Here is a 63,406-nt window from a genome sequence, read left to right on the forward strand (position 1 = left end):
TCATCAGCAACTCATCTGAAATCCATGTGGCATTTCCTTCCCTCACCTTTTAGGAGGCAGACAGTGATTTCACAAGACATCATCTCAGTAAATAATTTTCTGATTAATGCTTAGGCACCCTTTAGATGCAAATCCCACGTAAAGGATCAGTGGGTGAATTACTGATCCCGTCAAAACTCTTTATAGCCAATTATAGCACTGAATGCTCACTAGTATGTTCACAAAAGACTCCCAAAGAACTTTAAATCTGGGACTGTTATAGTATTCCCCCTCATTTATTCCAAAGACAATTCACACCACCTGGATTGCTTGGGGAAAGACAGTGCTTAAGTACAAGGTCCTGCACATGGGTAGGGAGGAGCACAAGTACAAGCTGGGTGGAGAACAGATTGAGAGCAGCCCTGAGAAGAAGGATTTGGGGCTGTTGGTTGATGAGAAGCTCGACATGACCCAACAAAGTGTGCTGGCAGCCCAAAAAGCCAACCAAAAGCAGAATGACCAGCAGGTCAAAAGAGGTTATTCTGCCTCTCTTCTCTGCCCTTATGAGATCCCACCTGGAGTGCAGCATCCAGCTCTGGGGCTCACCATGTAAAAAGGAAGTGGGCCTGCTGGAGGAAGTACAGAGGAGGCCACAAAAATGATTACAGGGCTGAGGCTCTTCTCCTATGAAGACAGACTGGGAGACTTGATGTTATTAGTCTGGGGAGGACTCCAGGGAAATCTTACAGAAGGTTTCCACTACCAAATGGGGGCCTACAAGAAAGCCAGAGAGGGGCTAGAAAGCCAGACAAGGGCATGTAGTGACAGGAGAAGGGGGAATGGATCCAAAATAAAAGAGAGAAGGTTTAGATTAGGAAGAAAGTCTCCCTATGAGGCATTGGGGCACTGAAAGAGGCTGTGCAGGAAAGTTCTGGATGCCCCATCCCTGGAAGTGCTCAAAGCCAGGCTGGGTGGAACCCTGAGCAAACTGGTCTAGTGTAAAGTGTCCCTGCCAATGGAAGGGGTGTTGGAACCAGATGATCTTGAAGATCTCTTCCAACCCAAACCACCCTATGATTTTATGAATTACAAACGGTTGTCCCTGTCCTCTCTTGCAACAGAAAGCGTTGCCAGCATTTGTGTGCATCTCCAGCTAGGCAGGATCCCACTGCAAAGCACTCTGTGTGTTAGATACAGAACACATTCCCACCATGGAAAACAAAGAAGCTTTGAAATAATTTCAGAGTGTCTCCTTTACTTTTCCAAGGTCATTTCTCTTACATTCAGTAAGACTTTCTGAGAAATAATGGAGCAACATGGGTGTTCTGCAGCAAAAAAAACTCGCAGTGGAAACTGTGTTTCACCTATAACTGAACCTATCGGGACCCTATAATAATTTTTATTAAATATCTGGATTTTTTTTAAAGCAATTGGTTTATAAAAGTCAAAGTTAAAACTTATCTCTCTTGCATTAACAAGCATGAATTGCATTTAAATTTGTTAATCTCCCAACAAACCTCTCCTGAGGTCTCCTGGACAGGAACAGTTTTCTCTTTTATATTTTTACAGGGAACAGTTGTACTCATTTCAGATACAAATTATGCTGACACCTCCCAAAGTTTTACATAAGACATTTCCCTTTTCTGCTCTCAATAGAGTGGATTCTTCTTGCACAGGAAAGCTAAATTCAGCCTCCAGACCTAACTAGAGGTCTCCCAGGACATGAACCAGGGCTATTCTATCTCTCAGTATCACAAACCAAAAAGCTCCACTGGGAAAATTTCTTTGGAACCACTATGCTCCCATCAGTCATTTTTACTTCTGTGAACTGTCATTTTCTAATAACAAACATTAATCCAAAAATCCTAACCAGCTGCTCTGTCATGCCATTTATCAACACCCAGTATGCTGAGATTTACTACAGAACTCACCTTGTGGTTGTTGGACACACACAGTTTAGGAGGCTGCTGTACTGCTGGGTACTATTCAAAGGGTATTCTGCTGTCTGCACCTGCAGGTAGGATGAGAGAAAAATTTAAGAAAAGATGATGGTGCTTTGGGGAAAAGGAGGAATTTGAGTAGAAAACTGAGAATCTGACACAGATAATCTAAAAAGAAAAGCTGAGAATGCAGGATTTGGATGCCTTGTGGCCATCCAGACTGCCTGAGCTAACCCTTTTAAAATGATGCTGGGATTCATGCTGGGATTCATTTTCCCTAACTTTACAGTAGATGTCTAAAGGCATCTCTACTGCCAAAAGAAAGAAGATGGCACTCCTCAGGCACAAATCACCTTTGATTACACGTAACCAAAACACTTCAGAAGTAGCAGACTCATGTAGTTGTTTGTTTCTCTCCATTGATTATTGTAGGGTGAGCTGAGAGACAGTTCAGATGAAGACATTGCAGAAATCTGCAGTTTCTCAAGAGGAACCTCATTCTGCTTGTGGCTGAATCACACACCATGTACCCATGAAAGAGTCTTTCAAATATAGAACAATCCAGAAAGCTCTATTTCAAAGATACTTCATGAGTGAATATGATTTTGGCTTCCTTGCACGTTCTCTCCACTGAATTGGTCAGCAATCCAAACAAGGACAAAAAAAGTAGTTCTGAAGAATCAGACCCTTAATAAGAAAAGCGAGCATTCTGGCAGGACACAGAGTGCCTAATATTAATGAACTGCCTTTTTTTTTTTTTCCCCCTTTTTATTTAAAGAGATTTCCTTGTAGCTTTCTCAGATGGCATGCTCAATGCCTCAGGCAAGACTGTGCAGCTGCCTCTACAGCTTGCAAAGGACTTGGCTACATTACAAGTGTCATATTTTCTCACAGATAAATTGTTCTTGAATAACATTGCCTGAGTAATAGGGTTTCCATCAGTATCAGCTTTGCATACCTCCTTCCTTCTTTTCACCCCCCTTTTATCATACAGACATGCTAACTGGGACCACTGCAAAGAAGCTCTTTTTGTGCTTTAGTTCCCCCCAAGTCCCTCTTACCATCTCCAAGGGAATGGATGGCATATGGGATCATGTTCCATATGCCACCCTGGTGCCTTTTTTTTAGCACCTGCTTTAAAAATCCAGGGCCATGGTGCAATGGACAAAGTTTAGTTAGAGCCCAGAGCAGTTGTTATACAGTAGGTTAGTGACTGAAAGGAACTGTCCTCACCCAGCTTTACCACTTCCAGAAGCCATTCTTGCAACTCCCAGGTCTTGTGAGGACTCGCTGAAAGCAAGGGGGTGGATTTTGTATGTGTGTGAGTTAGAGAAGTGTGGGTTTGCAGATTCTAGGAAAGGAACTGATTTCAATGTACCCACAGAAATGCACCTGGTTTTGTTTATCTAAATAAAATCTCTTACTTCACATTAAATATTTAATTTATATCCTCTCTTTTGCAGTGTTGAAAAGAGACAAGATATAGCCATATTTGTCCTGAAGGGCTATTTTTAGGACTATTCTCCTAATTAAACTCTTTAGGAGTTTAGGACCAATTTAGCGCTATTCTCCTAATTAAACTCTTTTCTTCTGTCCAAACAATTCCCCTGATGACACAAATTACACAGGTCACGAATAGCAGGAGATCAGACTTTGTGACCTCCTGAAGACCATGGGAGTGGCACAGATGCACACGGTGGCTGGGGGCATGGTCTGTAAGTGTAGTAACAGGTTGTTACTACAGATCATGCACCCAGCTTCCTATCCCTAAAACTGGCTAAACAAAAGATTTCAAGCTGGCATTACGTACAAAGACTTAAAATCCACCACATCCTTGCCCACAGGTTGGCAGCCCCTCTCTGGCTCTGCAGCTGTTCCTCACCCCACGTGCACACAGGCTGAGCTACCCTGCTAAGAGCTGTGCCAGAAAAAGCTGCAGCTTCTGTGAAACCAGAAACATGACAGTCTTCTTCACTGGCTCTCAAAACCAAGTACTGAAAATCCTAAGGAACACTGTGTTTGATCTCTTTTTAAAGTTAAATGTTGAATAAATGGAGTTGTCTGCTGCTGAATGGGAGCAGAAGGGTTTGTGTTCTTACCCACCCCTACAAAAATAAAATTAACCAAAGCTTTGCCAGAAAAACCAACAGGGAGAACAACACAAGCATAGGCTAATATTTACAATATTTGCAGCACCATGACATCCAGCTGAAGGCAGCAAGATGACAGAGTGAATAAAATGCCAACATTTCCTGCAGATTTTTCTGTGTTACTGCCCCTAACATTGCCCCCACTGATGGGGGATAAAGTGAGGGCAACAAGCAGGGGAAATTTTAGCCAATGTTTAGTAACATGGCTGCAGCCCAAGTCACCGTGCAGAATGTAATTCCACTCCTCTGAAGACTCAGCAGTGCTCATTGCAGCAGATAAACAAGTCGCTCTGTTACCCTGAGGCGTGACAAGTACTGCTGTGGAGCTGCCTGGATGGAGAAGAAGGGATCCAGTGCAAGATCCAAGCCCACATTCCTACCTGGGAAGGCTGAAGAAAAAAAAACTATCTCAGCTTTCTACTAGATGCTGTTTTATCACAGGCAGAGCACGTATCCCATATCTGACCCCAGGGCACCAAGGCAGGACTTGAAACTGAGTTCACTGTCACCAGTGATGCCTCCCTCTCTTCTTGCCTAGGCAGAATATGTTGAGGGTGCAAGTGGGGTGCTTTGGGGTCACTTTCTGCAGTGCCATGGAAATTTTAGACAAATCATTTTGGGTATGTCTCTAAGAAGAGGGTTGGGAAACACCAACCCTTTTCACTTTTTCTGGGGCCCCTCAAGGCCAGGAAGAAAATCAGTGGAAAAGCAAAGCAAATACTATCTGCCCTGTTAATGTCCACAAGCAGATATCCTTTGGACATAAAAACTCTGTTCAGTTCTGCATCAATACTTTTGTGTTTTTTCTAGCCCCAGGCTGTTATATGCCATATACCTGCAGCACCACTCAAATTTTACTATTTGGAAAAAAACCCCACGGTCAGGCTTGTTAGAAGAAATAAACCTTTTGGAGTGCTTTAGGTGTTTTGGTAGGAATGAATATTGTACCCACAGAGAAATGTATGGCATGATAACCAGTGAACTCTGCCCGAGCCTCCCCTTAATACTTTTAGAAAATCAATTAAACTTGTGCTCCTTAGCAATTTAAGTTTTTTATTTTTTTTCCACAAAGTAGAGAGACAAAACTCCCAAATGGTATCAGCAGCATCCCAGCACAGAAGAAACGTAATTTGTCAGACCTCAGCATTGTGAAATACTTCACAGCTGAAACTATATGGACTTGACAGAAACTGTGGCCAGTTAACACCTCATGTTAGAATTTTACTCAAGAATAATTAATTGGCAGGATGTCCTTAGCCCAAAAAAAGCATATTTAACATTTCTTGAACCATCATAAATTTCACCATCTGCCATCTTGCCCTAACATGCTCCCTGCCTCTTGAGAAGGCACAAAACCATGAGTGAAGATTTGAGTGTCTCTCTGGATACCGGAGTTCAAAGCATCTGTCAGCTACACCATGTACCAGAACACAGCACACAGGGACTACTTGAAATCACACACTCAGTAGTCGATGCTTCTCTCAGACTATTCATAATTCCATCTCTTGGGGAAAGAAAACAACATATAAATTAATACAGGGTCAGATTCCAACACAGAAATTCTTTGTCATGCCCCAGGTTTGGTCCTAAATTAAGGCCCTACTTGATTAAAAGTAAAAAACAAATAATATAAGAGAAAGCTGCATGTTACTTGTAAGAAGCTCATGAGCTGAAGAAGCAGCTAAATTCACAGCAAAACTCAACCTGTGTGAATCATTCATTCAGAATTAGAAGAATTTTAATGTCCATTAAATGTTCTCCTCAGTTACTTGCTGAAAAATCAAGCCTGACTATTCATTAAAGATACACTTAATTCATGTTTGTGGGCTTCCGTGTAGACTTTGATCAGCAAATTGACCTCAGTGAGTGCCTTGTGGAGAAGATGCTAAAGCTCAGACCCAAAATGTTTTCTCTCCTTACCAAGACCACCACATCAGCCTGTGTGTCCTGAAGTCTGCTTCTGCCCAGGTTGTGCCACACCCAGAAATACCACATGCACATGTAGAGCACATCCACCACCTGTGGGATGCAGGGGACCTGCTGCCGCAGGACTGCTCACAGTCAGACATATCTGGGGTGCTCTAGATAGAGATGGGAAGTGATACTCAATGAGCTGTCGAGGATTTCTGTGTGTAAAAGACCCCAGGTGTAGTTACTCTTACAGGAGCTGCAGGCACACCAAAGGAAATCTGGTCCTCCTGAGCTCTGGGAATGCCTCAAAATGATTCTCTCTCCTGAGGATAATGAATTGCACTTTTGCACTTCCCCCTCACTCACTGATGGATATTATGCAAACTATTTGTGACACAAGCCACAGGACAAAACCCAAAACCCAAAAGTATCGTCACTTAAACCTGTGACAAACCACAGCCACAGTTCTGAACAGCCTCAGGTCACCCCAGCCCACAGGGAAGGCTGTGCAGGGATGACTTGCAGCAACACAAACCAGATGTCAGAACAGATCTCTCCTACACTGTAGGGGGATAGAATATAAGAAATTAAAGGTAGTATAGAAAGTGCCATGGTTTGAGCTTGGCACAATGCCAGTGCCCCATCCCATGAAAAATACTTCTTCCTTGGTGTCTGCTGTGAGATGTGATCAGAAATAGAGCAAAGCAGGCTCCAGCTTAGGAACAAAAAGGAAAACTTTATTAACCTACAACTCTACATAAAGAGAAACACACACAATTTGGAATAAAAACCTTACATGTCTCATTCCTCCTCCTCCCCCCACCAGATTTCCCAAACATCCACCCTTCAGATCATCAACTCTCGATCTATCACCACTCTTTAGATAATCAATTCTCAAATCATCAAGGAGAAAGGAGTCTCTCTTGCACCATGGGCTTCCCCTGGAAACACAGTTGAAATCTCTTGTGTTTCCCAGTCACACGTGGCACTGCCCGGAGATCATCTGCCAGCGTGACATCTTCCTTCCATGCCCAGTGCTCTCACCACTGGGCATGGACCAGAGCTGCTTCTAGGGTTTTCCTTTTCAAGGATGCTTTGCCCAGTTCCAAAAAGTACAGTCCCTCACTTTTGGGACACATGTGCCCCCCAAATTTCACCCCCTGGGGCCGAGGGGTCTCAAGAACAGAGATCCTCTTCTTCTTCCCGGAGGGCACCACCACCACCCCCCTCACCCATCATCTCTGTTCACACCCTCCATCACACCACTGCACTTTCTTGGCTCCAAGTCACTGCCTCCCCCTAAATGCAGTCTCTATGTCACAAGAAAAAGTGGTTCTGTCCATGGCTATACAAGAAAAGTCCAGCCAAAGGCCACTCCATCACCTCCTCCCACCTAGGATTCTTCTCAACTCTTCTGACATCTTTCACTTGCCCGGACTTTCATCACACTTGCCCATTTCCTGTTATTTCATCTCTATCTCTCTTCTCATTTAACTCCAGGAGGAATCAGCATTTGTAAGGCTCCCATCATCCAAAAAAGGTTAAAATCTCAGGCTCGGCCTGGGGAGAACTCCCATGGCTGCCCTGCCGGGCACCTTCTCACCACACTCCCCCTTCTCCTTCTCGGCCGGCCGTGCTATCAAATCTCAAGGTGGCGCAGGCACAGACACCAGCCCTCTCTCCTCTGGGCGGGATGGGAAGGTTGCCTGATGTCTCTCTGGGTTCCTCCACCCTTCCATCTTGCAGGGCCTTCTCCTCCCTTCTCTCTCCAGGCCCCCGGCCTAACTCACTCCGGCCTCATGGCTTCCCCTCGCCCACCCAGCTCAGAGCCGGGCAGGGCAGGTTTGAGCTCTTTCACCAACCAGAACCAAGAGAGTTTTCCCCCAGGCGTTCTCAGCTTTTAACCCCCTGTGTTCTCAGAGGCGTATCCATGTCCTCAGTGGCCACACCAGGTGCCAATATTCAAATCTAAGCACCTATTGGTTTGACCGCAGCATCCCAAAAAAACCCTACTTCCTCTCGAATCAGACAGAAAGCAATCTTGCCCTAAGGAGTTGCAGCTGGGCCAATTATTTGAGATTAGGAACAGGCCTGACTTTAACAGGCCACAGCTGTAGCCAGTAAGAAGAAGAGTGCTATAAAAGAGTTGCTTGGTCCGTCGAGGGAAATTGGGGTCAATTGGTTACTGTGAGAAGAGGGAAGAGTTAGTGCTTAGAGGAGCTGCCCACAAGAAGCATCAAGGAGGTATGAAACTCTAGCAATATGGAACCTTTGCAATATAATAACAACACCATGCTTTTTGTTCTTCCTTATTGAGACCACAAGGAGAGCTTCCCATTTCTTCTTTGCAAGCAGCTGAGAGCTGTTGTATCCTCATATTGCTTTTCCATTGTCAGGCTGCTAATTGAGACTTAAAAACCTTCATTAGCCACTTCCCGTGGACCTGTATGTGGATTCATGCCATATTACAGCCAGGGCATTGACCAATGAAACCTGACAAGTGTCCCTGAGAAATCCCACAGGAATTCTGAGCCCAGCAGTTTGCTCTGTCAGAGATGACCATCCCATGGCAGAGTCAACAAAAAAGGTGTGCCTCAGCCTCTGCAGGGCTGTCAGGCCTCAAACAGACCTTTAAGACCTCCACACAACAAGAGTATTTCTTTGCTGCCTCTCTGCAGAATTACTTTCACTTCTTTATGTACTTGTTTGCTCTCAAAATTGCCGTTTGTCTCACTGGACTGTGTATTGCTGCTTCTTTGTTGTGCTGTTTACTCATGCACAAGCAAACCAAATGTAATGGCCAACTTTCAGTTTATTGGTCAGGTTTTGCTACCAGGCTCTCTGCCAAATGATTACTGAATTTCAAAATGAACAGGTAATAAAATATACAAGGAAAATGCAGGTGAATTCTACAATTACTTCCTCTCAACAGTGATGTTATTATGAGCAAGATAAAGGTGTCAGACACAGAAGAGGTGTGGGCTCAACATGCCTTCGATATAAGCCTGCAGTGTTGTGTAACAGGGCTACTAATCCCCTTTGCAGTTTAGGCTCCCTGAGTTCCCCCTCTCACCATACTCTAACTCCTTGCTGGGGCAGTTGTCACATAAACCACGCTGGGGATGGAGCACATCCCAACCCACTGAATTCACACAATGACTAGGATGGAAGAGACCTTCAAGATCATTGAGTCCAACCCAGCCCTAACGCCGCTTCTAAACCATGGCATCAAGCGCCGTGTCCAGTCTTTTTCTAAACACATCCAGGAATGGTGACTCCACCACCTCCCCAGGCAGGACATTCATTTCAGAACTTTATCACGCTTTACGTAAAAAAACTTTTTCCTAATATCCAACTTATGTTTCCCTTGGCGCAGCTTAAAACTGCATCCTGTGGTTCTGTCAGTTGCTGCCTGAAGAAAGAGACCAACCCCACCTTACTGCAGCCACCCTTGTTGTCAAGAGTGATAAGGTCACCCCTGAGTCTCCTTTTCTCCAGGCTAAACACCCCCAGCTCCCTCAGTCATTCCTCACAGGATTTGTGTTCCCAGCCCCTCACCAGCCTCGTTGCCCTCCTCTGGATGTGCTGAAGTGTCTCAACATCCTTCCCAAACTGAGGGGCCAGAACTGGGCACAGCACTCTAAAGTACTGAAGTGAACCACTCTTCTCCTCCAGGAGTGGCACTCGGCCTCACACACAGAAGGCAAGAGGCTGTCACAGCAAGATGCAGTGTTTGGATAATTGCTGTTTTTCTCAGCCACACCAGGTGAAGGGAAACATTTGTCACTTCTTTGAGCAATCCCCAGCAATCAAAGGCGCTGACTGACAGCGCTCCAGGGACTGTGGCGGAGTCACTGCTCGCCAGTGACTGCTACTAATGAGCAAACACTGCCTGTTAGACTGCTGGGAAGCAGCTTCTCCAGAACACTGTCAGACAGTCTGCTTTCTTATCAAACACCAAATAATTGTGGAGCTTCTTTTTAAGAAAGAAAAGGAGGTTTTCCACTGAAATTTGCTGAGTGGCTTTAGAATTTGCATATTGGCTCAGTAACTAGCTAGTGGTGTAGCCTTTTCCTTTGAAAACCCAGCCCCATCCATCTTGCCTTTTGCTCATATAAAGCAAGCAAAGTCAGGCAAGGCAGCCAGGACTCATGTTGTGATTCGCAATCGTAGGACTGAGAATCTATTTTCATTGACTGGACAACAGACAGAAATGGTGACTCTGCAGCTGACTCCCAGGACAGCATGTAAGATATGCATGGCATGCTGTAAGCTTTGTAGTCTCCTTTGCAGAGGAAAATTCCCTAGATAAGGACAACGGTAGGGAAGCAAAGGAGGACAGACTGACAAATCTTACAGCAGCCCAAGTCCTCAGAAAACACTAAGATCTCTTTTATGGATAGAAATATTTTTCATAAGCTGAAACAAGAAAAAGAGCAAATGTTTAAACATCTGAACTTGAATAATTTGTATTAAGTAAACCCTCACAAAGCACAAATGCAAACAACCTTAGTTCACCTCAGCCTTTCTGGATCAAGACATGTCTCAAAGTAGATCTCCTAACACCTACAGAAATAGTGACAGACAAAGAAAAGGGAGAAACTTTAACTCTTACCTAGCTTAGGTGCCTTAGCAAAGATTTTTCTTATCCTCAAAGGCCAGAACAGAGATGCCTTCCTTTAAAAATAAATATTTTACTAAATTGTTTACATTGATTTACAGGTAACTTATGATGCATTGATCTCACATCTAAACTGAATAATCCTTAGTAACCAGAGAGACTCATAGGTTAAAGGAAAGAAAAGGACAGTTTTCCAGTTTTTTACTTCTACCACACACTGAAATGTGATGTACTGTTTGGGTATCTCAGTTTACACTATGACATACTCAAATTAAATTTAATTAAACAAATTAAACTTAATTAAATTAATTAATTAAATCAGGACCTCACTAAATTTAAAAAATAAATAAATGGGGCTCAATGCTCTTCATTCAGAAAAAATGAGTTCTCTAATTCATCAGTTTATTAATTCACAAATTCTCCAGCTCACAAACTCTCTAATTTACGTTTCTCTCTCTGTGCCTCAGTGCTTGTGCCGGTACATGCTGGGGTGTGACATCAGCTGTATGTTGGGCCAAAACCAGAGTAGAATGGACAGTCACCCTTGCTCCTTGCCACAGACCTCTGAGAAAAAACAAAGCCTACATGAGGGGTGGAGCTGTTAGTCCTCTTGCCTTGCTCAGGGGAAGATTTGGGCCCTCACTCAAGCCCAAATCAGGTAACAACTGGTGATCCATTTTTCCAGCATGGGGAGATATGTGATAAACGTAGACATAAAAATATATTGCCAGCAAAACTAATAAAATGCAGCACAATAGTACAATGATCATGGGATGTAATATAAGATGCAATATGCTGTTTGCAGATGGTACGTATCTCATGAAAGCACCATACCAATGATGTTCAGAAGTTTGTTCTATTTCTGTTGCAATTCTGACAATGCAGCCAGTATCATGTTTGATAGCAGTGGTCACCTGTTTTGGACAAATAATAGCCATTTCATATTGGGTGATTAAAGTTTTCAGCTCATCGGTTTGAGAGCACACTGTGTCCTGTGCTGGCCCTAAGGGACCAATGTTGTAGGCCAGTGTGACACCAGCACTGCTGGGAAGTTGGCATTATGGTCTCTGTTAAGCTTTCTACGGGTCTTTAATAACATGAGGTGCTTTAGGCTTAAATTTTTACTTCTCATTACCCAACTCCAATTTGATTGCCAGTAAATTAAATTAATTTAGCCCAGGTTGTCTGTTTCACCCATGGTTGTAATTGCTAAGCGATCTCTTCCTGTCCTTTTCTCAGCCCATGAGCTTTTCATTAAATTTTTTCTAGCTGAGGAGGGTAGTGATAGAGCGCCTTTGGTGGGCACCTGGTGTCCAACCAGGGTCAACCCCCACAGCTGCATAGCAAGGAAATAATTTAATTCTGACACAGGATTGATCCAGCCCTGGATGTGGTGTGTGTAGGGTAAGCATTACCCAAATTGTTCCCTATTTCAACTGAAATCACAGGGAATTTGCCATGGGTTTAACAGAGTATACTTTCTAAGTAGCCCAAAGAACTTTTCCTTCCCTAAGATCTGCTTGAATAGGAATACAGTCCTTAATTCTATTACAAATTCTACTGGTGACCACTCTCTGTACTACACCATGATAAATAAAGTTCTTAGAATACCAATGATATTTCCTGTAGAGGAGGTAGCTTGGTGTCTCCTGACTGAGGTGAAAAACTATTCTAGCAGGTAATGTCTGGGCAGGGAAATCTGGATTTGAGTTTACCCTCAGGCTGTAAATTTCACTACATTCTCCTTTTTCCTTAAGCATTCTTTAGTCATCAAATACCCAACTAAAGTGTAAAAGCTTCTCTCATCTGTGTATAAAGCTAAACAAATGGTTTTATCCATAAGATGGCAGAACACTATTGCACAGAACTTCCTTCTTCAGGTTAGACTTAAATTCACATTTCATGCAGTTGCCAGAAAAAGGCAAAACTTTTCAGTAAGATATAAAATCAGTAGTGTCATCACTGTCTGCTATAAAATAGATAAGACAATGTTATGTAAATTAAGTGCTAACCTGGTAAATCTAATAGACCATCTCTTTGTTTTATTTTGCTGGTCTCAACACCTCCATCCTTAAACACTTAAATTTTTGTCACTGAGACCACTGTACCCTATATTCTGAACACAGTGTAAAAGCAGCTTTACATTTTGTGGACTATGGATTTCCTATTTGCTGAACAAGTTTTAAGACACATACAACCCACAAACATAGAATTCTTTATTTCTTGGCACATAGGTTAGACTAAATATTGCATTCAGTATTTACACTGACCCGTGGAGAGGTAAAAACTCAGTTAAAAGAAAGTTGCTCAGGGTTTCCTTTGGAGAAGACACACATGCAGAAGTCTGGGAGGACTACAAGCTGCTGAAGCCTCTACATTTAAATAAACAACCAGTCTTGGTTACCTCACGGTCTGCTGTCATGAGGAGACTCAACCACGCATCCTTTTATCAATTATTCAGGGGCAGAATTCAGTTTCTGTTCCTGGTCCAGGATGCTCTCCCAGCTTTCTGGTCTGCCAACCATCCTTGAGATTGGTGTCTCCCCAGTTCAGCCACCTGGGCAAGGAAATTGGAATCTCCAGGCTCAGCATCTCTCTCCACAATGTAGCCAGATTTCCAGTGAAAGCCCTTTCAGGACAACATGATTGGAGACTCAGCAGCATAATTCTGCATTAATGGACAGCAAGAGCATCATGCTTCTGTTGTCCTCCCATCTCCTGAAGCAGGCTCAAACTTGGTAGCCCCTTTGCCCCAGCAGTGCAGGGTGCCTTTATCTGCAAATCTGAAGGGCCACTCACAGCCATGACTGACAGTAGCAGCAAAAAGTCATCACCTTTAGAAAATTGCTGTTTGAGTTTCATGGATCTTCTTTTTTCAGATTCTTTGAATGGAAGTCTAGCTATTCTTGGAATTTAAGTGAAAATATGGGAATGGTTCCTCCTCATTGCATGGAGCATAACAGACACTCTACAGCTGTAAAAGGAATATCCTTGAGGTCTCACATCTGCTCATTAGCAATTACTTAGCCTATTAGAAAGCAGGTGAGTGTCAATTTCCAAAGCTAGGAAATGAAAGGTCTTAATGCCATGGAACTGCTGTTGGAATAATTTCTGCAGAAAGATAAATTTAAATTAATTTTCAATACTTATAAAAACCTGTCCAAACTGTATTGTGTCACACAGTCTCACCATAACCATTGCAAAGACTTTCTGGCTCTGAACAAAATTAATGTGTTTGTATCAACTTTCACCATGTGAAATTTGTCCAGTAGTTGCAAAACAATACAAAAAGGTTTTCTTTCTTCAGTTTTGAACAGGCCATGACTGATAAAACCAGAAACAGGAGCCAATACTGAGAACATCTAGCATGTAGGTTTAAATGAACTGTCTCATATTATCACTGGATTTTTCAGCACTCTGAATGCTGTAATTCTGTAAACTGTGGCTGCTTAACACCTCTTAACACAAGGTAGAGCTTGCAAACATCTATATTTTCCACAGGTCAGTAGTGTTTTGGTAATTTGGTAGTTTGGTTTGTGTGGTTTTTATTTTTTTTGTTAATTTATGGGACGGTTTGGTGTCTGCTTTTTATGATGTTCAAAAAAGATTCAGATGACCATTTATCTTTATGGGGGATATCTGTATCTGCACAGAAAGGACATGGAAAGACCTAATGAGGGTCTTTGGCACAGACATGGCTTCCACCCCAATAAACTCAACATATTCATGCTGTAACAGTACTTGCAGCCCTGACCCACACGGGGAGAGTGAAGGGAACACCTGCATCAGGCCAAGCAGGAGCTTGGACTGCATCAGCCAGTGCTAGAAGAAGCTCCAGATCTTTTGCTGTGTTTGCTGCTAAAGCTTTTATATACAGATGGATATACTGAGACACACATTCATTATTTGTTTAATCAGCTATTATCATAGTTTCTGTATTTCATTATGAATAAACCTTCCTAGCATCTGCTGATTAAAAAAATGACTATCGTTTTGTGGCCATATGTATCATATAGAAAAGCTGCATGATGAGTAAATTCAGTTTGGTAGTCAAATAAATTTTTAAAAAGATATTGTATACAATAGCTGGAACTTGTCGTGAAAAGAAAACTGAAAGAATGCAGAAGAGCATGGGGCTGATATGGGGGTGGTAACTGAAGATAACAACAGAAGCAAGAAGAAATGTTTTTGAATTAATACCATGCCTGTAAAAAAGAATGGCCAAGCTGGATCTAAAAATAATATTCATGAACACATCATTGCAGGATACAGTCACAGTAGTATTCTGGACTTCAGCAACACTACCAGCAAAAAAGCCCCACAACACAATCAAAAAAAAAGAGGAAAGAAAACATGCAAAATACTTGTTTTCTGTTTTCACCAGAACAGTAGCTTTCTGCCAAATGCTAACATAGGAGTTACTTTGAGGAGTGACTTTGCACTATAAAATATCTTTGTTGCAGCAGCCACCATACGACTTAATGAACTTGTTCACTTCGGCAAGACAGGCTTTGTATTGTTTTCTATTATCCCTTGCTTTCTCACAGAGTAAGCACACCAGGCTGGTTCATAACATTAATCACAGTTTTTAATTTGGATCCCTATTAGTTTCTTTAATATTCAAAGAAGCCCTGCTAGAGACAAAAACAATAGCTCCAAGGCAACGGAAGCTGTTCGCTGCTCTGGTTAATAATATTTCCCAGCCTCCCTTTCAGGCTGATGCTGAATTACAGAGGTTGGATCCAGATGCCTCTCCATTGCTCTTCTCTCTCCCTCAGGGCACACAGGGACACGGGGACAAGGAGGGAGGTGGAGCCCAGGTCGGAGTTGGTGGCTGCAGGAGCAGCCCAGGTGTGCCAGGGGGACACCAGCACGGGAGGTGTCTGGCCTCGGCCAGGACACACCACTGCAGCCCAGTCCTCTTCCTGGATGCTCGAGCAGGCAGCCAAAATTACCATACAGACCAGGGAGCCCTGAGTGGACCAGGGATCCTTGACTGCACTCTGCTAGGTGCTTCCTCAGTGGCTCAGCATTTCTTACAACTCTACTTGAGTGATGTCAGTCACTCTCCAAGTTAATTAGTCTGCTTTCAATTACTAGGATAATTAACACCTCATTTAAAGCAGAAAATAGTTCTCTTAATTTCAGTACTCTATGACTAAATTTGAGTTTGCCTCCAGCCCAACAGCTCCCAAAAGCCTTGACCTGATAGTGCTGATTGGGATCATTAGCCCAAACAAATTACAATATTACAAAGACTTTCCACTTCTGTCTATTCCAAGCTTTGCAGGATTTTTCAGGACTCTCAACAGATATTTTCCTCAAAGAATACTCAGGGCATTGCAGAAGACTCCCTATACAACCATAGAGAGAAAAACTCCACTGGCTGCAGCAGTAGCAACACAAGTGACCACCACACGAGATACCATCTTCAGTTAGTTATTTATTTTCATAGGCAGCATAGAAAGGTGCTGATTCAGCCAGTGATCAACCCTTCAACAAAACCATCTTCAAAACTGAACCTGTACATGGAGAGGGGGGAACCTGAGTCACTTACCTAGACAAAAGCCCTCTGTTTTGTGGGAGATTTTTGTGCTCCAGGTGGTATAGTAAAGGGATGTGGGGAAGCTTGCTGACATGTGGAGAGATCTGCAGGAAACAGAAGACCTTCAAAAGCATAGTCTCTTCAAGAAATCAAGGTAACAGAACTAGTATTTGGAGAGATTCTTATTAAGTTTAAAGCTGAACAGAGTCAGATTTTCCTGTGGAAAGGCTAAACGAGCATTTAGATCTCCTGCATTTCATTTGATGAAAGCAAACACCCCAAGAGGCAAAAGCTATGTAACCTACAACTAGCAATCAGTAATATTTCTGATTATATAAGGGACCCATTTTCACATGGTTAAAACAAGTATTTCTCCTTTCTGTTTTGGTGTTTTAATTCAATAGATTTTGAGGAAAGACATTTTCATTACAACTAAATTTTCATCATGACAGTGACTGTGATGTACAGTGTCATTCAAATATGTGCTTATTTTTGTGTTCCGTCACTTAGACTGGGATAAGCTTACGGGGTGCTCAGAAACTGAATAAAGATTTCTGTTCGTCAAAGCAAAAATTTCTGCAGATTTGGGGAAAATGCCTGTCCCACACTGCTTGAAGGGTGCTATGTGATTGAGTTATTAAAGACAGAATCATCATGCTGTAGCCAAAAGGGGGATGTTAAAAATGAATGACAGCCCTGCCTGAAAGGACAATACGACTATACATGCAGCTTTAATATTCTTCTAGCATTGCTTGGAGTTTTTGCATAAAATTTCTTGCAGCAGGAACTTTTGGTTGCTTGACAGATTCAAACTGACAGTCTACAGGTGAAAATCTTTCTGCCACATTACAAGTTGTTTGAGTTATTTGGGATCATGGCACAAGGACACATTATGTGTAGGCACTCACCTTATCCAGGCCAAGCTGCAAAAATCCTCCTAAAAAATGGCTTCATTGACTTAAGCAAGTTTGTGCCATGCTTAAGAATGTGTAGAATTTGATTCTATGCAGAGGGCTTCCTTCCATGTTTGATTGCTCATTTTTTATTCAGCAAGAAAATAGCCTGTCAGTTGTCAGCAAGGATAAGCTCTCCAGTGCTGTAATTCTGAGAGCAGCTGTTGATTTTACAAAGAGAGGTGCTAACTTGCAGCCAACCTCCTCCTTTTATTCTGGGCTTGATGCAACTTTGGAAGTGTTATTAAGAATTTAAATCCTAAAGAGAGTGTATTCCATTTCTTTCCTGAACATTTAGGTATTTATCTTACCTGTTTAAAGTCAAAGATTATTTTCTCTCCCCCCCCCCCAGCCCCAACAGAAATGAATAGAGCAAAACTAATATAAAGCATGCAGGTAAGATAGTGCACTTTGCTTTTATGTTCATCAAGGAAAATCACCCATGCCCAGCAAGAGACACCAGACAGAAAGATTTCCATCTGACTGCAGTGCACGCTAGGACAATGTACCTCAAAATATATTGCTTTTTTCTTAGGTTCTCGGCCTTCAGATAGAACCTAAAAATAAAGAATATCACTGAAAGAGTGATATGGTCTCAGTGATTTGGTCTAAAGATTGCACCAATGTACTTCTTGTGTTAGGACCTTTTTGATAACACAGTCATATTCTTTATTGTGGTGAAAAATGCAGTAGTTTAATTTGCCTACTGTCTTATATTTCCCAGAACTGTGATTATTGTGATGTCCCTTGGAAACATGCTAGACCATTGCAAAAAAACAGCTGAATTTTATGGCAAACACACATGACGTCAAAGTAAACATCCAGACAAGGCATATGGTCAAGACCAATCAGAGTTAGGAATCTGGCTTTGTTTCTACCTTAGTAGTCTTGTGAAATCCTTAGGTTATGGCATATGCTCTGCTGTGTCATGCTATGTGTTTTTTGGAGTGTTAATTCCTTTAAATACAAATTGCAGTGGAAATTGCATTGGAAAACAAGAATTGTTTCAGTCTGCCATGCTCTCAGAAAGTTATCTTGCATGGCACAGAATCAGTCCCTCATTGCAAAGGATTTGTGGGTTGCTCTTTGGAGAGGCCAAACAATCTTCACTGCAGAATTAAGGGATTCCAGGTCATTCTCTTGGTGTTAGATGCTTAGTAGGTGCTCTGGATCTGGCTGTGATTCACATTTCAAAGAACCCATAACATATTATTTTACTAATTTCATAAATATTTATATGGTATGCAGCAGGGAAGCAACAGTCCTGATTGCAAGCTACTCACAGGAGGCACCACTGCAATCCAAACACTAAAAAAACAGATTGTTATAATTGAAATTGATGAATACCTCGAGCTTATGGAGAATTTTAGCACTTGTCACAGAATTATGGTGTCTTAGTCATCCTTGTATTGACAGAATGCTTGAAAAAAGTTACCTCCTTCAAATAAACCTAATATTAATGCTTGACTTATGGATATTTTGGTGTTTGTGGATCGATATTTCAAACACTTTGCACTTGAAGTATATTTTAGATAGCTGTTTATACCATGTGTATGCTTTTCCTTACTTGCTGCTGTGTTTCCAAAACTGAAATTATATTTATCATTGTATTCTGCATCTCCTCATAGAACATTGTGATTTTTGGGTGAAGAAGTAGGACTATCACAGCAATTGATGGTACCTGTCAAAGAAGCAACAGCAAGACTGTGAGCAGCCGTGATTCCACTCCCATCACAGCAGTGACAGTGGCTGTGGACTCTGCACAGTGCAGTCCCTCCAGCAAGGCCAGAAGAAGGCACTTCCTTCTGTGTTGGACCTCATTCTGCTCACAGACATCCCAGCTTGGCATCTTGAACAAAGTAACTTTTGTAAAAAATATTTGCTGTAGAACCAATACCAATCTGGAAGGAAATACCACTTCTTTATTTTGTCACAGACCTCTCACCTACACTTAAATAAAATAGTTTGCATTATGACTTCACTAAGGTTGGGATATATAAAATTAAATATTGCTGAATATGTCAAACTCACAGCTTCAAGGAGATTTGGAGACACTCAACACCTCTAGCAGAGTTTATCAGAGGTTGGCACATCAAGTCCAGAATGCCATTAAAATATGCTTTGGATCCACACTTAAGTGGTCAGATAGTTGGATGAAGTGATCACTGAGGTCCTTTCCAACTGAACTATTTTATTTTATTCTAAATTTTGGTTATTACTCTATCCATATACTCCTAAAGGTGCCTATGGAGGAGGCATATCAGTCTGCCTATTTGTTCTATTTTCTGGAGCATTTACTTTTTATAAAACCAGAAGTACTAAAAGAAAATTATAATTTACAAAGTTGAAATACATGGTTTGATCTTCTCCCCCTGAGAACTTGCTTCCTGTTGTACTCTTTGCAAAATTGTAATGTTGCCCTTTGGTCATCAATTCCAGAAAAAGGCCTATAAAGTCATTTGTAAGTGGGGTGTACATCTGTGCCCAAAAGGACAAGTCAGGCTGTCGAGTAGGTACTAACATGAGTACAAACATCACAGCTCAAGTCCTAGCTTATCAGCAAAACCACAATGATTTTGTGGCACAATAATCTTTGCTTGATTAATAACTATTTGTCAAAAAACAAAAGCAGAAAAATATTTATTTGCTGAAGTGTCTCAGATTTAAAGGAATTGAAACCTCCATTTTTAAGAATTATTTGGTCAAAATAAATACACAACATTCTTCAGTAATCAAAATCATTTCTTTCCCATAACCACTTTTTTCCCCTACTACTCATCTGACAATACTGTTTCTTTGTTTTAATATTTTAGGTCGTTTTAGGTAACATATTACTTTAGATTTATTTTTATTTTTTTAGGGTCTATTTTCCTCCTTAATTAGAATATTAAAATCACAAAAACTTTCACAGGTTAGATAAACTGTACAATTAGCAGTCAGAATCACTGGAAAATAGTTTGGGGAATCAGAAAGGAATACTCCTGCTGACAGTCTGTTTTCTGACAGTCATCTGTGAAACTTTCATCAATGATGTTAATTGTTCTGTCTACGTTACATCTGTGTCATGAAAGTATCTTTAATACTTTAAAGATACCGGGAAAATTCCACTTCATGCAAAATCCACGGACATGGAGCACACTTCAGTGTGATATATGATTAGAAAAGATAACTACCAGTCTGTTCAGCTGATATTCAGACGTGAAATAAAGTCATGTCATTCTAAAACAGGGTCAAATTAATTCACAATCATAGTGAACAACTGTTCCCTCTCATATGCACAATGTTTTTTATTATTTCCTCCTTTAGGCATCTAGTAAGTGAAGGACTGATATTTCAACTCTATTGCTTTCAGAGGACTAAAGCTATTATTTTGTTTTCTGTGTTTATTTATTGTATGACATTTCTTTTGGTTTTTTGGTTTGTTTTTTTTTTAATTTATATTACTGAAATTGTTAAACTGCACTAGTATGTTAAAAATATTAAAATTGTGAGTAATACAGTGAAAAGTCTAAATGGAATGTGACTGAACAGAACGTACTTAAGAACTAAACCAACCTCATAATCAGTATGGAGGTACTACAGCAGAGATGCCAAACTTCTCAGAGAACCAAACACTCAGTGGATGTGTGCAGTTGGCAGAAGCTGCAAGTTAAGAAAAAAATACAGTCTACTCTGTAGTTCTCAAAGGTTTTGGGCAGCACAGGTAAATGGGCAGACAGAAATCTTAGTACTTAAAAGGAGTGACTGTTCCCTCCTGTGAGCAAGCATCCAGGCTCACTGTTAAAAGTTTTGCTTTTAGTTATGTCAGCAAGAAATTATTTTAGCAAGAACTTTGAATTTGAAAACACAGTACTCATAGCTAAGACAGCCATTTAAGCTAAAGGAAAAAATATGTTCTGGGGTTTTGTTTTGTTTGTTTTGTTCCCATACAGAATGTTTGGGAAGCTGTTATACCTGGCCAAATATATGCATGCATATATATATATATATGCATATATATTAAATACATGCATTTTATATACATATATTTCTCTTTTTGCCAGTAGTAGAATGTATCTTGAAGAAAAGAGGTTATGGACATACCCATCTACTGCAGCCAAGGGATCTACAAGGGTGCCTGGGATCCACAACACAAATACCTGTGCACAGTGCCTATTATCCAAGATTTCCAAAGTCCAGTAATTTCTATTGACAGCAAGAAGACTTTCCAAATTTCCTTTCTCCTGTCCTCTCTCCCCTAAGCTCTGCAGGCAGGAACCCTCTCCCTTCCCTCTCTCCTTCCTATCTCTTCCCATTAGAAATGTCACTACCCCATCTGCTGCCCCTGAACTCACTCCTGCTGGCAGGGACTCACGGGCAGAACGAAGGAGCTGAAGTCATTCAGCAAATTGTGCTACACAGACCTTTCCAAGGCAATTGCTAGCACTTTCCACCAAGGAAAAAATGCTGTACAGAAGGGACTTATGCTGCTATCATCCCTTGGTATCTCATCCCTTGGGTTCTCCCTTGATGCCTGTAAGACAGATCAAGACACATCTCCTGCATCATTAAATCCAACTCCTTCTTGCTGCAGGGACCATGTAGTTTATTTGTTCCAAATGTCTGTGCTTTGTGTCACCCAAGCTAAGTGGTGACCAAGGGAATTGCTTCCCTGGACACAAGAGATGCTGCTGTAATACCTGAATTACATGGAATTATCTTTGTGCATCTATCTCAAATGATGTTATAATTTCAGCCAGCAAATGTACATGTTATTGTGGTCAGCAGGCTTTCACTCACTTGAAATACTTTTCAAATAGTTTTGAATACTTTATAGCTTTTATAAAATAAAACTGTAATAACACAGCTCAAAGTCTGCAGTCTTATTGCAAACCACATTGTACAGGAACTGCTTCTTCTCATAATTACATATTTGGCAACAGAGGGTGAGGGGGTGAAGAAAAGCTCTTTTCCCATCTGCAGAAAATCCTGACAGCCTCTTAAAAACAACAGTAATGAGGGAGAGAAAAAGAGGTATTTGTGAAGGCTTTAGATATTAATTTCACACAAATATGCCAAACACAAAACCTTCCTTGATTTACTTTTGTTTGCACGGGAGGAGGCTTTGCACATTTCACTGGAACTCCTGGCAAAATACACGGATCTCAGGGCCTGTAGCTCTCACAGAATATTTTAAGAAAGAAAATCTTAGTTGGTGTTTTATTTCACAGTATTCACACCATTCCAACTCTAGACAGAGGCAGAAAATGAAGACGCAAAAAAAATGGATCGAAGTTTACTGGACCAATAAGTGAAGAAAAGGGAAACATTCAGATCAGCCTTCATGGAGCCCCAGTAGCTCACTTCATCCTAAGGAAACTCCTCTTTGCTGTGGAGCCCTGAATATGGGCTCAGGGAAGTTTGGAAAGGAAATAAGTGATAATTGTTGTCAGCTCTGGACAGCAGCAGAAGGAAGGAAGGAGAACTTTTTAAGAACTCTGTCCCAGGAACCAGACAAGAGCAAAGCTCTGCCTTCAGCTCAGCCCTTCATCCTACAGTATCACAGCAATTTCAGACCAAGCTGTTTGCATGATCTGACACTTTGCATAATCTGTATCCTCTTGTCCAGGGGAGAATGTGGTGTGGCAGTAACCAGCACTGGAATAAGTGGGAATTTCCAGTCACAGAAGGAAAAAACTTGAAGCTTTTGAAAAGTCTTTGCTTTATAAAGTGTGGCTCCTGCGCTCTGCCTTGCTGTCCTATCTGTTGGCATGTACAATTATAACCCTTCAGCTGAAGATCTATATTAAAAAAGTCTGCAAGGCAAGATACTGAGTGCACATGTTTATCTGTAAATGTCTCTATTCAGAGACAAAAATTCTATTTATATATTTACATATACTGTAAATTTTCTATAACATCCATAAACCATTAGAACATGCTTATGTAAAATAGAGCACATGAATGTCTTTGATCTCCAGAAGTGTTAATCTCTCTTACTTGTGTTACTTGCTGCTTAATAAACAAAATGTTTCTTCTAACACCCCAAATAATTCAGGCCAAAAAAAGCCTCAGAACACCTTGTCACTGAAGATGATTTTGGGACTTGTGTTTGCAGGATGCCATGTAATATATACACAGGTATAATAAGGTAAGACTGTTCCTTAGGTCAGTAATTTGAAACAGACACTATTTGAAATAAGCAAAACAGAAGAAGAAAGGTAAGTATTGCTTGCCATGCTCTCAGGCTGCTTCTTGATTAGTATTTCAGGTTAGGAATAAATTGATCACAACTGCAGTAAATCAGCTCAAAGATAAGCAGAACATGCTGCAATACTCCATCTTGGACTACTCCTGGAATGGTCTGCGGACTGATTGAAAGCACAGATGCTTTGCCACCATCACTTATGCGTAATCATGGCTTCTTATCTTCAGTCATTATGCAGTTCTACATCTGTTTTTATTGACTCTTAATCATTTTGCTTTATTTAGCCAAACTACCTATGATTAAAGCCAAGTTTTAAATGGAATATCTACAAGCTTGGGTGGGGAGTTTTTCCTTGAGTTTTCTGATACCAAGTTTGAAAAACATCTTTCTTTCTGTATAAAGTGAGATTAAAAGCTTCACTTCTTCTAATTGCATGCTTGGTATTTAACAGTCTGAAAGAGGTTGGTTTGTTCTGGCTTTTAATTTTTTCCAGGCATTTGGAAGCGATCTGCTAGACAGCATGAACTAGTAGCCAACACAACATGCAGCTCCGACAGTGCCCTGTTAGTTGGGGAAAAGTCTCTGAACTCACTAAATTCACCAGCCCTGCTGTCTGGGGGCTGAGGATGAAAACAGGACAGCATTTTTCCTAAAGACCAAATCTCATATTCCACCAAAGTCTGACTGAAGGTTTTGGGTGCAGAGAAGCAACAGAGAGGGCAGGTGGGTACTCAGTGTTGGCCCCCCAGGGGGTAAAAGCTACAGGAAAACTTTGGAAATACCTTAGAGGAATAACTGAGGAATAGATCAACCTGTTGTGTGACACCACACTCCCACTTCTGAAGGACACAGTTTGTGTAGCCTCTGCCCCTGGGACTCTGACCAAGAGCTAAAAACATTCTAAGGGATTGCAGTTGCAGCTCTGGATGGCTAAATTCAGCTGTACTGTATCAGTGTAACTGGAAAAAAATAGCGTTCCACTTTGGATTTTATCCACATCAGCTACTACCACATAACAAGTTATTACTCCTCTGTTTCAGCTTGGTGTAAACAGAGCAGAACAATATGAAACATCTGAAGAAACATCAGAAAATAACAGGAGAATAAAAACAATCTCTTAAATTGATTGTACTAACAAGTTTTATTGTTACAAGGAAAGAAAAGGACCCAAACAAACAAAAAAAACACCCCCCGCCCTTCACATCAGGGTTCCCAAATTCAATTGCTGTGTTATTTTAAATTGAATACTGATGAACTTCTGATTCTGGCACTTCAAAAGTTCAAAACTTGATTACTTTAGCTCAGCCTGAAGCACTCAACTTTATTGTAACTCAAGGCACAGCACCAAAATGCAGGACCAGCCTGACATCCAGTCAGGGTTTTTCTGTGGATTAATCAGGATGCCTGATTCCCAGAAATTTTGGGCACATTGGCTGAGCAACTGATTATGGCTGTGCTACAAATGAGAAAGACTACATCTTACAGCTTCCCAGAACAGCACATGATGTATTCTGCCTCAGGAAATTCAGTGTGCATATTACTTCACAGCTTGGATTCCGGTTGCTCACAGAAGTGACCTCCATATTCTGGAATTATTTGAGAAGTTTGTTGCACTCAGAAAGTATCTTATTTTACTATCATGGTGAAATTCAAGCATATGAGCATATTATTCTCAGATTCATCAGAGAATCCTTGCACAACAATACTATAATTGCCCTAAAACAAGGAAGAAAAAAAAAAAAGAAAAGAAAATTAGTCCACAATACTGCCTGCTCTTGTCTAAGTGGCTTTTGGAATGTTTCTGTGATTTCTGTTAGAACTGAAAAAGACAGATTCCCATCAGGGACTGCTCTCATCGGTATAGTCAGGTATATGAGTGCATAAAACTGTGATCAACTTCCTTCTCACGGCCAGCCTACTCAGGAACAACATTTCCTGGTCTAGCAGAGTCCCACCAGGAAGTGTCAGGTCTACCATAAATTCCTCATCAACAGGAGGACAGCTCATGGCAGAGCATGTTCCTGTCTGTTACTAGCTCTGGGGCTACAAGAGCTGTTGGACTGCTGGAGGCCCATGAGCTAAGGGGGGTGGTGGAGATTTTGGACAGTAGGAGCTCCTTAGTGACATTTTTAGGGAATAATAGTGTTGATAAGGGTCTTGGAAAAGCTCAGACAACTGATGAGGCAGTTGTTGGATGAGAATGGCTTAACCTGAGGACTGGTGCAGCCCCTGGTTTAACAGTGGAGCACTGCTTTTACTTTTTGGATACTGTTACTCCTTTTCAAATCTTTGAAAATGGTTTCATGGAGTAAAAGAGCAGCATGTGAAGAGAATGTAAAATAAAGAATGAAATGGGCAGAAGGAATATGAATGGATTTACTCAAACAGGTAAAAGGAAAGAGAATAATTTACCAAAGAAAATGGAATAATTAAGGTGACATTAACTGATTACTTAGGTCTTTTCTTTTATAAAATAAAGGAAGAATGATAGAGGAATAATAACCTTAGAACATCTAGCATTTCAGAGCTGCTACCATTTTATTGTCATCAATTCTATTATAAGAAAGTTTTCTGACATTTCCTCTTCTGTTTTCTACAGGTCTCTTCAGAAAAAAATATACCTGTAAGTATGGGATTTTGCTATTATACAAAACGTTGAAAAGTACCTTTGCAAATGCCATTTTGGAGCCTTTAATGTCAAATGCTGAGTCAAGTGTTTCTGAAAAATAGAGATAATTATAATACAAAGAGTTACTTAACCATAAAGCCATCAATCAGACTGCCTAAATAATTTCAAAGCAATATGGCATATCTCTCAGCAGCAGTTGCCAATGTCACTCTTTCACTGATAAAGCCCTCATCTGGTTCTTCTCTCAGAGCTCTGACTTTTTGTTGAAACCACATTAGAAAATAGAAATTAACCACAGTGCTCCTGCAACATCTCCTCCAGACAAATCCTACTGTGATAACTCCAGAAATTTAACTTGTAATAGTAGTTCACTTGAATGGTAACTGAAGAGAGCTGATACTGATTTTTAGAGAAAGGAAAACAGACTGCATTTTCACCTCCTTACAGGTCTTTTTAGCCTTTAGTCTTACATCCTGCCTGAATTCTCTGAATCTGAGCATGTATTGTGTTAATATTTGTTAGCCCCTACCAAAGGATTCACTCTTCTCTATTGGAAAAAAAAAATCATCATACGTATGTGTATAAAATCTCTTAAAAAATCCATCCGGACACATATCTAAATTAACTTTGTTCTGGATATTAGTAGTGCCCACAGTGCCTCTCAAGTTTCCTGTTCAGTCCAGTCAAATTCAATCTTTCCGTGTCATTTTAGAGATGTTCCCAATAAGTGTCATCATCAGATGAAGGATATTAGTATTACTCATTTATGGAGATGGAAACTGCAGGATAACGATGTCAAAATAAAGAATTTGGATATTTTTTACCTCAATGGGGTTCTGGAACTGGAGAATTGCCTGCTCTGAGGTCTGCTGCCTGCCAAGCAAGGTCTAGATTGTGGAGAAAAAAATCTGTTTGCCTGGGTTGATTGCACCATGTATTTTCACACCAACCTCCTTTCAGCGTTCCGCACACTGAGTATTCATCGTCAGCTCCGCTGCAGAGGAGTTCCTTCCAGAGGAGTGCTTTGGCACCATCATACCAGACATTGAAGACAATCTTCAAAAAGTGGATGTCACTTCCTAATTAAAACATTGCAAGTAAGAAAATGGTAGCTGGTGGGGAGGAAAAGCGTATATGGAGACATGCTGATTAGATAAAAACCAGATTTAGCCAAAATACTGTATTTTTGTAAGACTCCCCCAAAATTAAAAAGGTATATATCTTGAAAACTGCTTCTTCCAGAAAAAAAAGGAAAAAAGATATTGTTTTTAACAACAATAAAAAATTGGTCTAAAGAAATATTTGGGAGAAAAACTTCAAAGTCTGTTTTAATTTCTTCAGTAAAGGAAACAGAGTTCATTAAGCTCCACAGCTAACCTAAATGCGTGCTCAAATGAAGACCTAAAGATGTCTTTCTAGGGAAGCAAACCTAGTGCAGAAGGGGAAGTTTATGACAGCCAGGTCCTAAACATTTCATTAGCTGAGCTTGCTGGCTTAAAGCTGGGCTTAAAGATCACCATTAGGTTTGCACACAAAATGCAGTACCATTTCCAGCTTCTGGAACATGCTTATTCTTCCTAGAAGTCCTGCCATAGTTGGATGGCTTGATGATACTCTCTCTCCTTTAAGACTTGGATCTTGTCCAGGCCAGAAGACCAAAATGCACATACACCTAAACTGTCACAGATTTGCATTGACAGTGACAGTCCTGCACGCAGGGCTCTGGTAACCGCTCCAAGTAAAACTCAAACACATTTCACAAATCATCATTTCTGTCCATCGCTATAGTTTATCCATTCCATTTTTAACCCCAGAAACCAATTTCCTAAATCACATGGCATTTAGGATGAAGTGTCAGTTTTTCAGTTGTATTTCATTTTCAGCATTTCCAGAATATAATTGTCTAGTTAAGAGACACTCACTTGGAATCCAGGTAAGAGCAGCCTTCCAGACATGTTTGTTCATTGTGCTGCAAGGTGTCAGATTAAACATGAAAGCATGAGCTGTAGAATCTACAGAAAAAAAATCATTTTGCATTGATAGTGTAAATAGGCTTCTCCATAAAAATAATGAGAATATACAGTTATACACACAAAAACCCACATACATATTTTTAAATGTATTTAAGTTATAAGCCAGAAAATTGCTCAATATGTGTGGTAAATATTAAATATGTTTTTTAAATTATATTATAAATTATTTTTACATTTAGAGGGCAAAACCAGTATCATATTTAAGTAAAGCAAAGTAAATTTTTGTTTGATGATATTTTGCACACAAAAAACAGAGACAAAAGTACCTTTATTTCTCTTTTGAAGATATACAAACTTTTATTAGCACTAAACCAGAATGATCTTCTACTGAAAATATCCCTACTTATGCTAATCATACTGACAAGAGCTAAAAATATTTTTAATGCACCAGCATATTTCTCAGGTAATGTAAATGAACCTTTGAGTAGATTTGCTCTGTGACTGACCCACCTTGCATATTTGAAATACACAAAATATCAGCCCATGACACAGACAGGGCAGGAAGGGACACACCATGCTGTCTCAGAACCTGATTGGTACTGCAGCCTGACAGAATATGACATTCCCTCTTTTTTTCCACATACTTCAAGCTTTTCATTGTAACATACTGGTTAACTCAATAGGTATAATTTATACAACAGAGTACTTGCGAAACTAGTTTAAATCCATTATCTTCTAATATTTCCTGAACAAAAACATGCTTACTGTACTTGAGAATAAAGTTCTCTCTCTCCTAGCTGCTGGAACCAGCATTGTGGTAAGATTTATGCCTATGAAGTAAAATTCTTATAAGAGAGTGATTAATAACAGAAATATACTTCTTTTTCTTTTTCTGTATTCCTCAAAGAAACAAATTTGGAAGAAAATTCGTAATCCCTCAGACAACAGTAATTATCCCAGAAATTTAACAAAAGTATTACCTGTCTTTTTACTCACCACAAAAAGTATACGACATTTCAAGATCTGATGATTTACAAATTAATTCACTGACTCCAGGGGTGAATAAAATGAAAAAAAGGAGTCCAAACATAGTTGCTTTTTTTGCTCAGTATCCGATGGTAAAACTTCATTTGGGAGAAAGAGGAACAAAATTCAGCACAGTCATCGTCAGTCACATGTCTTTGGGGAAAGTTCTGCTATTTATCAAATTTTCTGCAATCTTTGTTAATTCTACTGCAGCACTGTCAGTTATCATCACACTAAATTTTGTTCAGAAAAAGAATTCCTGCTTTTGTTTTTACATTTTCCCCAGACAATGCAGCTGAAAATGAGAATGAAAAATTAAAGAGAAAACTGTGTGAAATGGGGAAGTGAAATGACATTATGACTACCAGAAGCACGTAATGAGCAAGTTTAGTTGACTCATCAGGGGTAAGATTTTCAAAGGCATAATTTCAAACACAGAGTTTCCTGCACATATTAAAGAAGAGAAAAATCCACACCTGATGAAAATCGAGTCCATTCTTTTATTTTTATGGTAGTCAGTACCTCTCACTGGTTTTCATGTGAGCTTCTTACAAAGCTCACCGTGCTTTGAGAATACACCAGACATCTGAAGGAATGATGTATTTCAAATGGAGTTGAATGCAACCATCTGATGTTATGATGTGCACAAAAACCATGACTGATTGTGCCCAGAGATGGGGGTAATTCCTAGATTAATTAAGGAAAGGGAAAATTGAATTAAAGGCGCCTGAAATTACCAAATAATTAACTACAACATTAAATAATTTACAAAATAAGACAAAAATTTGAAAATTTAATGCAGCTAGAGAATTCTCTTCCAAATCTTTCCAATGACCACAAGAAGAGTCCCACTGGCCTGACAGAGTTCAACACTTTAGGAAATTTTCAATATTTGGCTTTCAAGTGGGAATTCAAAATTATATAACTTTCCTGACAGACCTCCAGGGTACATACATCACACACAGATTTTTTTGCTGTTGTTTAACAGGATGCTATAAAACATATAAGTTCCTTGTGATCACAGCAATAACACAGTTCTGTTTCAAGATGAACAAATCTTGCTTAAAAATAGTAAGACATGCAGTGAAATTGAAATAAATCAGGAAGGCTGTAATAGTTGGAAAAAAGAAATGCAGTAGTGAGACAGTCACAAAGGAGCTATGAAACAGCTATGAAAGAAGAGCTACTTTTTGCACATGCAGCCAAAAAATATTCCTTTCAGCCACAAAGCCATGACCACTGGTGTGAAGGAGTTTAATCTGTGAGAAGCCAAGCCAGGCTCTCTGCTGAGTCTTCTGTCAGTCCAACAGGTTTAGCACAAGTCCCAGGTCAGTCTGAAGCGGGCAGGGGGTGACAATGACTGTACCCCACTGATAAACAGGGGGACTTTGCTGAATTGACTTTCTAGACCTGGTTCAAGCATGGGTGTTTTTTTCAGATACTTGTTGCAGAAAAGTTATAGATGAGGAATGAGTCCCCCCTGGTGGCTAAGACAGACACATGCAGAAACCTCCTGCTCCTTCGTTATTGCACTTTTATTGCACGAGACTATTCCAATGCTTTAAAAAGTCAGTGTAAGAAAGCTCAACTTAAAAGTCTCTAGCTGGCTAAATAGGAAAACAGGAACAATAAGTACTCCTGGTACCATAGCTAAAATATCCTTTATGACCGTGAATATAAAGCCTACAAACTTGACCACTGTGTTAGGTCAAACTGTCATTAAATCAAAATAACCTAAATTATTTTTAAATACTTTCAGCAAATTCTGTTTTAGATGCTTGTGGCGTTTCATGCCAACATCAATGCTGTTCACAGACGTCATGTGATGATCCCTAAAGTCCCAAACCGGTGCACTAGTAGTGTGAAGAGTCTGTTCTGCTCCTTTCAAGTCAGTATGAGGATCACTGCAGAAGATTACAAAGTTCTATACACTTTAATTTTATAAAATCTTTTTTCCTTGCTATAATCTTTTTCTTATATATTCCAATCCAGAAGGAAGGCAAAAAGGAAGGAGAAGTAGAAAGAGCCACACAATAATGTTACTTCACTGAGGTTTTGTCAGTTAAATACTTCATTTATTTCGAAATCCTTTGCAAGTAAATTCAGTAGGAACCAGCTCTCCAATTAACAGTACATAAATTCAAGTCTTAAGAATTTAGAACTTCATACCTATGACTTTTAATTTTGCTGCATCTGAGATGTTGAGAAAATAAGTTTATTCCAAGGTTCCTCGCTGATTTGTGGTTAAAATCCTTAAAATAATTCATTATATTTTTATCTTCTTTCTCAATGCATCCAAGAAGTGCTTAACTTACTTTTGATTGCTTTTCAAAATAATCACTTTGTATTTGGATTGCTGGCTGCAGATGAGTACATTGACCAGGTAAGCACTTAAAAGTCATTAAAATCTCCCTCAGGAAAGATTTATAATATGCATGATCATAATATCCCATCACAGAAAAATAAATAACAGTACACCAGTATAACAGGGGAAAGTACTCAAAGTGTTACTTAGACAGAATTAAAGATTATATCTTACCTGTTGCCATGTAACAAAATTTCACTTTAATGGAAAACTCTTTTAAGATATTAACCACATTTATTAAATAAAGAATGAGGCAATAATAGTCCTTGTAGGACTATTTGTGAGTTTTTTAAGTAGATAGGTTTGCACCTGGAAGCAGACATTTATTCTTTCTGATTCTGGGTTTTGGGTTGATGCTGAAGGCACCATAATGTAAAAGGGCCCTATATGAGGCATAAGACTGCATTCACAAAATAAAAATACACTCAACTATCAGCATGAAGAATAGAAAACTGTGGACTCTCCTCAAATCCCCTCACCCTATCTTTGACAATGTTTATAGTAGAAGCAGAAAGTCATGCCCAGGGATACAATAAAAAGGTAGAGGATTCATTTCCTCTACAGGCATCTGATTAAATGCTTGAGAGTGCCATGGCGGTCCAAACCAAGAGCAGGGCACTGGCACGTATCCAGTGGTGCATTGGTAGCATCTGAGTAAGAAACCAAAGAGTTTCTGAAATATACAAAAAGTGCTGTGCATTACGCTGAATATGTTTTGCTAAATGCTGTATGAACTTTGGCTTAGTGGTTTGATTTGAATATATCCCATTAAACCACTGGAGACTACTAAAATGCAGCAAACACATACCAGGTGGTATGGTTTTCCTGTGCAAACTATTATGTTGGAAATAACTCCCTGTCTCTTGCCAGTGGCCTTACGGTTTATTCTCTGCAAGCCAAGTTTAGGACTAAAACTTACAGTTGTACCCTGAAGTATTCATTAAACAATTAAAAATGCCAAAAAGAAGAGAAAGAAGAGGATGAAGGGATAAGAAAGGGAGATGTCCTACCTGACGCTCTCAGTATGCACACCACAGCAGCACTTTCCACCCTGGAATTCTAGAAAGGGAGACAGCTGGACATACTTTGCGGCTGTTTGCTCTTGTTCTCTGCTATTCCCAGCTTAAAATAGCTGCTTGCTGAGGTCTGTGTAGCTCTGGGATAATCTTATTATAGTGGATCCAACTCACAGCTAAGCACACTTGTCCCCTTTCTCATGCAGGCTGCAGCAAGCTATGCTGTACACTGGGGAATGAAGAAATCCATGGTATGAGACATGAAGAAATCTGTGGTATGGCCACAGAACTCCAGAGCAACCGAATTACAGCAGTTTACCAAGTTTCCACCCTATTATATTGAGCAGTTGTAATAATTCACGTCTGCTCTCAATTCTTACAGCACAAAGAGACTTTCACAAAGTTTCCATCACCTAAATCAAGCCCTCATGATTCTATGCAAAAATTTACAGATTTTCTTCATCTTTACCAATATGATTACTTTGGTATGCAATAAAGCAAGGCCCAGTCAAATTAGTTAACTTTTAATTCACAGAGTGTGTTAAGAGTGTGAAATACCTCACAGCTTTAAAGATTTCTCTTTGAAGTACCAAAAAGGGATAATTTCCTCATCAAAAACTTTTATATTTGCATGAAAAAAAATGAGGGTTGTGGCATAATTTAATTTTAAAAATAACTTTTAAAAATGACAAGGAACTTTGTACTTTATAATTAAGAACAGATAGGGACTAATGAATAATAATGTGGACAAAGCCAAAAACTTGAGAAAGGAAGAGGGTCACCAGTAAGAAAATAGCTTGTAGTAAAAGTCTGAAAAGCAAAATTTGCATACATCCTGACTGTTATTCAAAGGGAAAAGATTTTTTAAAAAGTCATCTATGACCTTTTTTGGAAGCTTTTAAGGCTGGAAAGGGATAGGAAAAATGTGTCTGGAAAGGAGGCTTCAGTAATTTCATACAGATTAACAGAATTAGCTAGGTTGGAAAAGATGTGAAATCACAGAGTGCAACATACAGAAGGTGTTTCCTTGAACAACTCCTTTAGGAAAAGGAAAAGAAATCTTGCCATTTCAATAGGGATCAATTTTGGCAAGCTTTGGCCCATGTCCCTGCACTTGATGGCATCCCATGCCTTTTGATGGCTTTCACTTTGACAAACATTTATATTTTTTTTAAAGTATCCATGCCATGTCTCTCATATCTTCCCCTCAAAGTTCTGTCTTCCTCCTTGATTTTTCCCCTGCTTTTGCAACATCTGTGAGGTTAGTTTTGGCATGTTTTGGTCCTTTGCACTGCACCTCATTAATCCCAGTCCATTTCCTTGTAGTCACAAAATGTCCCAATTTTCTTTTCTTTTCATCAATTGCATTTCATTTGATCATATCTCCTTTCCAGAGTGTTTGTAAGTCTTTCTTTTCTGTTTTGCAAGATTTTGTTTCCCTTCCCGAAAGAAAAAAAAAATGAAAATTGAGAAATTTAGTGACTACAAGAAAATTGTCTGGGAGGAAGTGAGGTGGTGTGGAAAGGACCAAAACATGGCAAAACTAACCTCACAGATGGAGGTGTTCAAGGCAAGACTGGACGTGGCACTCAATGCCCTGGTGTAGTTGGCACAGTGCTGTTTGGTCATGGGTTGGAAATCTGACCTTGGCAGCCTGTTCCAAAGTCTAATCACCCTTTCTATGAAGAAATTTCACCTGATGTCTAACCTGAACCTCCCCTGGCATATATGCTTGAGGACATTTCCTCTCATCCTGTTGCTGGTTGCCTGGGAGATCAGTGACCCCCATCTGGCTACAGCCTCCTCTCAGAAAAGGTCCCCCCTAGCCTCCTTTTCTCCAGGCTAAACAATTGAAGCTCTTTCAGCTGCTACTCTCAGGACTTACCCTCTAGACCCTTCACCATCTTCATTGCCCTTCTCTGGACACACTCCAGCACCTTAATGTCCTCCCAGAATTAAGGGCCCCAAAACTGAACACAGTACATGAGGCGTGGCCTCCCCAGTGCCAAGTAAAGGGCAGCAATCACTGCCCTGGTCCTGCTGGCCACGCTATTGCTGATACACATTGATACATTCCTGCTCTTCATACCAGATCCAGTGAAACTGGGACCAGAATAAGATGTGTCCAGCTGCTATGCACAACTGATTGGTTGGTCCTGAAAAAGCTGCCGGAGCTGTCAGCCTTCACGGTAGGCATTGCATTGCAAATAAATAGTTTGTAAATCACTTATTTCAGAAAACTGGGCTCCCACATCAGTATTTTCTTCAGAACCTCCACATGATTCAAGCACATTCTTTAGATCTCCTAAATAGTTTCTTCCATATCATGTACAAGTTACCTACACCCACAGAAATATCAAAAACTTCCAGAGATGAAAATGTTAGCAGTAATACTTCTGCACTTAGTACTGGTTTTCACCAAGCATATGAAACCGAAGAAAAATACACTAGAAAAAAATAGAAATTCACATAATTTATAGGGTTGGTAAACAGACATGGAGCTACCAGACTTTGGGAATTACCTGGTAGTAATTTGTTTATTGAAACACTCACACCACAGTTGATTCCCTTGCATGATTTGTTAGTAGCAAGAGGGCCTGTTCTGATTTATGCACGTTTTCTACCATAGAAAGACACAAAGCATTTCAGAGATTCCCACCTGGAAATGCAGACAATGCGCTAAAAAATATCTTCAGATAGACTGCTCAGAACCCAGAGCAGAGAAGAAATACATCTTGGAAGTCTTTTTGGATTACAATTCCCTTCCTTTATTTTGATCCCAGTGTGAATAACTGCTCTCAACAATTCCAGGGATCTAAACCAGTCACATATGTAGAAGTATACTCAAGTTCTGCGTTCATTTTTGGGCCCCTCACAACACAAAGGACATTGAGGTGTTGAGTGTGTCCAGAGAAGGGCAGTGAAGCTGGTGAAGGGTCTGGAGCACAAGACTTATGAGGAACAAACAGCTGGGGGAACTGGGGTTGTTCAGTCTGGAGAAAAGGAGGCTCAGGAGTGATCTTATCAGTCTCTACAACCCGAAAGCAGGTTGTACCAAGGTGGGGATCTGTGTCTTCTCCCAAGTAACAAGAAATAGGATAAGAGGAAACAGCCTCAAGTTGCACCAGGGGATGTTTAGCCTGGATATTAGAAAAGATTTCTTCACTGAGAGGGCTGTCAAGCACTGGCATGGCTCCCTGGGGAAGTGGTTGAGTCACCATGCCAGAAGGTATCTAAAAGATATACAAATGTGGTACTTAAGGACGTGGTTTAGTGGTGGACTTGGCAGTGCTGGCTTAATGGTTGGAGTTAATGATCTTGGAGGTCCTTTCCAACCTAAATGGTCCTACAATTCCACTCTAAGTGTAGCAGCAAACAAAAAAAAAGCAAGTAGAATATTGAGTACCTTCAGTAAGTCTGGTCTTCTTTTTCCTAATATAAAAGTACTATCCTATTATTTTCACATTGGAAGTATTATCCTATTATTGCACATTGGAAGTATTATTTTTTCTGAGACTACATCCCAGCCAGAATCATCACCTATCTTCTGGGAGAATTCTGGATTTTTTAATATTATTTTTAATCACCTGTGTGTCAAAAAGCCACCTACTAGCTTCAGTTGCTTTTCACTATCAGAACACAAGCAGAATAATATTTATCTTCCATAGATAGAAATTTAGCCACTGGCATGGAGATATCTTACTGTTGCTGCTTAATTCTGAATTGGCCAAATCTCAAATTTAGAAATGAAAACTTTTTGCAATCAGAGGAAAAAGATAAGGATTTTGATATTGCTTATACATAAATACATAAATATAATTTTGGGGCCTTTCCTTTACCTTCTCAAGCAAACTCTACTTTCTGTTCTCACTGTATGTGTCATTGGAAGATCAAGCCAACCTCATCTTTCAACGCAAGCACTAAACGAAGTGAGTGAATGCATCAAAGATTACTTTTAACTAAGTGTAAAATATCATTTCAATGAGGACAAGTAGCACAACCAGGTGATCAGAATTGCTTGTTCAATATAACTTGAACCTCACATGTTCAATATAATTTTATGAAAATTTTATTTATATATTATTGCTACCCATGGAATGATACTGGCTTAACAAGACTTTATCACCCTTTTAAAATTATAGTTGTGCCAACACAAAAAAAGCGCCTCAAAAAACATACTGGGATGGGACGATTTGCTTTTTAATTACTAAGCAAATACATTGAGAGCAGTCAGAAAAGCAACATTCAAAACCACGATGTGTGGTGTCATTCTACTAAAGGAAATTGACATAAGAGTACTGGAAGACATTTGGACTTTTAAATACAGTTTTTCAGCTGCAACTTAGGAAACAGCTTGAAAGTTAGCTGTAATTTTGTATTTGCAGGATCAGGATGACTAGTAGCAAGTATCAGATTTTCCTATCACAAAGGGCACTGTTAACACAAAATTAATTTTAATTTTGGGGTTTTTTTCAATTCAGTAATTTTTGTGTATCAAAATATTTAGGCCCTTCATTCTTTGAAAACAAGTATCTGTCAGTTTATGTGCCTTCAGCTAAAAAATTTAAATCCAACTTCTACACACTCAAGGGAGAAGAACCAGTCTAGTACCACAAAAAGACCAGATTTCCTTTTTTAATTTGAGTAAAAGGTGGCTTTCTTCACTTGAAAATCAAGAGGTGTGTTCTTTAAAGGCACAATTGCTTTCCCACCTTACATAAATGCTGACAGAACCCATTTTAGCCACTAGCTGCTAGAATTTTCTCTGCTGATTCAAATACAGCACCTCTTGTCAGTGGGATGCTCACAGAGCAAATCTTATGTCACGGTGCTTTCCTGTGCCCAAGAAGAGAAGCTTCTTGCTCTCCACCTTTGGGAACAGGGTTGCTCAGAATGGGGCTTAAGTTTGCCTGAGAGTACCTTTGAGTAGCTAGAACTTACTGCTCTATATATACACAGCCATTCTCCCCATGTTCTTCCCTCCTCTGGAAAGGAGTTGTAGCAGGAATTCACAAGAATACCTCTCTGCTTTCCAGAGACTCCTCCTGGCTACCGATGGTCTCACAAAGGGAAGGAAAAGCCACAATCATTCCCTTTATACCATCACCAGCAGCAACAAAAACCCTGGTATTTTCAGATTAAGTACAATTAACATTTAAAGCGTAACATCTTAACTACATACTTGATAGGAAATGAGTGTCTTCTGACACAGAGGTGGTGAGACTGCCACACAGCTCAGGCATTTTACAGTTCTCTGAAGAGCTAAAACCAACAATTAAACCAAGAATAAACAAGCAAAAGACAGGGCTAAGCATCACCTTTTTTTACTGTATTTTATGTCATTAACTCTAAAGAAATCCTCACATTGTTTGCAATATTTTTTAAAAAGTGTCTCTTTTTATACATTCCAAAATGCATATGGAAAACTCCAGCTACCTAATACTTAAGCAAGTGTAATAGATTTTTACATTCTTTCACATATATAGTACTGCATTATGGACAATGATACTGACATTATCTTCAAATTATTTCCTTTCATCAGCTTCCTTTACTGGCTCTAAATCCTCAAATTTAAAAAATGAGGATTTGTCATAGCCCATGAGATGGTTATAATCCTGAGGATTTGGGAAAAGCGTAGGATTAACAAGCATTGACTTCGTTTTAGCGTAAAATGTTGTAAACATCTTGGAGATGTCTGGAATCTTTACATCTTTCTGATGGAAAACAGTTGCTTTTTCTGCCAAGATGGCATTGTAGGTAATGGCTGTATAGGTGTCCACTTCATCTTTATAATAGAGCCGGATCACGTAACCTTTTGTAAGGAGATGCAAAGTAACCGGAGTTACAAATGTAAAAATCCCGATCAACCCATAGAAGGCAGTTTGGACAAGCAAACTTTCCACTCCAATACCACTTTTGAGCATGATGTAGGGCATCATGAACAGGTTGAATATGCTGGTGGAGTAAGAGAAAAACTTCACACCTACATAAAAGAAATCCAAAAAAATAAAGGTTAACACTTATGAGCAAAATTTTCTCTACAATTACCTATACTTTTCTACCACATAACAATGCCATTACTTGAACTGATGAAGTTACTGAAAACCCCTTTCCTATTTTTTTAAGTTTATGGAGAAACAATTGAAAGCTCATTGCCTCTGTTCTGCCTTGTTGCCACTGTTCTGATTTGTTTGCACCTTCATGCTGGGTTTATCAAAGCTGGCTCTGTGATGCAGTCAGCTATTAGCTGTTATGCTCACATATGAAGTTTTTTTCTGCCTTCACAGGCAGAAGAACTGATTTCTAATGAGACCTAACTCCATTCATGGACACATGTAATGGTGCTCATTGAAGAGATGGCAGACAGGGAATTTCTCTCATCAACAACTAATGTTGACACTCAGTGTGTATTACAAAGAAGCCAGCTTGGCTGCCATGCATAAACACTGGGTTACTAAATATTAACAAGTACTCCGCAACCATTTTCCATGGGGCTTGAAAGACAGTAGCCAGTGCTGTGGACTACCCCTAGTCCTTAAATCACCCTGAAAACCAGGAGCCCAAGATCCTATGACAACTAAGTATGTTAGGACACGTTTCAAAAATGTGTATCAGAAAACATCCAATGGCTTTGCCTTTCAGGAGGTCTTTGTAACATTCACTGGCCAAAGAAAGATTTGCAAAGTCTCATTAGAGACGGAGCTCTTTATCATAATGCCTGCCTGCCTGGGAAGCATTTCAGGAACACTTCCAAGCACGCAGAATGTAAACAGCAGTTATAGCTCATCTTTGTTGCCTACTGGGTTGGATAAGCCACCCCAAGGGCCTCAAGAGAAGCCAAAGAAGGCTAAAGGGTTACAGAGATGAACAGAGCTCCCTGCACACCCAAGCAGAGAAGCAGAAACAAAGCATCACTATCACTGGTTTTTGTACATATGATCCAGATTTTGGCAAACTTGGAAAGGAGAACATTCACTTTTATTGTTTCATTTTAAAGTTACTAAATACTGTTAAAACTACAACAACAAAAAAAGGCAATATAAACGACTTTGAGTCACATACCCAACACTGTCTTTGCCAAATTTCCTTTATAAACTAATCTTCCATGTTCTGGGTGATCATGAGGGGAGGATGTGCTGAGGCTGCGAACAGCCACTCCTTGAAAAGATGCAACCTGAAAGATGAAAGCAGTACAGGGCTAAGGAACATCAGTATTACACCTTATATCTACCTATCCATGCATACACACACATATATGTACATGTACACACAAAGACAAAGTTTCTCCTTGCCCTGAACCTACCCCCACCATTTCAAACTAAGGATTAAAGATGGGTTACACTCCAAAGCATGCCAAAAACTCCAACTAATATGCTGCCGGTTTTAATAACTTACCATGTAAATATCCCAAATTAGCATGAAATATTTGCAACTCCATTACTGGTAATTGAAGCAGCAATTGATTTACACACAGCTTTGCAGAGAGACTTTCATGGCATCTGTGCTCATCACGTCTCTGTCTGATCATAAAATAATAGAATGGCCTGGGCTGAACCGGGCCTTAAAGATGATCCAGTTCCAACTGCCTTGTTGTGGGAAGGGACACCTTTCACTATACCAGTTTGCTCCAAGCTCCATCCAGGCTGGCCTTAAATACCTTGAGGGTTGGGACATCCACAGCTTCTCTAGGCAACCTACTTCAGGTTGCCTCATCACCCCCACCCCTAATATCTTATATTAGCTAAATATCTTCCTTTAGATTAGCTAAATTTTCTCTCAGTTTTAATCCATTCCCCACTGTCCTGGCATTTCATGCCCTTGTAAAAAGACCCTTTCCCCTACAGAACTTTCTTGTAGGCTCCATTCTGGTACTGGAAGGCCACAATTAGGTCATCCCGAAGCCGTCTGTTCTCCAGGTGGAACAAACTCAATTGCCCTAATCATTCAGCGTAGGAGAGGTGCTACATGCCTCCAATGATTTTGATGGCCTCCTCGGGACTCGCTCCAGCAGGTCGATGAAGCCCCAGAGCTGGACCAAGCACTCCAGGTGGGGTCTCACCTGAGCGTACCAGAGGAGACACGCCCCGAGGAGCACTTCGCTTTCCTCCTCAAAACCCCCTAAGGGCAAAACCGCCAATCCCGCCGCCCTTTCCCGGCGGGCGGGAACGCTCCGCCCGCTTTCACAGCCCCTACAGCCCCCACACAGAACCTGTTGGGGCGTCGCAGCGGCCACAGCGGCCCGGTGGCGGCAGGCGGGGTGCGCGGCGCCCCGCAGCCATGCGGAGGCGGAGGCGCGGCGGCAGGCGGCGGAGGCGGCGGGGGCGGAGGCGGCCCGGAGCAGCAGCAGAGGGAGCATGGCGGGGCCGCGGCCGCACCGGGGACACGGCGGGCGGTGCCACACCGACAGCCCCCGGCGCGCCGCCGCCACGCCGCGCTTTGGTTCCGGCAGTAGGAGGCTCCGGCCGGCTCCGCGGCGCCCCCGTCAGCATCTCCTGCACGCCGCTCAGCCGCAGAATGCCGGAATCGGTTGGGCTGGAAAACACCTCTGAGGGCATCGAGTCCAGCCTGTGGCTAACACCACCACGTCAATTAGACCATGGCATTAACTGCCACATCAAATCATCCCTTAAACACCCCCCAGAGATGGTGACTCCACCGCCTCTCTGAGCAGTCTATTCCAATGTCTAACATTCTTTCTGTGAAGAAATTCCTCCTGATGCCCAACCTGAACCTCCCCTGACACAGCTTGAGGCCATTGCTTTGGGTCCTCTCGCCAGCTGCCGGGGAGAGAGGCTGACCCCACCTATGAATCTCCTTTCAGATACTTGTAGAGAGCCATAAGGTTTTCACTGAGCCTTCTCTTCTCCAGGCCAAATTACCCCAGCTCCCTCAGGTACTCCTCATAAGGTTCGTGCGCCAGACCCTTTACCCAGCTTCGTTACCCTCCTCTGGACAGCGCCCAGCACCTCGATGTTGTGCCTTAATTGAGGCCCAGAACTGAACACAGGATACGAAGTGCGGCCTTCTCAGCGCTGAGCACATCACTGCCCTGTTCCTGCTGCCCACACCATTCTGCATACAGCCAAAATGCCACTAGCTTTCCTGGCCAGCCGGGCACGCGTTCGCTCATGTTCAGCTGCTGTCGGCCAACACCCCCGAACCCTGACATGGCGGACCTGCAGATGCCCCGGGAACTACGCGCCCCAGCATGCACCGCTCCGCCCGCACAGCATGCCGGGAGCACGGGCGCCGCACGGGCTGGGCGCGGGGGGACCGGAAGCGGCCCGTGACCCGGGCGGAAGCGCTCGGAGGCAGCTGGGCCGACACCGCGGCCCTGCGAGCGGGGCGGAGGGAGCGGCGCCCACGGGTGAGGGGCGGCCGCGGGAGGGAGACCCCGCCGGGGCCGCGAGGGACAGCCCGGGGGCGGGGCGCCCTGTCGGGCGGGGAGCGGGTAGCCCCGGCAGGCGGCCCCGCGGCGGGCAGCGGGCCTCGCCCCGCGCCCGGGGGTGGGGGGGGGCAGAACGGGGGCCGGGCGGAGGGGCCGGAGCGGCGCCGGGGCCGTCGGGGTGCGCAGGGCGCGGTGCCAGGCCGGGGTTCTCCCACTGAGGTGGTGGCGAAAGGCGCGTTCCTCCCCCAAAACGCCCTCTTTGGAATCCCGGCGCCGCCGGAAAAGGGGCTCTCTGGAGCAGTGCTGGGTTTGAGCATCGCTCCCAAACTCCTGCCGTAAGTGACGTTCGCCCTTTTCCTACGCCAAGCCGTAGAGAGGGGAAAAGTTCAGGTCGAAAGAATTTAGGATGCGCCCCCAGGGGTTGTTTTGCCAAGGTGAGAAGTGCTGGTTAAAGTGATTCGGCTGTAATGGTCGGCGAATGTAAGCAAAGAAAAGGGTGCTACCCCTACTTGTAGAGAAAGAAATGAGCTCTTGACTGCTGTGTGTTCCTCAGAGGGAGGTTCTGCTTTAATACAAGGTAATCTGAGCATTGGTAAGTTATTGAAGGCTTCACATTTGTGTGTGAAAAGGTGATGGTGCTGCTGGCAGTTCGCTTTGGCAGTCAGTTTGGTCTTCCACCAGTTAACTTTTATTAAATATTTCTAAATGCGTTTGGTAAGTTAAGCTTTGCGTTCTGAGGAGACTAGATACTCACAGGCCGTTTGTTTACTTGACTTCGATGGTTTTTGGAAGCAAACCAGAAAAACATAGATAAGCAGGTACGTCAGGGATCTTTAGGGTAAGAACCACATCGTGCACTTATTTCTGAGTAATCCCCTACATGCTCCCAATTTTCTCCTTTTGCTATAATAAGGGCCAAAGTAATTGTTGGGGGAGAGGTCATGTTCAATTAACTGAAGAGTTACTTTGAACGGGAATAAGTGTTTATTAGTTTTCCTGTAGTACATTGGCCACATCTTTGCACAGGTGGCACACACCTTATGCCTTGAGATCAGCCTTTTAATGAGCTTAAGTTATATCAGTAAAATGTTTACGTCAGTAAAATTTTTGATAACGTTTTCACTGCGAGCTTTGAGATAACTTTTAGAAACTTTTAGCACTACAGTGTTTATTTTTTTCCTTATTGTGTCAGAGAAAAGCCATTTGAGACTTTCTTTTTTTCTTCTGTACCAGAGTGGGTGATGAACAGATTTAAATAGTTTCACGTAATCTTAATGTAAAGAACTTTACTATTGTTAATTGTTTTAATATTGTTGTAGAGAGACAAATGAGTATCGCACTCAAGGATACTCAGCCTCAGGTGTTTTACTGTGTTTTTACAATTCTCATGTATGTTAAAAGAAATCCTCAAGTTATGTCATGAAAGTATGGGGTTTGTCAGATTATTTTAAGAAACTTCAATGAATTTTGACAAGTCTCTTAGCACCTAGAAAGGCTCAGGATTTAGTTAGCTTTTTCATGGGGTGGTTTGCATAACAGCAGTTTTTGGTGAATGCCTATAACAAGAGGGCAGAAATCCATGCCCTGTAAAATTTCACCCTCTCACCTGCCCATGTTTTTGAGTTTTTTTTTTTTGCTTGAAGCTTTCTGGCAAATTACTGAAAAGGAAAGTTTCTTTAGACAGGAAGCGAAATCTTAACTAAGATCTTTTGTACTCCATCCATGCAATCCTACCCGGTCTCCTGTTTATCTCAGCTAGCATTTAGGTGCAGTATGCCTTCCTCTCACATTCCAGTGTGTCCCAGGAAATTTGAATTTTAGAACCTGAGAGTATTGGAGGAGTGAATCAGCTGATTTGGAAATCATGCTCTCCCAGTTTCTCCTCATGTTTTTTCTAAAAATGCTTCAATCCCTTAATTAGTCTTACCTTAGTTATTTTTTGATGTGTGCTGAACAGTGAATGCTAAACTGAAGAATGGTGTTTTTAAACAAGTTGTTATACAGGATAGGGTAGAATTTAGGATTGAACAGTAGGAGGCTGCAGTTGTAACACACAGCAGCCTTCAGCAATTGATAAACTCTTACTGATATATAAAAGACACAAAAATTTGCCTTTTAAACATTTGGCTTTTAAACAAACATAGGAATTGGTGAAGCCAATTTGCCATATTTTCTAGAAATGAATAGTGTAGGATAGAAATGTCAGCAGCTGAAGCATACAAAAGTCATATGTATGTTGTGCAGCTAATGAGTTGGAAGCTACTTCCATTTCCTTAAACCAGAAGCTGAGTTTTTAAAGGATTTTCCTGTGGGATCAAAGAATCTGAAAGCTTGAAATGTTTGCATAGATTCAGTGTTCTTGTGCAAATGAGAACAGAGCAGTGAGGTTCTGGAAGCTGTGCAGTGGTCCAATGTGTTCAGCTACATTAGCCTAAGTCCTTCAAGTCCACTCCACTCATTGGCATACAAGGCATACAAATTCTGGCAAACTTGGCAGATCAGCATGCAGCTTTGGGAGTGAGCTGGGATGGTTGTGAGCATCCCAGTTTCAGTTTTGTTCTTGCATTTGGCGTTCAAGAGAAGTAGGAAGAAGGTTAGACTAAACAGACTAAACTTCCTATTTTTTCTTAGAAGATGTTGGAGTAGGGAAACAAGAACACTTGCCTTGTGTGGCTTAATTGCCGTGGTTTAGAGGTTTGTAGGTGTAAATATTCTGGCAGCTTGTGGCAATTTTCAGTTCTCTAAAATCCAGACAATTCTATGTTTTCTGCAGCAGGAAGTCCTTTTTAGACTGGTTGGAAAGTTTCTGTGCCAAATACGCTGGGTTTAGTTGTATTGTATGCTCCTTCTGATTAAAAAGTGGCATATCCCTTTTATGTAAACTTTCTCTTAATGAATGCAGGTTTTTGCGTTTTTTTTTAAGGGGGCAAAGCAGAAGAACGGTAATATCTAATATATGTGCTTTTTTGAGATTTAAGTCAGGGAGCTGAGCTACATTGTGGTAATGCCACATAAGATTCTTGAAGGGCAAATGGAATTGTGAATGTACTTCAACATAAATTAGTGGTTCTTTGCAGGAGTCTGAAATAGTAGTCAAAAATATATAAAAAGTACATCCTGACTGCTGCATTGGTGTAGTCTTGGTGAAGTCAAACAGGGCAACAATAAAATGTGGATAAGTAATTAAAATATAGGTATTTACCAGGCATGTTCAGAAATCTGTCTCTTTATTCCTATTGTCTTTGTCGTTTATGCTGCTTTCATTATACAAAAAGAAAATATAGTGATATGTTTTGTAATGAACAGTACACTGGAAATACGCTGAGAGAAAACAATTTCTTGGAAGACGAAATTGCAAAGTTGCTTGGCTCTCCTTGACCTATTATTTAAAACTTAAGGCCATGCCATTGCCAATTAAAAAAAAGGTACAGAAAATTTCCCTTTGAGTTCTTTTTGTACTCCCTGTATGCACAAGTGAGAATTTGTGGGAGGTATTTCTATATTCTTTTGATTTATTTTCTCTGTGCACTTTTTTCTGGCTTTGAAAGTGTTCTGATCTTCATACAATGTCATGACAGACCGAGCACTTCTTGATCCCAAAGAGGAACCATTGCTGGTTTTTTTAGGTTTTTCAGAGTTCCCGAGTTTCTTGTTTTTCTTTTCTCCTCATTTATTGCATTTGCTCTCTGATTTTTCTGGGCTCTCTGCTGCTGGCTGTTTTGTCAGGAATAAATCTATACTGCTAATGGTATTCATGTGGTGTTTTTTTTTTAATGACACATCATTGCATCAGAATGGAAATTGAGTGAAACTCAGTGTGTCCCTTGATAATATGTCAAATGCATCATATATTGGAAATATTCTCTCTTTTTCTTAAAAGCAGGTTGGGTTTTCTGCATCTTTTACTTTTGGCAGTCGAATGTTTGGAGTTTTCTATATCCAGAACCAAACTTGGATTCTGGAATAGCGCTATAAATTGTACTCTTATTTTTGCTTATTTTCATTAGTTGAACTTAAACGGAGATATATGTTGGCATCATTTTCCCGCCAATGTTTATCCTTTTAATGAATTTTTATATTTATCTTCATCCCAGTTTTGCTTAAGCTGAATGAGGAAAATTAATTTTTCTTTTATAAACAGGCTTTTTAGTCATATCAGTAGGTTCCCTCTGTAGTTCTTCTAATTCAAACTTCTTTTTCTTGAAAAAAGGAATTTAGAATTGTGGGTGGTATTCCAGACAAGCTGTTGCTCGTGTGCAACATTGCTCATATTCCCTATCTTTATTGAAAAGGAATCCTTAATGTGCATTTGCCTCTTTGTCCGTCACCCTTTTATTTTTCTTTTGTTCCCACAGACTTTTGTCAGTTTACAGTTTACCACAGGAAGACTATAGTCCCAAATAAAATGCCCTGACTACATGAAAGAAGACTGTATTGGTCCCTTCATGCAGGAGTCTTGATTTCATATGACTTAATTTCATGTGGCTTCTAGTACACTGTTTTTCAGGACTGGTCGCTTGTCTGTGTTATGTTTTGTCCCACTTTTGTTGCAATGCTTTCCACTTCTGTCTCATCCTAATCTGCCTATTCTTTTCTGGCAGCATTGTTCAAAAAAAAAAATCAACATATTTCTTTGGAGGAACTAGTAGTTCTTTTCTATGTTTGCAACACCATACTGTACTCTTGTAGTCTTATAGAAAGATTCTTTCTCATTTTAAAATTACCTCTCATCACATTTGTTTAACCCTAGATGATATATGAAGCCCAGATTGCATCTTGTTTGAATTTCCTTTTTCACAAAGAAAATTACTGATTAATTTTTTAAAAACTAGATTAGTTCAGCGTGCCCTAAAACTACGAAGGCTTACTGCATTTTTACCCTACTTTTTACTGTTTAGTACAATTGAATTCAGACCACTGAGCCTGATAATTTTTTTATTCTTTGTTAATTACTGTATTTTTTCCTCTCTAATCATATGATAGCACATTTGATTTATTAAAATGCTCTTCGTGTTTTTTTGCGACATCTATTTTTTTTTGTGCAGACTTTTACAGTTCTCTTTTTTCAATCTTTCAATGTATTAGCTTCCTCAGCTTATGCTTTTACCTTGCAAGGTGCTAATATATCTGCATTCCCATTAACTAGCCTTTACTCCTGTGTTTAGTGGCATTATTTGTATTGTAAACCAAGGCATATTTTATCATTGCCAACACTTCCAAAGAGTAGTATCACTTCTGTGTTGTTTTTTTGGTTTTTTTTTTTCCAAGTATAATTATTATAAATCATAGGTGTTTTCACTACTCTTTTGGAATGTAGCAAATGGTTTTGTGGCTAGAAAAAGAGGTAGTACAAGTGATCGTCTTTTGCAAAGTAGAAGTAGTGTGAGGTATTTCTTCAGTTCCTGAGCAACTCTCCAATGAGATGACTGATTTCTATTTGCAAAAACTGTTCAAATAGGGTGCAAGATCAGTTTTGGGCCCTAACTGTCCCAGCGCCCAAATGTAATTTCCTTAGATGAGTTTCTAGAATTACGGAAAGTGATAAAGGCACTTAACACACCATGTTAGGGAATTTCTATTATAGCATACACAAATTAACTCTCAAAGAACATTTTTAAGTGTGTCTTATATTCAGGAACTTTTCACTTGCATGAGTACAGGTTAAAATGTTGCTTATATCAGTGGTAAAGCAAATATTTTTTAGAGATACTTCTGTAAAGTCAGGATAACTTTCAAAGGAAGCAGCAATGTAAGTGGAGGATTATTTTTTCCTCATTTCTCTTCAGACAACTAAAAAGTATTGGTTATGTGTGTGTAGTTTCATTAGGTGAACATAACAAAGTGCCTTCTTATGAAAGCCTGAGGAGGCATTTGCACCATTTCCTATTTGTAGCTGTGAAAAAGACAGATGGAATAAACCAGTATCAAAGTGCTGGGCAGAAGTGAAATGATCAACAATAGCAAAGAGGTGTCTGTAGTACTTCTTCCAAATCGAGCAGCTTCCTCAGCTTGTTTACATTTTTTTGATAAATGTTTACCAGAAACATAGGAGGGAGCAAATGTGGGTTGTGATCTCTTTGCTGCCCTCAACCCTGAATATCAGCTGGGAGACCATCTAGAATCACTTGTGCTATTTTCCTGAGTCTGTGGACACACAGCAGTGTCATTGATTTGTACTGGGTTAATGTTTGCAGAGTGGCTGCTGATATGAAAGGAATTTTAGGACAGCAGGTGGGTGGGTAGAATATCTCTTCCAAAGTTTTCTTTTAGACAGAAGAGATGCAGCTTGGGGTAAAGAAATAGAACTTGTATCTGAACGTATCAGATTTGTTTTGTGAATAAGTACTTCCATTTCTCTAACTCTTTAATTTCCTTTCCGTAGACAAAAACACATGCAGCAAGCTGGATATCAGTATACCAGTTATGGAAGCTCCTGGTTAACTATACCTACATTATATGTCTGAAGTAGATTATCTAGGTGATATTGGTGGTGATATTGGGAACTGTCAATCTTCTGTGAAGGACAGGTTGAAGGCCAGGTATTTAGTGCATACTGATTAGACTGATCCCTGAGCCTTCTCTCCTCTGGCCTAAACAACCCCAGTTCTCTCAGCCTGTCCTTGTATGACAAGTGCTTCAATCCCTCAGTCATCTTTGTGACCCTTTCCAGGACTCACTTCAGTCTGTCATACTGAACCCAGCACTCCAGATGTGTCCCAGCAGTCCCAAGTGGAGGGGCAGGATCACCTGGCTCAACCTTCTGGCAATGCTCTTAGATAAAGTCCAGGGTGCTGTTGGCCATTTTTGCTGCAAGGGCAAGCTGCTGGCTGTTGTTCAACTTGTCCACCAGCACCCTCAGGTCTTTTTGTGCAAAGCTGCTTTCCAGCAGGTCAGCCTCCACATTGTACTGGAGGTGCTAAGGTGGAGGGTTTGCATTTCCCATGGGTGAACTTCATAGGTTTCCTGTTATCAAAACATACTGCTCATCAACACTGCCTGTTGTCTGTCATCGAGTTCTCTTTGGAAGAGTGTTTATGGTAACATAAATACTAATAAGTAAAGGGGAATTTAAAAATTGTGCTGCTGACTCAAAATATTGCCATTTATGTTTTTTCAGACGCTCCTATTGCAAAATTTGCAGTTGAAAAGAAACAATTTTTTTTATAAGAAGAGAATGGGTAAGTTCACAATCTTAAGAGTGTTTCTTGGTTTTGTATTATTTGAAGCATTTTCTCTCATGTCAGTAGAGGAGGTGGATACTAAGGCTTTGATGATCTTGTCACTTCTTGTAGCCTCAAACTTCCTGTATATGTTTTGTAGGAGAATTTTCTCAAGTGACTGTTCATTTATTGGAAGACTTGTTGAGAGTGTATCTATTCTAACAAAAAATTTCATTTGCTTAACATGCATAGTCCTGAAAATGTACATGCTAAAATAGGAATGCATCTAGGCTTTTATAGCACTAAACTTTTACATAATGGCCAAGAAAATTTCACTGTGTAGTTTTTAAAATAGTTCTTTGTTTGTTAACTAAAGTCAGCCTGTTGAATTCTGGCTCAGATATTGTAATACAGACTGATTTTTGATAAGTTACATTGTGTGTGATATGACTACATTTCTGAAACAGTTGTTTCTGCCTCAACAAATGACTGGTTAATGAAACAGGAATTGGATGGATTCTGGTTTTGTCTATACTTTCTGACTGTATTATAGCATGTTTAGCACTGGTAGAACTTTATTAAAATTGGTAATAGCTACATAATACAATTTTAACTTCAAGTTCACAAAGCAACTTGACTGGGGGAATGTTTTATTTGCTACACAGGCAACAGTAATTCAACTTTTAAAAGTAGCACTGTCAGGATACAATAAAAGAAGGCACAAAAAGGGAAGGGGGGTAAAGCCTTCAGAAGAAACAAAGTAGAGAGCAGGTATTCAGCAAAACAAAAGGGAGAAGGGAAGCCGAGGAAGCACAGTCCAGCTGCTGTGGGGAGAATTTTCAAATCTCCCTGGGTTTAGTGCTTTGGCACTTTCTATGCTTTCTGCCAAAGGCCACAACACAGGTATGCACTGATGCTGTATGGTTCTGGGTCTGGTTGGGCAGTCAGGGAGTATGAGTCTTACTTCATGTCATTTCTTCAGTGCAGGAATATTGACCACTTTTGTTCTTACCAGTGCTTCAGAAGGCATCTTTTCCTTGCCAGCTGTATTTTTCAGTACCAGATATGTTTTTATTTAATTTTTAGCAAGTATTAGTATGATAAACATGACTGTAGGTTTAATGGAAGGAAGCAGTAGCATGTTCAATTGACTTGAGAATGACTAAAGGAAAATTTCATTCCTGTGTAGATTTTAAAAATCATGTCAGAATTTGATGATGGAGGGATATTAATAAAAAAATTTCAAGTTTTGCAAAATTATTTTAAAACAGATTACTGGTTACTTCAGAAAAATAAACTTCAAATATGCAAAATGTGTGTTTCTCATTTCTGGTTGTATTGGGCTCTTCAGTCTGCAAACATAGTCATAGAAAAAACTGCAACTTGCATTTTTAGTAATGTGAATCAGTATATTGTGTTCTGAAACCGTTGTCTTTTTTTCCATTACAGATGGAGAAGAGAAGACATACGGTGGGTGTGAGGGCCCAGATGCTATGTATGTGAAGTTAATATCCTCTGATGGCCATGAGTTCATTGTAAAAAGAGAGCATGCATTAACATCAGGAACAATAAAAGCTATGTTGAGTGGACCAGGTAGGTACAGAAGACTTAGTACCTTTACCTTCTTTGTTTTCACTTTTGGACAGTTTGAATTTTTATCATGCAGTAAGTGAAAGTTAGAAAAAATGTTAACTTTTCCACATCCTGCCTAGTTCCTTTTTCCAGCAGAACAATCCATTTCTGTTGGGGTACTGTGGTACCAGACTTAAAATTGGACTCAGCTATTTGGGCAGTTAGGGATCTTACTCTGTCCTACATTGCTACTAGTTTCCCATGGTATGAGAACTTGAGGGTATTATATGAAACATGTACCTGCCAAGTTCAAAACGAATGGGAGCTGGTAGTTCTTTATTTCCTCATCCATGGCAGAACTTCTGGTATTCCATATGGAGTTAATTTTCCTCATAGCAGGTCACACGGTTCTGTGCTTTATATTTGTGACTAAAACAGAGCCAATAACACTTGCTTTAGCTGTTACTGAAAGATGCACACTGTTCAGGCCTCCTCTGTTTCTCACTCTTTCCCCACTCAATAAGCAGACAGGAGGGCTGTGATGGAACACAACCAACGTGACCTGAAGAAACTACTGAAGGAGATATTACATTCCATATGTCTTGCTCCAAAGTAAAAAAGGGAGAGGTGTAAAAAAGGGAAGTGAGCCATATTTTGTTTAAGAACTGTCTGGTCATCAGTCTGCCCATGGGAGGTGGTGATTACCATTGCATCACTTGTTTTGTTTCCTTTCTCTTCTCTCAGCCTACAAGATTTCTTGCTTTTACTGTTCCTTTCCTCTTCCCTTGTCCACACATAGCAGGGGCAAATGAGCAGGTGGCTGTGTGGTGCTTTGCTGCCTACTGGGGTTAAGACCATATGTTGACAGCATCCTATGGCAAGGAGTTCCTGAGCTGAATGGTAAAAGTTAGCTTGAGGTGAGGGTAGATAAACTTAGAGGAGGGAAGGACCTCACGTGTTACTGAATATATGAGACTATATCTGGTTTAAGAAGTCTGAACTAATTTTTGAAGACCAAAAGGGTGGGGGAGAGAACAGGGAGAAGTTAACACAAGTGCTTTCTCTCTTTTATACTTTCATCTTGTGTGTTTCACCTTTGGCCACTTCAGTGTTTGGCCAGTAGACTACATGGAGCTGAATATGGTCTTTCTTATGATCTCTTTTAGATTCTGGTGAGACTGGAGAGATCTATTGGTTTAATATATTTTTTAATTACTTAGTAATACTTGGGCAAACTGAGGAATTAAAATTCTCAGTGTCATTTTAATGGTTGCATTTGAAAATATGTAGTAAGTGTTTTGTGTCCATGTCAGCCTCCCAGACATCTAAGAGGAAGAATAGTTACAAGACTTGCTCTGAATTAATTCAGTGTGAAGGAATAAAAGACAAAGTAGCCTGCTTAGAGGGCTAGAAACTGACTCTGTATAGGACTCAGCAGTCCTGAATATTTTATATAAGTACTAACAAGATAAATGGGTCACAAGGAAAAATACTGTTGCTGTGTAGTTCAGTAGGTCATAATTTCACTGATGTGCAAGTCTTTTGTTTCAGTGCTGTAACTTGGCCAATATGCTAACATTTCTTCTTTTGCTTCCAACTGTTCCTGTTCTAAAATTCAAGCCATATTGGCTTCAGTGCATGGAGATATTTCTACACAAATCTGTGTAGACATTAGTAAATAGCTCTGCTTTGTAGCTAGAAGGAGATGCCCACAAAAATAGTGGGAACTAAACATTGCTTGTCTCCCATAAACATGGAGTTAATGTTAGTATTTTTTTATTGCCTTTCAGTTTAATGAGTTGAAAGTCCAAAGATGTGAGGGGAAGAGAGGCAAAAGTATTATAAATCCTGTGGGATTAACCATAAGATCCGAACTTTTGTATCATCCAGGTTTCATGGTTATAGGCACTATAGAAAGCGAATTTCAAATGTACTTGTGTTTTGAGATTTGAATTCTGAATCAATTCTTTCATATCTAATAGGGATAAACTTATACTGCATGTAAACTTCCCTCCACTACAACTAGAATTTCCCTGTCCCTATCTGTTTTTACATTTATCAAGTTAATATGTCTTTGAGGTTTCAACTCTCTTGTCAAATCTGCCTGAAACTGAGGAATTCAAAGCTACTGAGTCATAGAAGGGACTACTGATATACACATATATGTGTGCAGATATGAAACATCTAGAAACCTTTTTTTTTTTTTCTCTTTGATAAGACAGCCAGAAATTTGGATTGATGCCTCTTAGAGCTTAGCACACAGCTAAATATCTATCAGCTGTATTGGAGTAAACCTAAATTTCTGGTGTAGTTGTTCAGAATAATGTTGATAGGCTGCAGCCTAAATAAACATTTCATAATGCTGGGTGTCTTAATATGCTTGAGGGCTCTGAATGTGGCGCATCCTGCTTCACAATGGAGAATCTAATACCTGGGAAGATGAGACTTAGGCAGGTCTATTTAGAATGCATTGTATTAATATGGTAAGTTGTTTAATTTTGCAGTGAATTGAGATTTTGACTTCTGGTTTGTTATTCTTTTGTGTTGTTTTTTTCTTTCTACAGGTCAGTTTGCAGAAAATGAAACAAATGAGGTCAATTTTAGAGAGATCCCATCTCATGTCCTATCCAAAGTATGCATGTATTTCACCTACAAGGTCCGCTATACTAACAGCTCTACGGAGATTCCTGAATTCCCAATTGCACCTGAAATTGCACTGGAACTTCTGATGGCTGCAAACTTCTTAGATTGTTAAATAAAATAAATTATAATAAAAAAATGTAAAACTTTTTTCAGTATTTAATACATGTAGTTCAGTTAGTAACTTTTTTTCAGATAGCATGTTGCGTGTGTGCTGTTGAGAACTGTAAAGTTCACTGCAGAGGCAATTGCCTTCAGTTCTTTTGCATATAGCAATCATTCAGTTGGAGTTTGTTTTGCTGCTTACACAAATAAGGACCTTTTCACAAACTGAGACAAATAAACAAATATGCCAATTAGTAGATGGCTATGCCTTATCCTTTAGGTGTGGTAGAACTTTCTTTTAATACAATGGCTGTAGCAAATACTGGAGTTTAGTCTAATACTCTCTAAAAGATAATTATAGTTACATTTGAGTAGCTGTTAAGGGTTTCTAGCTTTCTCTTATTTTTAAAGTTTCTAAACATCTGAACTTAATCTCCTTTGTAAAATAGCTGTCCTGTAGCATAGTTCCACTAACTAGATTAGAAGTGCCCTCTTTGTATACTGTCAGTGATATTCCATTTAGGTTGAAAGTGGAGTATGTAGGAGAATGCTTAAGGCTTTTAATTTAAGTCATAGTTTAGACATGTGCAAAGGTGTACTTGATAACATTTTGCTTCTATAACCTCAATTTACCCCATTAGTAATTTCAAATATTCCAGTCACTTGTCTGTACAGTAAGACTGTGATCCTACTGACAGTGACTTTTAAGGGGCAAAATAACTGATAAAATCTGTGTATATTATCTTCTATATAACATATATGGTTTTTCTTAATATACTGTCACTTGACCTGATAAGGATTTTATATGGCTTCAGTTATGGTTTATTTCCATTGTTTTGATTGTTTATGTAAAGTCTGTATTTAATCTCTAGAGTAGTAGTCATTTAAATTTTGTAACATAGCAGCTGAAAAGATAGAAGTTGTCCTACCTTTTACCTCTTCCTCAACTTCTCCCTTGTACCCATAGCAAAAGACCCTGAAATATGGAGGTCTTTTATATTTGAAGGAAAGGACATTAAGCAGATGTTTTAGGAGCTGTTTTATAAATTTCATAGGTATTTCCAGTGTTTTTAAAAAATGTTTAGGGGAAAAGGATTGGCAAGCCACTGACATAATACTAGAGTGGAATATGTTATCTCTTGGTAGATCCTGCTGGCAGTTGCCTGTAGTATCAATTCTTTGTTCAAAACAAGTTTCCATAAAGAAAACAAACAACTTAAGAACTTGCTTTTTGTTCAGCTGCAGCCTGAAGAACCCTTCTGCTAAAATCATCTGTAAATGAGAATAAAACTAATGCATCATGAGAAATGATGCAAGAACAATGTAATTAGCCTTTCCATCAGCTGCCACTGCTTCAGCTTTGTTTTGATCAAGAAGTGATTGTGGTCTATCATGGAAAAATCCCATCAACTGATGGTGGAACCTCTTTCTTGATGTTTTAACTCACAGATAATTTAGAGGGCTGAAACTCTCCTCTAAACCTGTTTGTCAACATAAATACAACTTGGAAGAGATTTTCCTGAATGAAAACTAGTAGCTTAGATAGACTATGCAGTCTGCCCATGGAGGAGGTCAGTTCTGACAAATGAAATTTTATTCTGGGCTTAAACAATGCTGACGTTTGTCAGTGTGTTGGTAGATTAGCTGACATTTATTCACGTCACATACTTTGGCACAATTTAATGTGTTTAATGTGGGGATGTTTGTGACTAGATTGGCTTTGCACGGTAAAGCTGAAGTGCATTGTAGGGTGATTGTCTGAAATTCCATGTGTAAGCACTCTGGTCAGTGCTGTTAGTAACTCATTTTCAAGAGCACTAGAATGATAAACCAGAGATACCCTGTTATGCTGCTTTTGTTAGAGCCGCTAGGAATACCCTAAAAGGTCAAGGAATAGCAACATGGATATTTTAGTCACAACTACATATCAGTCTGAGTGAGTCTTAAGTTCACTAGCCATTTTTAACAGTCTTGAGGCTAATGACTTGAGGCTAAAAATTATTTAGTTTTAAACTAAGGCAAAAAGGATGCCATTTTTTAAAACAGGGGGCTTTTGTTTTGTTTTGTTTTCTCTTCCCCTTTTTAAGCATTCTAGAACAATTGATTTTGTTAAAATACATTTGCATTTTAAGATTCTGTACTTTAGCAGTAAGGTAAAATAGCTGGTTTAGCTCTGAATAATAATTTTGTTGGTTTTCTTTCAGCTTAATGTATTATACAGTAGCTTTGAACACTCAGGAATTGCAGTAGTGTCTTAGAGTGCACTATTTGCAAAACCACCGGCTGTTAAAATGAACCAGATTTCTAAGGGGGAGGGGGGCAGGGGGAATTAGTGCAATTTCCATGGTAGTTAAATGGGTATGCTATTATCAGACAATTGGAAACTTACCATGCTTAACCCCTGAGTTCTAAATAAATTTCAAAGTTGAAAATTTTTAAACCTGTGTTTGTGTTGATTTATGACATCTTAGAGGAAGTGTTCATATGCAGAATCATCATTTTCCTGGCTCTACGGTGAGCAAAATGCTAATGTAATTAGTATTTGGATAATAGGTTGTGAAGGTGCATGTATAAAATAAAAGGTGACGGGTTTTTTCATAGTTCTGAAGAGTTTTACAGAGTTGAAGTGTTAAGATATCTTTGCACTGCTGTGAATTACAAGCATCCACAATTCTCAACACCAAGTACTAAAAAGGCATGGTATTTCTGAACAGGCTTGAAGAGGATACTTCAAGGATATCCTGCTGGGGATATTTTGAAAACTTCCAACTGCCCTGGGTTTCCACATCGTGGTACTTCTTTTGCTTAGAAAGGTAGCCCTGTATTTGAGGTTCAAATTTTAAGCTGAACTACTGATTTAGTCATAAAAACTTCCAGATTCTTTATTAACTGTAGACAATGAGTAGAGTCATGCTGCATTATGGTTTGTCATCATTTAAGTGTGTATAAGCTGCTGAAGAAGTCCCTGATGGTCTCCAACATAAAATAGTCTGTGCATCTAGAATGATCAGAACTCCCTTTGCAAGATACGAAATTCCTTTTTGGTTTTGAACTTGAAGAAAGGAGGATTCACCATCAGGATTCTCTGTGCCGTTATATCGAGCAGATGCTGAACACGGTATCCAAAAGGCATTTCTCAATAAATGGTAGGAAGTTTGGAAAATCTGCTTCTGTCTGTGTTTTATTACTGTCTATTTTATTTCACAGGCCTAAATTGCAGTAGTGACTATTTGGTTTTGACTTGCCTAAATCTGTTGGTTTATGTGATGAAGTGGACAAGGAATGTCGTGGGGCAGGAAAGTTAACTTCTCAGCACATGTTTTGTATTCGTGGTTTAATTTTGCCAGGTCTCAAATATTGCAATGTAATTTAAGGGAGTAACAGTTGCTGCAGAGTAAACAAAAGCACAAGGAGAAGTAGCAGTGTTCCTACCTAAAAACTAAGGGTGGAAGCTGTGGTATAAGCTTAATTTCAACACCTGAGTAAGACAAAAAGAGCAGGAGTAAGAAAAATAGCAAGAACTCCTTAAAGATTGAGTGGATTTGGAAATTAAACTATGATGCTTGTTTTTCAAGAGCTTTAGGAAAAAAAGGGTTTAGGGATTTTTTCCCATAGAAAAAGTTCAACTTTTGAAGGCTTTTGACAAATAATGAATTGCATTGGAGTTGAATTTCTTTTTAAATGTAGTTTATTAGACGGCAATTTTATGGGAAGATAACCAATGCTGTGAACTGCAGGTGCGGCTCAGTGTTTGGATGAGCTAGAAAAGAGGATAAAATAGATTCTGTGTTTATTATTAGTCACCTGTGAAGCTTGAGTGTCATCACTAAGGCAGCGCAGAGAAAAGAAGAGGGAGTTTTTATCAAGTTTTAACAAGTGTTATGTGTCATGAAATAAAGCTTTGCATATGCTGCATCTGAAATGTAGGTTGTGCAATTTCTCCTCTATGGAAGAAAGATCACTGAGATTAAAAAAAAAAAACCAACAAAATAACGACAACAAAAAATCTGTCTCTCTGTCATTACCATGTTACTGTTTTATGTTTACAGAATACAGGATTTTCTTCTCTTGCTAAATGGGAGGAGATCAGAGTTGCGAGATCATGATTGTTCTTTGACAAATGGAGTACTTCAACATTTTATCCTTTTGAACTTTCGTAATCAGACAGTTTTCAAGATATGAGTCATGTAATGTTTTGTTGTGTCACATGTTGAGGGTAGAATTAGAAAATTAAATTAAAATTGCCCCTGAAATATGTGCTGCCTTTTAGATCAGTGAACGTAACCACATGAGAACTTCTAGATAAATTAAAATTTACAGTTCAGTGCTAAAGCTGCTAGTTTTCAGGATAGTTTTGTGGGATTAGTTTTTTGTGAATGCATGTCTTGGTTTGGAAAGACAGGTGCCTGCTAAAGGAGACAGGAGCCTCCCCTGAAATGGAGAATGCAAAACCTCCCCACCCCTTCGAATTCCTATGAATTCTAAATTAAGGGGCTCTCAGACAAAAAATATGGGAGCAGGAAATAACAGTTTTTTAATAGGGAACGGAAAAAAAATAAAAGGATAAAATAAAACAATGCAATACACTAGAACAACACTGAGAGAGTCAGAACTCAACCTGACACCCTGTTGGTCAGGGTGTTGGTAGCAGTCCAGTTGGAAAAGGAGATGAAGTCCTCCTGGAGTGTCAGGTGTGGTTCTGTTGGAGCAGGGGGGTCCTGTAGGAAAGGGGTGTATTCTTCCTCCGCAGATCCGTGGAAGTAGAAGCAGCTGCTGTGCCTCTGGGGAGTCCAGTGGAGAAGAGCTGTGCTGGCATGTCATAATCTCCAGATTATATCTGGGTAGGAATGCTTGGCTCCTCCCTCTGGGCGGAGCATCTCACAATGGGATGTTATAGTTCTTATCAGCCATGTGGTGACATTCAATAGCCCCTTATCAGCAGATGTTCCCTGCTGAGGTACCTTGATTATGATCACTCAGGAAGAGAGATAAGGAGAATTGCCCACTTGACACCAGACAACTGACATACAGATGGTAATAGAATACATCTTACCTTGCAATCTGGAACAATACATTAATGGATTAATGCAATTCTATATTTATTTGTAGTTAATTTCTTTCTTCAACTAGAAGTTACTTTAAAGTTAAAAAAATAAATACTGTTAATTCCATCAATTCACATCGAAAACTGCCTTTTCAGGTGAGAATTCATAGCTAAGGCTTTTCTTCCCATGAAAAAATGCTACTGGTATCCTATTTACACTAATAAAAAATGTATCTACCAAATCACCGCTACACAAAACTATAAATAATACATAATCCGTATCTTATGTTGCTTTGAATTTTTCTTACTCTGTCTAGCAAAACAATGGGATGCCTGTTATGCAGATTAAAAAGTTGTCAATTTTAGTTGGTATCACCAAGCTTAAAAAATATCTAGAATTTGAATGCATTTGGCACAAAGGATTTATTTTCTCTTTCTATACAGGGAAAAGCTTCCTGCATTACCATACTAAGCTGACATATAATGTTTTTCAGAAGTGACACTCCATTTGAGTCAGAATTATTTGTAGTTTGCTACAAATGGAACATGAAAATGATATATCAATATTTAACATTTAAGCAGCTTTCACAGTTGTCATAGATATTTGACTTGTAACAAACAACTGTGACTTAAGGAGAGAACATCTGAAAATACTCAGCTGAAATAGTCAACTGCTCACCCATTCTGTTTTTATATCATGGTTCTGGTTCATGGTATCCCATATGAAGTCTTGTCTTTCCCAAGGGACATTAAAAAACTGACTGGCTGGACCAGTGTCATCTTGGTGTACAGGCCTGTGAAATAAAATTCTTCAAGCTCTGTGAAGTGTGTGCAGGGTCCAGTAAAGGCAGTGTGCAGTCTGATGTGCACAGCTGGAGGAATTCCTTCTCAGCCCTTGGGAACTGTGGTGGTTTATCACACATCTGTATCTGTAGAGGTTACCCAAGATGCCTCTTTAGTAGTTTTATCTTGCTTCTAGGCTGGCAAAACCAAACAGCTACTTCATTTTCAAAATTCTTTATCATTATCTTCTTTGTTGGTTATGAAGTCAGACTCACTCCTCTGCATTCCTAATAACACCATGAACTAGGTATCCATGTAACTCTTGGAGTCACCTGAGAAGCCTCTAGATCACAGGTTTTAGAGATAAAATAAAATTACTAAATTATAATTAGGTTCAAATCTTGGGGGTACTATCACTGAGCAGCTCCTGAATACTTGGATTTGACAGACACAGTAATCAACCTGCTCACATGGGCTGTGGATGCTTTTGATGTGGAAGAACTTTTAATAATTACACAACATTACACTTTTAAATGCATTCATCTACTTAATTGACTATAGGCCCTACCCAGTCATCATTAAATTTTTACAGCTTTTGTCTTCATAAGTTTTTATCTTTGCAGCATTTAAAATAGTTAGAGGACTCCTGCTGCCTAAAAACATGGCTTGACAATTACTACAAATTGGTAATTACAGCACAGGGTGCCAAACAATAGGACAAGAGGCAATGGGCAGAAACTGATGCACAGAAAGTTCCACCTGAATATGAGGAAGAGCTTTTTTACTGTGCAGGTGACTGTGCATTGGAACAGGCTGTCTGGAGAGATTGTGGAGCCTCCCTCACTTGGGAAGATATTCAAGAACCTCCTGGATATAACCCTGAGCATTTCCTCTGGGATGCCCCTGCTTCAGCAGGGAGGTTGGACCAGGTGACCCACTGTGGTCCCTTCCAACCTGACCCATTCTGTGATTCTGCATATTACTAAAGCAGGCAATTCCACCCCTTTCCCTAGCCCCATGTCCTCCTTCTTGCACTCCAGTAATTACAACTGTAATTATAACTGTATCTCCACATAATATAAAATATTAGAAATATATGAAAATTCTTTTCTGATCTGAAGGAAATTACATTGGTAGTTTAATCTTCCTGTGGATAAGATGAAAGCCCCAGATCATCCAGGGCTTCAAAATTGTCAAGTCCTAAACAAGAGAAGAAATGGAGGCATATGTCGTCTGAGAATAAGATTACCCTGTCCTGCAGGAACCGCCCTTGTAGCAGATTAGGAATAAGGTGAGACTTTTCCTTAGCATCTTTTCATCCCTTTGAAAGTCCTGGGATGGAAATGACATTTTGCCTGTTACTATTAAGAACTAAAATGAAAATTAAATAAATGTTGATGAAAAACCTACATAATCACTAAAGAATAAATCAACAATAAAATCTCAACAGCTCAAAGCTATCTTGCAAATTTAATTAAGTTTTAATAGGCTATTTTAATTTTTAGCTATGTGTGCAATTTGTTACTTTTATATTCTTGATATAATATTGTATTGGTTTGATTCTGCAATTTTAGTTGATGGTTTCTGCAGGTGCACCAAGCTTGTTTATAAGATGATCTTCATTCCACAGAGTTTTTAAACTTGGTGCCCTTCCTAAATTGGCAGGAGCGGAAGAAACAGTTGGCATAATTCCTCTGAGGCACAGGGAGTCCTCCATGCTCAGGAGATGCAGTCTCCTGGCCCTGCAGATTACAGGTGTGATGCCACTCAAGTAATGAGGGGAGTTAACATGAATGTACAGTTGACTTCTGCGCAAGGAGACAAGATGAAAAGCTAAAAAGTACAGTGGACACAGGTGAAAGAAATTGAGCTCTCGTGTCATTTTAGCACCAGGAATCATAAAGGGGCAGGTAGTGACAGTTCAGTGTGTAGAAAAATGATACAAAAAAAAAAAAAGGTGAGAACTGAGGAAAAAATGTTTGTTGACATTTGAAAACATTATGGCCAACACGAGAATAGAACATAAAATTATAGGCACCCTAATCAAGAATTATATTTTACCTTTGTGAAACTGTCTTGGTATATCAGAAAATTATCCAATAAATGTAATTTGAACATTAGTTGCATTTTTCCTGTAAAGGTTATGCAAACTCTGAAGAAAAGTGGATTTTTATGTCAACTTCAAGAATATTTACAAAAAAACTTTTAGTAGCAGGTACAATTTCATTATTTGTTCCATATGTTTTCAATATGTGAGTCATAATCATGTATTTGATCAGATCAGTGTAAGATAGCCTCTGAAATAATGAAGATAACAGATTAAATTAAATCTTACCCCATATGCTTTGAATATTTGGGACCCAGGACTCTGATCCTTGAAATCTCTGGCAAAACTTAGGTTGACTGGTGAAAGATCAGACTGCTTTAGCTAAATACTAAAGCAGTCTTTTTAAGAAACCAGTTATTGTGTCATCCATCTCTATACCTGCAACAGATTAGGAAGGGTTAACTGCAGAAGTGTTTTCTTCTATGTTTTGCATAGGTAAAGGTCAAAACTGAAATGAAAACCAAATTACAATGACTTACTCCTAGTGAAATCTACCTTCTCTGGGAATTAGGGCCTTTCCTTAGTAGGATTACTGGATAATTTAAGAAGATACTGATATTCATATATTCGTTCTGGGAGTCTGATAATAGTGTTTGTTTTCTTACTGTGCTTATGGGACTGATTCCCTAATCCCTATAGCATTATGTGCTGTACAAAAACATCTTTGCAACTAAGAAATGAGGAAAGGGAAAAAACCCAATAAAACACAGGGATAATTCTCCAGAATGCCCTATTCCCATGATGACAAGGAGCTAAAAAAAAATGTTTCACATATATATTAGGCATTGCATGACACTTTAAAAAACCAAGATGTGACAACAGTGATAAAAGACACCTTTGGTAGTTCGGTAAGAATAAACTCAAAGTGTATTCAGGGATGGGGAATTCTGCCCGTGAGTTTCAGCTGTAGCGTAATGCTTTAATTACTTACATACCCAGTTAGGATTGAGTAGGTAGTAATTAACTCATGCTCTATTTATATGCAGGGCAAAGTGTCCCTTGCTTTTCATGCCTACTATCCTCAGGAATAGAATTTGCAGCATGGATGAAGTTATCTCAGTAAATAATACTTCAGTAAAAAACATCATAGGTAACTTGTTTTTAACATCGAAAAGCTCTGTGTGATACATAAAATAGACTTATTGAGCATAAGGGCATTTAGAAGCTATGATTTTTTTTGCAAAAGTGCCTTTTCATCCAGAGGTAATTTTCTTTTATTACAGAGTAGAAGTCATGTTTGTACAGAATACAATTTGCCTAAGACCACAAAGCTGATCTTTCCATGCAAAACCAGCTTGCAGCCTGGGAAGTGTTGCGCCATTCAGAAGCTTATGCTGCTTTATATCTTCTGACCTTCAACAGGGTTTTCTGGAAGAGGCTTAAGAAACTGAGTATAATGGTTTGAAATCAGTTGTATCTCACTGTGATTACATCAACAGAGATAGTCAATATGTCCATGTTTATAACTGAACACATGTCCATTGCTTAAACTTGATGTTCTTCCTGTCTTTGTGGCATATGGCATTAAGAGATGTATTTTAGGATAAACATATGTTTGGATCATGCAAAACAACGACAGCTAGCAAAACAGAAATGTTCCACTTAGTGCTGTAACAGCCTAAGTTCATTCTGAAGAATTGCAGGAAAGAGAAACCTTTACCAGCTCTATGCATCTGCTTAATGCAACAAATCCTCTGCAACCTAAATGCTCTTGCAAAAATCATATAGTAATAAATACTGACTTCCATAGGAAACATGGTTGAGCAATGTCAGGTTGCATGGCATCAGGAGCCCATAGTTTGTGAATGAGAATTGAATTTAGAAGACAAATGTATAGGATGCAACTAAATGACAGTACTTTTCCCATCCTTACTTTTGGCAGGCTAATTTCCTTTCCTACTCAAAAATCAACAAATATTGGTTCTGTCTTCAGCAAATTCCTGCAAAGCCAAGGGGCTTGTTCACTTCTGCAGCTACCTCACAGGGCGAGGATACTCCTGCTGTCTTCTTCCACTTAAAGGGTTCTGCCTTTTAAGTAAACCCCAAAGTTTGTGTGCTTGCTTTAACGTCGATGACAGTCTTGACGCTGGATAAAAGTTGGAAACCGATGCTATGTTGTGCTGAGGTTTTGTGTTTCCTCCAGTTAACTGGATATTAAAAACATACCAGAAGGTGAAACTTGTACATAAAGATAGTACTTGCATCAGAGTAAGTAATATGGTTGAACAAGGTAGACAGTACAGAACCCTTCTAGATGTCTAAAATTAAAGAAGATTTCAAAGGTAATACAAACTGCAAACAATGGTTCAATA

General features: G+C 39.8%; 3 protein-coding genes across 5 annotated transcripts; 1 reads left to right on the plus strand and 2 right to left on the minus strand.

Moving 5' to 3' along the window:
- Positions 1–24,460: 24,460 nt before the first annotated feature.
- On the minus strand, positions 24,461–29,132 carry LY96 (lymphocyte antigen 96). The gene is made up of 5 exons (XM_084222070.1): positions 28,885–29,132; positions 27,838–27,927; positions 26,866–26,994; positions 25,953–26,005; positions 24,461–25,002 (listed from the first exon to the last, which is right to left on the minus strand). Exons 1-5 carry the CDS (start codon positions 28,976–28,978, stop codon positions 24,913–24,915), a joined length of 456 nt encoding a protein of 151 aa, XP_084078196.1. The 5' UTR covers positions 28,979–29,132; the 3' UTR covers positions 24,461–24,912.
- A 7,298-nt stretch (positions 29,133–36,430) lies between these two features.
- Positions 36,431–40,747, minus strand: TMEM70 (transmembrane protein 70). Its single transcript, XM_084206813.1, has 3 exons — positions 40,505–40,747; positions 39,358–39,469; positions 36,431–38,278 (listed from the first exon to the last, which is right to left on the minus strand). The coding sequence occupies exons 1-3, from the start codon at positions 40,649–40,651 to the stop codon at positions 37,821–37,823; spliced, it is 717 nt and encodes a 238-aa protein (XP_084062939.1). The 5' UTR covers positions 40,652–40,747; the 3' UTR covers positions 36,431–37,820.
- Positions 40,748–41,561: 814 nt separating this feature from the next.
- On the plus strand, positions 41,562–53,201 carry ELOC (elongin C). Of its 3 annotated transcripts, none has more exons than XM_084203378.1 (4): positions 41,562–41,662; positions 48,801–48,861; positions 50,293–50,436; positions 52,980–53,201. In XM_084203378.1, exons 2-4 carry the CDS (start codon positions 48,858–48,860, stop codon positions 53,168–53,170), a joined length of 339 nt encoding a protein of 112 aa, XP_084059504.1. In that variant the 5' UTR covers positions 41,562–41,662; positions 48,801–48,857; the 3' UTR covers positions 53,171–53,201. The 3 variants fall into 3 exon arrangements, with proteins under 3 accessions (XP_084059504.1, XP_084059505.1, XP_084059506.1); XM_084203379.1 differs by lacking the exon at positions 41,562–41,662 and adding an exon at positions 41,858–42,018; XM_084203380.1 differs by lacking the exon at positions 41,562–41,662 and adding an exon at positions 42,130–42,260.
- The last annotated feature ends 10,205 nt before the right edge of the window (positions 53,202–63,406 follow it).

Source organism: Fringilla coelebs (genome assembly GCF_963513975.1).
Source record: "Fringilla coelebs genome assembly, chromosome: 1".
In the NCBI taxonomy this organism is placed as follows: Eukaryota; Metazoa; Chordata; class Aves; order Passeriformes; family Fringillidae; genus Fringilla; species Fringilla coelebs.

Bases quoted from the DNA above. Each gene is read 5' to 3' on its own strand.
- LY96 (XM_084222070.1), bottom strand. From the start codon at position 28,978: ATGTTTGGACTCCTTTTTTTCATTTTATTCACCCCTGGAGTCAGTGAA. The intron at 27,928-28,884 runs GTGAGTAAAAAG...TTTTTTCTGTAG, and splicing joins AATGTCGTATACTTTTTGTG to ATTCTACAGCTCATGCTTTC. The intron at 26,995-27,837 runs GTGAGTGTCTCT...TGTTTTAATTAG, and splicing joins TGCTCTTACCTGGATTCCAA to GAAGTGACATCCACTTTTTG.
- TMEM70 (XM_084206813.1), bottom strand. From the start codon at position 40,651: ATGCTCCCTCTGCTGCTGCTCCGGGCCGCCTCCGCCCCCGCCGCCTCC. The intron at 39,470-40,504 runs GTTCTGTGTGGG...TTCATCTTTCAG, and splicing joins CCGCTGCGACGCCCCAACAG to GTTGCATCTTTTCAAGGAGT. The intron at 38,279-39,357 runs GTATGTGACTCA...TCTTTTATGTAG, and splicing joins TTTGGCAAAGACAGTGTTGG to GTGTGAAGTTTTTCTCTTAC.
- ELOC (XM_084203378.1), top strand. The intron at 50,437-52,979 runs GTAGGTACAGAA...TTCTTTCTACAG, and splicing joins AGCTATGTTGAGTGGACCAG to GTCAGTTTGCAGAAAATGAA.